Source organism: Cavia porcellus, unplaced genomic scaffold, assembly GCF_034190915.1.
Source record: "Cavia porcellus strain 051 isolate PalLab524CR breed Dunkin Hartley unplaced genomic scaffold, mCavPor4.1 scaffold_17, whole genome shotgun sequence".
NCBI lineage: Eukaryota > Metazoa > Chordata > Mammalia > Rodentia > Caviidae > Cavia > Cavia porcellus.
Window position 1 is genome coordinate 51,455,600 of NW_026947500.1, and position 72,089 is coordinate 51,527,688.

The following is a 72,089-nucleotide window of genomic DNA, read 5'->3' on the forward strand; positions in this document are numbered from 1 at the left end:
CATGTCACTCATTTGTCATACACACATTTAGGTTTTACAATTGTATAAGTACCTCCTTTGCTGTTAGAATGTCTAATGTCATCTGATTTCTGGAGGATGGCCTGTTTTATTAATTTTATCTTTTTATTTAAGAAAAAGATCAGCTGCGGTGTCATTTAAGGCCAGTTGAGTATAGTTAATTATGGCCCCAGTATGTGTCATATAACCTTTTTCTGGAAAAGATCTGGTGGATCTCAGTAAAAAGAATCTAAAAAGAATTTAGTATATTTGTTATGATGCCTTGGGGTTTGGCACCTTTTAGGCAAGAATAAACTTTAATCAAAGCATGCATAATCAAAGTATAAAGCATGTATAATCAAAGCACTAGCAGTAGCTGACAGTTAAGTTTAGAAACTGCTTTTAGGTTATATCAATTTTAACTCATTGGCTCTTAGGTCCTTTTGTTGATGGAAATTACATAAATTTTTGTTTAAAAATTATCATTTGACTGATGACCTCATGTTGATTTGACATGAATCTCTTGGCTGAAGCACAAGAAAAAGGCAGATGTCTGGGTCTGAAAGAAAATATTCATCATCATAAACAATCCCAATTTTATATTTGAAAGCATGAATATATTATCAGATCAGAAACAATGAGTTGTCTTAGTCATATGAACTTTAGTTAAGGTGTCTCCCATAAGGCTATGGAGATTATTGAGGCCTCCAATTAATGAACAAGAGCTGGTTAAAGTTACCAGGTGGCCACTTTCTTATTCATCAACTGAAGCCCTGTCCAATGTCTCCTTACCCCAAGGGATTTTGTTTAACCAGTTTTAGCATCATTTTGACCAGCTGGCAACCTATGTGGAAGCAAGTTTTTTAAATCTATAACCCAAATAAACCTTGATTAAATGATCTGAAAATGCAAAAGAAAAGGAAAAAAGATTGTTGAGCTCAAATAAAAAGGAACAGCTGTTAATGCAGCAGGCAAATGGACAAACATGGACAGACGATCTGTACAGTATAAACAAACTAGACAAACAGATAACAGATACATAGACTGACAAACATGTTACAAAATCAGAGTGCACTCAAATATATTTGGCCAATTTGAACTATAATAAATAGGCTAGTATAAATCTTTTTGTAGATTAATTAATAGTGATCTCTTGAAATAAGAATAGCAGAGAAGGAAGCTAATTTATGGTTACTCTGAGATAGGTCAGCAATAGGAAAAAAGAATATGCATATGAACTAGTCTCTCGGGACCAGCCTGTAGGTGGCTGCTGCTGGTCCCATGATGAGGGACCACAGGATGGCAGCTGTCTTCCACTTGAGCTGCAGCAAGATGGCTGCTGAGAACCACGTGGCTTGCTGCAATGCTGGAATGCATGAGACTGCGTATGGTGGGCTGGCAGAGAAAATGGTGATGCAGGGGAAGGGGAGAGACGCATCATCTAAGAGGTCTGGTGGAGAGGGACGGAGATTTCCTGGTGGAGCAGGGCAAGCAAGAAGTATCTGGGCCATCACAGAAGACAGAGTGAGAGAAGGACATGTCCTCAAAGTGAAAAAGGTCTAAAAATGAAGGGTTTCTGCCAGCTTGCCACTATTGTGACAAAAGCATAAATAAAAGAGCAGCCTTTTGGTTTTTATAGCCTTCCAGAGGCCAAAAGCACCAAGGTTATGAACCAGGCACCCCAGAGGTGTGTTTTTGGGGGACAGGAAGTGGTCCCCATGACTGAATTATAAGTGAGCTGAAAGAACATCTTCACCTTGGGACTTAAGAGCTTTAGCTCCTCTCCAGGGGATGTGGAAGCTGTCCTGGATCACACCTATCAAAAAGTCATCACTGGTTTTTTTTGGTCTTTTTTGTTCTTATTGTTACTGGGGATCAAACTCATGACTGCCTGCTTGCAAGGCAGGCGCTTATGCCACTGAGCTAAATCCCCAGCCCCTCATCACTGCTTTGAAAGTGTGACAGGAAAAGTCCCAACACCTGTCCTTGGCCATTACTGAAGAGTGCGGGGCAGGGTCCTGAGGAATAAAAATAAGAGTTTGTCTCAGGCTGTATGGCCTAAGGAGCATGAAAACTGGTATCTCTGTCCAGGGACAGCAGGGATAGGTTTTCTGACACAAGCTTGAGAATTTTAGGAACAGAAACAGAAAACCCCAGATGGCAGCTCACCTCTGATGCGTGAGGAAGGTCACTGTTGCATGTGGATTAGCAGCAACAAGTATACAGTACCAGAAGAAAAAATAAGTGGTTAATAGGCAGGGAGCTTGAACTGGGAGTGGCTCCCAGGAGCTAATGCACTCTACCATCCAAGGCTATACTCTAACCATAATGTTAGAGTATTCTGACACAATAGAGAAGCAAAAATACAAAACAAGCAGGTTTATTGAGGTGAGGGTGTGGAAAGTAGCACATAACACAAGGCGGCTGGGCTGTCTCCTTTGACTGGAATACAGGGTATGGGACATATGTAACCTTTGACCGGGGTGTGCTTGGGGCGGGCATTGATGACACACGAGGAACCAATTGGAATTCTCTGTGCATGCAAACAGGGAGTTGCAATTAAGGCTGAAGAAGAAGAAGAAGCAGAAAGTTGTAAGCGTTCGTGCTTTGGCCTTCTGTCACATTAGACCACTGTCATAACTGTACAGTAATTTATTCTAGGGCAAAACTCTTTCAGTGACTGCACACACCTGCCCTTGAGGCTGTCCTGGATCTTTCTGAACCATGGCTGTGTTTGTCTCACAGGAAGCTGCTGTCTAGCCTCACCATGTGACATGAGAGGGCTTTGCTGTGGAAATGCAGTTTGATAACTTCCTGTGGATCCAAAATTTACATTAGAAGATGAAAGTGAGGCCCAAGAAAGAGAGATGACCAGCACATGATGACTTTGAAAATTCCCACCAGAGCTGGGAGTAGGATTCAAAGCAAAAGAGACTGAAACTGAGCACCGAGGCGCAAGTTCCCCGCTGTGCACCACTGTGCCTGTAACACTAAAAGCATGCTGTCCCCAAGAGGCCCACGGATGCAGACCTGGGAAAGTGTGTTTTGATGGCCTTGTTTTCCAGGCTCTCCCTGGAGACCTCGGGTCTCTGGATTGATTCTGGCTGTGAAGATCCCAGAGTGGGAGCATCCCAGAAGCCTGGGAGCAGAGAACCTGACTGCTTCATAAACACTGTGGCAGGGTCCCAGTAAGCAGACCAGGGCCCGAGCTGGCTCCTGGGCTGTCTTGGCCAGCCCGTGCAGCTGGAAAGTCAGGAGCTGTGAAGCTGCAGATGCAGGAGGTGAGGCTGGTGGTAGTAGGGACTGGGCCAGGGGGTGTCTCTGAGAACAGGGGCTGGGACCTGGGGTCCAGTGGGGCAGAGGCTCCAGGGCAGCCCTGCTCATGCCTCTTCCTTCTGGGGCCTCCTGGAAGCCCCAGCAGGTCCCTCAGAGCAGATGCAGATGCTCTCACCATGGAATGGAAGCTGCCTGCCTACAGGCAGGGATGACCCTCATGTCCTGTTCTGTGGTCCTTGTGGTCCTGCTCTCCATGGTGCCCTTGGTCAGTGCAGCCCAGACCGCTGGCTCCCTTCCCACCATCAGACCCTCAGAAGTCTTCTCCACAGAAGGAGATGTGTTCATTGGGGTTGTGACTCCCATGCATTCGGTGATGCACCAGCCTCATGACAGCTTTCAGCAGCCTCCAGAGAAACCTCTGTGTATACAGTAGGTCCTGTGCTCAGCCTCGGGTCTGGGGAATGAGAGCAGTTTTCTGGTCACTGTAGGCAGCTGGGGACCCTATGTCCTCTCACCCGCTCACTAGGGATGCCTGGAAGGGAGTTTCTCAGGCAGTTCAGCCTCTCTCTTCATGAGGTCCTTTCCAGTCCTCTAAAGGTATGAGAGACCAGGTTCAGGCCAGCTGTCTTCATCCACTGAGGAGCCAAAGTCAAGTCCCTTTCACTCTCTGGGCATCACAGGGTCACCACTTCTTGACTCTGGTGGAGGCCAGAGCTCAGCAGCCTGAGCCCAAGAGATTTTAGCATCACAGCAGCAATATCTGTGGTGAGATGTGGCTAAGGGGGTGACAGGTACAAGGAAGACAGCCCCTGGCTTGTCCGACTGGATTGGTCACTCAAAAATCCAGCTGTCAGGAACATCTGGAGTGTTCTCCAGGCAAAGCCAGCTTCAAGCCAGATGGCACCTGTGACTACCAGGTCCTATCCAGCAAGGTTCCCTGGGAGATTGCCACAGGTCCCTGGGTCATCCCACTATGTCTGTCTGTCTCCCTCCTGCCAATACCAGGCAATATGCAACAGTGGCCACTCTCCCTGGCCAGTGTGTGTATATCTGTCTCTCTGAAGTGCCCAGTCTCCTCTCTAAGAAGAGGCATATCAAGGCATGAACCCCACTCCCTCCTGTACTCTCAGCCTTGCTCTTCCCAAGGAGAGGTTCACCAGGGCTGCCGGGGGCTCCTCAAGAGAACATTACTGACCCACAGTGACAGCCCCTGTCCTTTCTGCCCAATCATATTCAAGAGTCACTTTTTCCTGAATGCTTTGGGCCTCCTCTTTGCTGTGGCTGAGTCTCGGGAGGACCCTGGCTTCCTACTTAACATCACCATGGGGTTGCACGACTCCTGCATCTCGGGGACCCAGGCCCTGCACAGCACCCTAGCTCTGCTGTCTAACCTGCTCTGGCCCATGCCCAACTTCAGCTGGGGTCCCCAGGGCCTGCTCCTTAGAGTGATTGGGAGCATGACCTCACTGGAATCACAGCCCATGGCTGAACTTCTGTGTGTGACAGAGTCTCTCAGGTGAGAAAGATCCCTGGAGAGAGGTCACTCACCTAAATATGCACCTGGTTACAGTAGGGTCACCTTGCAATAAACCCATCATAAACTGAAGCCATCCCAAGGTGACAGTGCGTTCCTCACGCCTGAACTGCCAAGCCCCCTCGCTCAGCAACACGGCTACTGCAGAGTCTATATGGACCCTTGTGTGCCTCTGGCAGGTCCTCAGATGCAGCTGATGCTGCCCAGGCTCATGAGAAAACCTTGCTCAGTACACCACTAGCCCAGGAAAAGAGCAAACCTTGAAAATTTAAGTATGGTTTCTACCAAGTGCCTGTCTCCTTCATAGCTTTGTAAAGTTGCAAAACCCTAGGACAGACCATCATAATTCTGGAACTGCCCTTCTCAGTGCGCGAGTACTAGGGCAACCTGGTAAAAAGAACAAGCTTATCCCCTTACAAATGTCACTTTCCTGTGAGGCAGTTTTTCCCTCCTGCAGAATCAGAAGCGAGCAGGGGACCACCTGGGCGCTTTCCTCATGCTCACCATAGCCTGGTGCTGATCCACGGTGACATCATCCTGAGCTTGAAAGAAAATTACATGAAAGTGATTCAGGGGGCACACATACAATGTGAGGTAACAATCCCCAAAAAATATTTGTGGCAAAGTAAAAAATTGATGCACTTGAACCAAGCTCCCCTCCTGCTCCCGCGATTGGCTGGGCAGCTGAGACGCACGCTGCTGCTGACCCTAGAGACCCCCACAGTCCGGCAGTCTAGGAAGCAGGCACAGTCTTCCACCTGGGCTGGGAGGATCCCCTTTTGCTCTCTCCCCTAACCTTGTCAGAAACTTGGGATGTTGTACAAATAACAAAGCACAAGGCTGGATCTCTTGGTGCATCAACGGAAACAGCCTAAGTTGACTTCTGTCAGATCTTCAGTACCAACCGATTAGGCCAAGAAGCAGCACCTAGCAAATTATTTCTATGTGGAGAACCGTTATTTCTTTTCTCCTGCACCCCTAAGAGGAAAGTATATGATGATCTAATGGAGATCTTTAAAACTCACTCCTCCAGCACTTGAGAGACTGAGGCAGGAGGATCATTTGCAAATTCGAGACCAGCCTGGGCTACAAAGTGAACCCAAGGATGGCCTGAACTGCATAGCAAGAACCTGTCTCAAAAAGAAAAAAAAAATAATAATACTAAATTTTTGTTATTGAAAATAATGATGGGCCTAGAAAATAGCTCAGTGGCATAGCACCAGTCTGGCAAGCACAAAGTCCTGAGTTGAATTCCGTGTATAAAAAAAAGGAAAGAAAGAAAGAAACAAAGGAAGCAAGGAAGGAAGAAAGAAAGAAAGAAAGAAAGAAAGAAAGAAATGATAACAGTGTATGCTGAATTATCAATTATTTTCCTTTCTGTATCTCTTTTAAACAGCAAACAGAGACTTTTGTTTTATCAAGTTCTGGACTGCCTATAGTAGTCAAAATACACCAGCCACCCTGCAGCAGGAGGGCTCAGCCCTCTCCTCTTTGCCTTTGAAAAGGAGATGTTGAGGAGGGGAGCAGGCATTAAAGTGAGACTCTTACCAGGAGCCTTTTTCCAGGAAGATAAGGGCGCAGAGTGCAGGGCACTGTGGCAGGGAGCTGCAGGAGGAGCAGGAGAGGCCACCTGCAGAGCTGTGCCTTCCACAGAGAAGCCTCCACCGCCAGCCAGCCTGGGGCAGAGCATGGTGCACCAACTTCCCTATCCTGCTGGATGCCTCCGGAGGCTCCTGGCAGGAGAAACAGGGTAGGGAGTTGCCAGAGATCAGACTGCTGGGGCCCCCACCACAGAGGGGGTGCAGGATCCCCCTTCATGCGGAGGCGGGAAAGATGGCAGAGGCTTCTCACTAGAGAGGACACCAGTGCCACACTGCTGCCCCCGCCTCAGGGTCTCCGGTTGCTCTGCTGGCTCACAGGTCTCCTGATCCTGCTGCCTCACCGCTTCCTCCTGATCATGAAAGACTACAACACTGGAAATAATACAGAGCGTTTTATTAGCTTTGTGCTTTTGTGCATTGTCTCTGACTATGCTCTATTTCAGTCTTTCTCCTTTTGTCTTTTTCTGGACTTTCCTCATCTGATTCATTTTCATCTCGCTCAATGTTTCCTTCTGCTGTGCTGGAAGCTCTGCCTGCTGTTTTTATCTTCTATGCTAAGTTGAAGTTTTAACTCACATGATTCTTCATCCTTCAAGGATGCTGATAAGGATGCACTGCAAAGACAAAACCCTTAGCTCTTCTAAAACTCTGCTTCTCCAGTGGAAAGAGTAAACCTTGCCATGCAGTCTGGGAAAGAGGGGCTCGGCTCTTCAGGCCTCACTGAAGGCGCCAAGGAGAACCCAAACAGAGCGTCTGTCAGAGGCCAGGAAAATGATGATTAAAATACAATCAGACAGGGAGAGCTAGGAGGGTTCCCGGGGCCAGCGAGGCACCGAGAATCCTGGGGCACTGAGCCTGGGACAGCAGTGTGCAGCTCCCTTCCTCTCCCCAGATCAGCCATGGGTCCCAGCACCCCCAGTTCTCTGACTGCCCACCGGTTCCCATCCTTCCTGCGCACAGTGCCCAGCAGCGCCCACCAGCCCTGGCTCCTGAATCACTTCAACTGGAGCTGGGTGGGCTGGGTGGGTTCCGACAATGGCAACTTTGAGCAGCTACAAGTGCTGATCCAGGCCCAGGGCAGCTGTGTGGCCTTTTTGAGCAGGATCTCTAGTCCGGACAGTAGTGTCCATGGCACAGCCACACGCATTGCCTCCATGCCCACGTACTGGGTGATCATCTGCGACTGCTACCACTTTCAATTCTAGCTCTTGGCTGAGGCCCTGGAGGACTGGGTGGTTGGGAGGACCTGGGTCTTCTCCACTTCCTTCCTCTACAGCCCCTCTGTGCTGGACCCCAGGGCCCAGCATCTGCTGGATGGCAGCCTGAACCTGGCCATCTCCGCTGGCACAGTGCCTGGTCTGCCGGGCTTCCTGCTGGCTCTGTGCCCTGCTGTACACTCTGGCAGCGGTCTGCTGAGGAAGCTGTGGGAGCAGCTGCATGAATGCAGGTGGCCCGGCCTCGAGGCTTCACCCCAAGCTCCAGGGAAGGGGCTCGAATGTGCACAGGTCTGGAGAACATGCCAGACCCTGGTAGGTGAGTGTATTGGTAGCTCAGCCCTGCAAGGTGGCTCAGTGTAGCAGAAAGGTCATGTGACTCAGTGAAGGGGCTGAATTTAGAGCTGGAGGGCCTGGGCTCTGGTCCTAAATGGAGATTTGGGACCCCTCACCCGCCTCCCTGAGCTTCGGCCTCTGCTCCATTGAGTGAGTAGAGTAGCCTTTGCTCTTGGCTTCTTATGAGGAAAGCGGTGGGGAGTGTGTGTGGTGAGGAGTGTGTGTGGCTGGTGACAGCGCTGTCCTGGGACTGAGATTCCCTGACAGTAATGGTGGTGGTGGGAGCACTGACAGGGGCTGAGAGATCCAGCCCAAAGCAGGGGGAGCACAGAAACAGGAGGCAGAGCCTGACGGCAGCCCAACTGTCCCCAGGGCTAGGGCACTACATGCACAAAAGACCCCAGAGCTTTAGAGCTGGGGGACGTGGCCACATGTCTGAAGACAGTGAATCTGCCATGTGGACCTTGGGCCCTGCTCAGTCACCTGTGCTTTTCTTGCTGCTCAGCCCAGGGCTCACAGGTCACTGTCCCCTCCTGAACTGTTAGAGGTGACACCAGAACAATCTCAGAGACATGGGAGACACATTGAGAAGCCAAAGGCCTCAGCCAGTAGCGGCAACAAAAGAACCCGGGATTTGCAGCCAGGAGAGCTGGGCCTGAGCCTTCAGTGTCCTCAGCCCAATGTGGGGTTCAGGGCCAGTCTGGACCCCTTAGGACATGAGGTACCTGTTTATGCAAAGTGGGCAGGTTCTTCCCTTGGCTCTGCAGAGGCTCTAAAAGTGGTGGTGCTGACCCAAGACTGTGAGTTTGGTCTGTGGAGCCTGAGGGTCCTGCAGAGGGAGCTTAGGGCACCCAGCTGCAGGACAGTCCCTCAGACCCCTGCAGGCCAGGGGTGGGGTTCTTGACCATCCATTGTGTCCACCAAACAGAGCTGCTCTGTTTTCCCTGCCTAGTAGATTGGAATCCAACACGAAATTTTGGGAATGGTGGCACATGCCTGAAATCCTCACGCTCTTTGAGCCTAAGGAAGAAGCGTCACAAATTTGAGCCCGTCCTGGACAATTTAGTAAGCCCCTGCCTGACTTAACGTAAAAATATCCCAGAACGTAACTCAGTGTGAAGGCCTTGGGTCCCATACCTGTATGAAAAAAAAAAAAAAAAAGAAAAATTAAAAAGGACATTGATACAAAAATTTTATGTGAAAACAAAAACTTTTTCAAAGTAGCAATTATAGGACTAGGTCACACCACTGATTCCTATGTAATGAGACAGATAAGAAGGACTTTAGATTTTCAAACAACCCAGTCTAGATCTAATGCTAACCCCCCCAGTGTTGGACAAAAGCAGCCATTGGGGAACCGTGAGCCCATGTAAATGGCTGTGTTCCAAGAAAGCTTTTTTATGAATGTTACAATTTGAATGTCATTTTGCCATCTCTGATAATATACTATCCTTCCTTCAGTCTTTTGAACTAGTTACAAAACTAGAAGCCATTGTCAACCCAGTAACAGGTGGCAGCCCAGGTTTGGCTGCAGGCAGTCTGTGGTCTGTAAGATTCTGGCAGAGGGAAGGCGAGGGTGACAGCTTTCTGTTCATGACCTCTGTAAGACACCTCAGGACAGATGCAAAGGGTCAAGCTGGAACAGCCAGACTTGCCTCCTCCTGCGGGTGACCTCCACTGGTAAGGATTCAGGAGTTATGCAAGCTGTTTTTAAGCTATTTTTGGTTGAAACTGGCCATGCTGGGGCTATTTATTCAATAGAAAACTGAAAAATCCCAGTTTCTTGTCCTTCTGCTAGTTATTCAAACATTAAGCAGCTCAACACTGCAAATACCCAGGCAACATTATAGAAAAAAAGTTAGAAAAATCCTTCCGCTATTAAACAAGGTTCTGGTTGGTTGTACAGCCCCATGGTACAGAGCTTGACAAGCATTGGCGGGCCCTGGGCTCAGTCCTGCAGTCACTAAAGAGGGTTGTCTCGGTTCCTCTGTGCTGCTGGAATAGGGTGAGGTTGGATTATTTACAAATAACAGAAGTCAGGAAGCAAGGAGGTTTAAGATCAAGACAGTACTATCCGGCGCATGCTGGGCCTTTCTGCTGCCCCCAGGCTGAGGCAGAGGGTAGCTGCCCCGTTAGCTTCCTCCAGCCCTTGCAGGGATGAGGGATGTGCTAACACAGTCATCACAACCCTGTCCCCGAGCTTCATCTGTTTTCTTTATTTTTTTAATTTATTTTTTATTTTATTTTAAAGAGAGTAAAACTAAACATAACAAAATAGAACTAAGCAGATCAGAAGAAAACAATGTAAGTTACACAGATTTTAAGCAAGACCACAGGAGTTCATCACTGGCTATCATATTGTCTCTTGTTTTCTTCTAAATAGTTGTCTGTATCTTCACACACAATGAATTCATACAAATAAAACTAGTATTAAACTCATCAGAACAGGATGATAAAGGCATTATTAGATCTTCAAAACCAGACAATAGGGAAATCAATAATGGCTTCCATAATGTTTCTCATTCTCTTCAAAATAGCTGTCATACCTTCATGTATGTTGAAATTAAACAATACAAAAGAGACTAAAATCACTCTGAACGAAGAGTAATAGTATTGCTAGATTTCATAGCATGACACTATAGAATCAAGCAGGGATACCACAGTGTCTCTTTTTCTTCAAAGCAGCTGTTCATTTCATCATGCATTATATAATCGACTCTCAAAACTATTTAGCAGAAGTTCTACACATGTATGAGTCTCCACATGTATATCTATCCTTTCTGTTTTAGAGGGGAAAACAAGACAAAATAAAAAACAAAACAAATTCCTAGAAAAACTTGAAATGAAAGAGACAAATACATAACAATAGCAAAGAGCCCAAAACACAGACAATACAGTCCTTTAAAACAAGGTAGTATGAGCATAACCAAGGTTGTTATTTTACATAATGATCTTTAAAAGTTCCTCAGATCACCATACAATAATATGCACAATTGCTCCAATCCTATGAATGTTAATTTTTTGTTCCAAGAACTTATAGAATTTGTAGCACAATCATCTTAGCTATCTTGTGTGTTTACATAATTTTAGACATTTTTTCTTTTCCCTTCCTTTTTTTCCTCTCATTTTTGCTGAGATATTATTTTTTCCCCTGTAAGCAGATTCTTGTCCTTTCACTGTGTTTATTGAGTTTTTGTATTTTATATTCTCTTACCATTTTTTACACTAGGGAGACTATACAATATTTACACATGTGAGTTTGATTTATTTAACTTATGAGTCTTGTCTCAAGTTGCATTATCTCAATGTGATCCTTCTTTATACCAAAATAGTACTCCATCATATAAAAATATCACAACTTTTTGATCCATTCCTCAATAGATGGACACTTAGGTTGTTTTTGTGATCTGGCTATTACAAATTGTGCTGCTATAAACATGGGTGCACATATATCACTGTGGTATGATATTTTCAGTTCTTCTGGGAATATGCCTAGAAGTGGAATAGCTGGGTTGAATGAGACTTCCAATCCCAGCTTTTTGAGGAATCTCCAGACTGACCTCCACAATGGTTGTACCCGTCTACACCCCCACTGACAGTGCAGGAGAGTTCTTTTCCCCACAGCCTCTTCATCATTTGTTGTTGATAGTTTTCTTGATCCTGGCCATTCTTTCTGGGGTGAGATGGAATCTCAGCATGGTTTTAATTTGCATTTCTCTAATGACTAATGATGATGAACATTTTTTCATGTATTTATTTGCCATTTGTATTTCTTTTTTTTGTCTTTTTCGTTTTTATCGGTATCAGGGATCGAACTCACGACTGCCTGTTTGCAAGGCAGGCGCTTATGCTGCTGAGCTAAATCCCCAGCCCCTGACATTTGTATTTCTTCATCTGAGAACTGTATATTCATCTCAGATGCCCACTTTTGGATTGGGTCTTTTAATTTCAGGGATCTGATTTTTAAAAATTCTTTATATGTTCTAGATAGAAGTCCTTTGTCTGAGGGACAGTTCACTAAGATTTTTCTCAATTTGCAGGTTTTCTTTTGACAATGCTGGAGATTTCTTTCAACCTGGAAAAGCTCTTTAATAGGATGTGATCCCATTATTGATTCTGTGAAGTATCGAGCCGGTGTCCCCAGGGCTGGGTATGCATTAAGTCAGTATTTAGCAATTCATGATCCGTGGTCCACATCTGACCTGCTGCCTATTTCTGTAAATAAAGTTGCACCACCACCACACTCATTAGTTCACCTGTTGCTTATGTTTGCCTTTCTGTGACAGTGGAGAACTTGAGTAATTGTGATAGAGGCTGTTTGGATAGCCAAGTGATCCTTAATAGAAAACATTTACCATACATCCCTTTAAATCTAACTTGTAGTTTACAAGAAATACAGAGGAAACTCACATTATATCAGTTACTTCCCTTGCCACTGAGGCACAGTATCCAACATCCATCATTCAAAAAGAGAGAGAGGTTTATTTTGCTTCACATTTATCATCCACAGTTGGCAGAGTCCAAGGCAGAAAGGGATGGTGGAAAGGTCTGAGTAGAGAAAAGCTGGCCAAGGTACGATAGGTACATGCACCAGTTCCCACAAGGAACTTAATTATTGTGTATTGCAAACATACACCAATAAAAATGTAAGTACAGAAAATAAAAAAAACCCTGTAATTATAATTTAAATAGTTTCCTAAATGTAGATAGCTGCATTCCTAAAGACATTGCTTGTACAATCATTACTTGAAATTTTTTTTGCCACAAACTACAGAAAATGAAAGAAGAAAATGCTTTGTTTTAGTTTGGGAGCACTTGACGGGAAAAGACAGATTTTCTATGAAGGCATTTCTTGCTATCCAGGAATGAGCAGAATACATTAACGTGTCTTTCAGTATGACAGATTCGCCTAGTATCATCTGAGTGTTATATTTCCATAGTTAACAGGGAAGGCACAAACCATGACCTTTGAAAAACGTTCTGTTTACTGAGTATTGTGTCAACAACATGCTTCGGATTCTTCTGAGTGATTGCAAGATGTAAAAACAGTGCAAAGGGGAGAACTGCTCAGGATCAAACAGAAGAATTCATCTGAATGAAACAGAATATACATCTTTGGGCACATGAGTTGATAGGAATCAAAGTGAATTAGGCTTTTAGGTTTTTGGCTGGTGGAAAGTGAGCAAACCATGCTGGGTTACATAATTCCCATTTTTGGTAGCAGAAAGGATGCAAGAATTGCTTTGTGAATTTTGAGAACTACGGTTAGGACAGCTTTATCAGCAGCATCAGTGAAGTTTATCGTTTTGAGCTTGTTGAAGAAAAGTCTGTAATTTGAGAGAAATTACATAAAATGTTAAAACTCAGCATCATATTCAAGTACAGGATCCTATTCATGCAAAATTGATCTTGCTTTAAAAAAAACTGTCACAAGAAGCTAAACGGTAAAAAAAACCCCTCTGTATGAATATTTACATTAAAAATTAAATCAAGTCTTTTTTATTTTAAATAGAATAAAAGAAAAAAATGAAAATGATACAGAATTTCAAAACAAGATGATAGGAAGCTAGCAATGGTCATTATATTGCAAAATATTTTCAAAATAGTTGCTCCGATTACCAAATATAAGCATGTAAAATTGATCAAGCAATATAAATGCTAACTGTTCTTTTCAATGAACTAACAGAGTGATTAGTATAATTATCTTAGCTATCTGGTGTGTGTGTCTCTTCTTTCTTCTCTCCTTTTTCCCTTCCTAATTGTTCTTTCATTTGAGCAGTTACTTTCTTTTTCATTAATATCTAATGCATCTTTTGGATCTTATGTGCTCTTTCAGTTTCTTATACTAGGGAGACAATACAAATGTTTATACATGCAAGTCTGATTTATTTCACTTATGGATATGGACTTTTTGCCACCACTGTTCTATAAAGGTCTTGAGTTTGTCCTTCTTTATAGCTTTATAGCTTACATTATACAAAAATACCACATCTTTTTATGCATTCCTTGATCAATGAATGTTTGCAGTGTTTCCAAGATTTACCTATCACAAATTGTGTTGCTATGAACACAGGTGCACATATATTGTTGTGAGTATGATGTTTTCAATTCTTCTGGAAAAATACCCAGAAAGGGAATAGAAATTCCCAGAAAGGGAATGTCTAATCCTGGTTTTTGGAGGAATCCCCACACTGATTTCCACAGTGGTTGCACCAGTCTACACTCCCACCTACAGTGGAGAAATGTTCCCTTTTCCCGACAGCCCTGCCAGCATTTGTTATTGGTTGATTTCTTGATTATAGTCATTCTTTCTGGGTTGAGATAGAATGTGTGTTGTTTCAATTTGCATTTCTTTGATGATCAGTGATGTCAAACATTTTCCCACGTATTTAATTGCTATTTGTATTTCTTCATCTGAGAAGTATGTATTTATCTCATATGTTCATTTTAGACTGGATCTTTGACTTTGGGGAGCTTGATTTTTAAAATTCTGTTCTTATGCTGAATTTCAGCATAAGATTTTGATTTTTATTATTTTTATTATTTGATTTTGATTATTACATGTCTGGTTTTAGATTTATTTTAGTTATGGCTAACTGGAATTTTATATACCTCACTTTTCTGTATGTTAGATTCTTTTCTCATGGTTGGGAAATTTTCTGATATTACTTCTGCAAACAGTCTTTGTATGTCACTTGCTTTGGCTCCTGCTTTTTTGTTGACACTTACCATCTTATATTGTCTTTCTTTCCATCATCATGCAGCTGTTGAATTATTATTTCCTGGTTGTTTGTTATTTTTAAGTGATTTTTCTTTCCTTGATAGCTGCAATCCTGCCTTCAAGGTCTTAAAGTCTATCTTCAGTTTCATACAAACAGTTTTATCAGCTTTTAATGGAATTTTAAATTTCCTGGATATCCCTTGGAACCTGTTTCATGCAGTTTCAGTGTTTCTTATATTGTTTATTCAAGGGTTCCATCATTTTCATAGGCACCTTTTTTTTTAAAAAAAATTTATGTCTTCTTTAGATATGCTCATCAATTCTTTCATTATGGTTGTTAACTCTTTTTTTTTTAACCTGAGAGATTATTTCTGTTCTGATTTCCTCTGCAGCCAGATAAAGTTGTTATATAACTTGAGTTACTATCATTTCAGAAATTTCAGGTGTTCAACCTCCAATTTAGTCTGTGATGTCTCTCGTACTTGTTCTGGAGTAGCTGGAGATCTGAGATTGCATTTTGTTCCTTTGTCTTGACATTTTCTAGTTCAAAAATTTTTAATTTTGTTTTCTGTGATGATCCTTGCTAGTTTCAGTGGCAGGTAGTAATATAAGTAGTATCAAGACCTCTCTAGGAAGTCTGTTCTTCCATGTTATCTTCTGTGTATAGGAGATTCTTGATTTGTGTCTATCCCAAGATCCTTCCTTCTCAATTAATCGAGAGTGGAATGTTGATTTCTGTTTAAATCAGTCCCCATGCTTTTGGTGTAGGGCAGTGGTAAGGTTGTTACTGCAGAGCTTCCCAATATTATTACACAAGGGAGAACAACTGATTGCAGCAGATATGATAACCTAGCTACATTAGTGCAATTAGCAATAGTGATAGCACCCAGCACAATTTGGAAATTGTATACTGTTGTAACAATTGATTTTGTACTTTAGACTATAGGAGCAAATTCTATAGTTATATAACAGAAGAAACTGTCAATTAGGAGTTTGCGTGTGTGTGAGGTGTTTGCCCTGTTAGAATGCATTTACCTGGGTCCATCTAGATGAGCTTGTTGCTGAGTCCTGGGTGCTTTCTGCACTGGCTACCCACACTGCAGTGTAGGGCAATGGGCCAGGCATCTGGGTTCCTCCAGGCAGAAGTTCCTGGAGTGGCAGAGAGGCAATGTGTAGGGTTTCTCCCCTCCCTCATGGCTCATCAAATTGTTTTAAAAATGTATTATTCAACGAGGTATTGGCTTTTCTCTCCATTTCTTTTTCTTCCTTTTTACACAAGGGTATATTTCTTTTCTCTCCCCTCTTCTCCTTCAGTATGCATGGTTGGAACCATGACCCCCCCAAAAACATCTTTATCTTGTGGTTTTATTCTGTAGATATTATTTCATGTTTTTCTTGGCTTTAGTTAGTAGAGTATTTTAGGTTACTTTTCATTTCACCTAATATTCTCCTGCAGTAGCCATGCAAGACGGAATGGTTTCCACAGATACAAAGAAGTGCTCTGTAGGAAGTGAAATAAACAATAAGAAACACTCTGATTATTCATGTATTTGTGGAATGTTGTTATTCACAACCACAGATGATCCCTGGAGCAGAGTCAGTATTGCTCAGCAAATGTTCTGTTTTCTCCTTAACCTTTAATGAATCCCTTTTTGTGAGGCAGGGCCATGTGACTAGTGCTTACTGATCAGACTGAGCAATAAAGGTTCATGAAGAATTCCATGAATTTCCTCTGTACAGTGACCAAAGAGTTTTCAATTTTCTAAATCTTTAAAATCTTTTTTGAAGAGACTTCATACTGTTTTCCTGCTAGTATTGACCAAGGTTTACAATTTCTTTGTGCTTTTTTTTTTAACCAAAGTTAGTTTTTTATTTTATTTTTTGAAACAAGGTCTCGCTACATAGTTCAGGCTGGCCTTGAACTCACTATGCAGTCCAGACTCATCTCAACCTCATGGAAATCTCCTGACTCAGTCTCCCAAGTTCTGGGGTTATAGGTAACACTAGCTCCTTAAAATAATTCCTAAGAAGTGTGAGGTGCTCTCACCTTGTGACTTTGATTTGCATCTTCTGGATGACTAGGGGATATTGAGGACCTTCTGATATACCACTTGTAGGACTTCTTTGAGGGGGCATATGTATTTAGTTCCTTCATCTACTTTAATATTTTTCCTTTACAGCATCTTTTAGGAGCTTCACAGAAGTGCAAATACATGATTTGAAAAAGATTTCCTTCCATTTGTGGTTGCCTTTTCATTCTGATGATTATTTCTCTTGTGGTATTGCACATTCTTAGTTTGAGGTAATACTATTTTCATTAAATTCCTCATAACGAGTCAGTAGGTTAACCACAGCACCAAGAAAAAACTTATGTTCTAGTTAATCTGATTTTTAAATATAAGTTTATATAAAGAGGAAATTATCAATGGGCAAAGAGACTCCAGCACAGCTGACCTGAGGAATGGGAGGATGAAGGAGATTGCTCACTTATAACTGTGCCATTTTTTTAGTTCTGTGAGGTTAGTTAGTGGCTCCACAACTGAGAGAATTTGGGGGTTAGGTTAAAGGGAGAAAAAAGAAGACAATGTGTTTAGTGCCGGATATCCATTTGGATTGGAGCAATCACCTACATTCCCCAGATGAGGAAGAAAACGGAGAGAGACAGCAGGAAGAGTGCAGCTGTCAGTTCTGGTGCTCCTGGAAGGGTGACCTCTGTCACGGTGATGAGATTTCTCATGGACCTATGCTCAAAGCAGCTGCTTGGCTTGAAGAGAAGAAAGGAATTAGTTCCAAATGTAAGGCTTTTGCTTTTCAATGACAAATGTCAGTGTCAAATGCTTTTCAATGTCTCAGCTGCTCTCTGTTCAGAGAGAGAAGAAAATGTTTACTATTTCAGAATCCACAGCTGGCCTTCACCATGCTGAAACCTTACCCACCCCTGTACTCCCCGGAATGGATGTTTGGGCAGGATTACTTCCAATTGACTTTCTTGTTGGTTTTCTACTTTAACTTAGTGGTTTCTCCCAATGATCCTGGAACTTTTTTTTTTTTTTAAGACCAAAGAACTTTAGAGTATCAACACTGGGAAGAACCAGTGTGCAGTCTTTCTTTTCTAGAATAATTGTTCCCAATTCTTGACACCTTGTTCCCTACCCCATATATACCAGAGCTACTTCACACGGCTTTAAGATGCCCGTGTAATTCCAGGTAGGGTCATTACACAGGCTGTGGTGTGAGCGAGGTGTCCAGGATTGTAGGTTGCAGTCATAGGCTACTGTTACTCCATCATGACTGCCAGTTGTAGATTCTTAAGAGGTAATCATTTTCCTCACTCTCTGAGCAGAGAGCAGCTGAGACATTTAAAAGCACTTGACACTGACAGTTGTCGCTGAGAAGCAGAAGTCCTCGATTTGGGAATCTCTAATTCCATTCTTCTCTTCAAGCCTTGTATTAACCCTTTGTATGATGGAAACTCTCATTACTATAACTTTGGAAAATTCTGAGAGTGCTGAATCACTCTTCCTTTCTCTGAACCTTCTGCACATTGTATTATGTTTAGTTCCGCATTTGGAAAAACCATTTATTCCAAGACATGTAGGAGTAATGTCACTTTTAACTTATCTTGTCTACTGTAGATACTCTCAGTTACTTCAATAACGTGTTGTAAATCCTTTCATAATTTAATTTGCTCTCTTACAAAACAGGCCATCTTCTGTCTTGCATTTGATTATTTGAGGGCCTGTTAGAGAAAGTGATTCTGTGGTTATCACTGGGTTTATACAGTTCTCATTCTGTGTTAGTTATTTCCACATAACTTACTGATTTCTTCCAACAATCCCAAAATAACCATTGAGTTTCAACCGTGGAATGTGTTGACATTCAGAAAGTTGAAAATCAATCATATCAAAAAATAAATTGCTGATGGAGAAAGCAGGATTTAAACCAGTGTCATGCAAGGCTTTGTTTGTTTCATGGTTGCATGGTGGTTCTTGTTGATCATAAGAATTTCCTTAATTTTTAGCCCCTAGAACTAGTTCATGGAAAAAGGGCTCATAGTATATAGTAGAACAAATGTTCTGTTGAAAACTGGCTGATTCTCTACTTTTTGGTCATGGAGTGAGTTCCTTTGTCAGCTGCCAACTGCTTTTGTTCTCCAGGGTGCTGTCTCTGTGGAATAGAATTGGAGGCTTCTCCATCAGGGATTCCAAGGCCAAATCTGGCAGGAATGATGTATAGGGACCAGTTTGTGAAACTTGGGGCTCCTACTGGCCACAGTACTTCCACAGAACCTCTTGGGATTACCTGTCTTAGAACTTGCAAGGTCCATAATGTAAAATTCAAATTCTGGTGTTTTTGACACAAAGAATCCCATATCCACTGAGTTTCTAATAATTAATGGCCCATTAAGTCATCTTGGTCATTGATTACTCTGATTTCTCCCCTTACTTGCATCTTTCTTTGATTAGCTGTCATGGACCTGAGTCTAACGGAAACTGAAGAGGGTGGGGCTTTAGATTAGGAACTCAGGGAGGCTCTGAGGGCCTTATGAGCAAGAATTTAGCTTTCCTCTCCCAGAACACGGCTGTCACTGTGATTGTTCTGGACTCTCACTGTTTGATATCTTGTATTCTTCTGTCAAGGAGTTTCTTATCATTTTAACTTCTCTGTCTCCTTATCACTGTGACTTCAACACAGCCATGGCTCATAACCTATTTCTTTTAAGTTTCATTGAAATAAAAAATTATTTCTGGTTTTTTTTTAGTTCAAACACTTTAAAATGAGAATTTGATTTATTATCCAGTTATCTTTTTTCCAAGTTGGGAAGTACATAAATTAAAAATCTGTAATAAACAGTCAGTGTAATAAATGGTTGGTGTGTCCAAGGGGGCAGTTATGAGACCATGGCACTCATACTTTTGAGCTGGGCTCTGGAGTGACATTGTGATGCATTTTCTATCTTACTGCCATCAGATTTCATTGTGGAACTTTCTTGAATTGTCACTCAAACATATTGTTCTAGTATATGACATATTAACCCCTTCCTTGAGGAACATGTTCAATTTTAATTTGACTAGAAAGACTCTATCTCTTTGTCTTTGTCTCTGTCTCTCTTTCTGTGTAAAGTTAGAGGTAGTGAGTCCATGTATTAGAATATGTTTAAGTATGTGATCTCCAAGGAGTTTTTTTTGCTACTTTCATCTGTAAATTATAAGATTCTAAATTTGAAGTTTCTTTGAGGCATCTCAAAGATAGATCTAACAGGAGATCTAAAGTTGTTGAACAGAAGCAGACTTTGTCTGACTGTGTGAATGAGAGAAACCAGAGCAATAAAAGAGACATTGTATTTTATAGAGAAAAAGTGAGGAAGAGCTCTGAGAACCAACAGCACAGAGGCTAGAAACTTGAACAGCATGGAGAATCAGGAAGTAAATATGAAGTTGCAGAGGAGCTTTAAACTTCAATCTTGGCTCCTGGCTGGAGGCAGGGCACCCAGTGTCACACGCATAAGGTTAAGAGTGAGAAGAAAATCAACCCCCGCTATTAACAACTGATGGGCAGTCCTACTGGCAGGAGAAATCAGTGGTCTACACAAGTCTTTAATCTAGTTTTAGGATTTGGTTGAGTGATTGCCTCCACAGTGAGCTAGGAGAAAAAGCCCTCTAAATCACTTTGCCACTGTTTTTGGGTAAAATCCAGAATTTGGGACCTCACAGGTCCTCTGAGTAGTCAGCTATTTGCCTTCTTGCTCAGACTACCCATTTGAACCATCTTGTTTCTGAAGAGTGAAATTTTCAGATTCAGTTGAATACTTTTGTGGTTTTACCATCTTGTAGACATCATCTAAGATGATGTTTGTGTGCTAAGGTGGTAAGCACAAGTGAAAGACAGACTCTTTCTATTCAATTCATGTTGATTGTTCATCTGCCTTATTGGAGGATTTTTGAGCCCAGATCTGTCTGCAAATTGCAATTTAATGTGTTTGACAGAGTTTTCAACTCCTGGGAGATGTCTGCTCTTTTTGATTTAGAGCTGATTATGGGTATTGTACCCTCCTCTCCTCTCCTCTCTATTCATGTACACAAGCAAGTGATGATTCTAGGAGTTAAAAGATTCGGGAGGGTCAGTGGAGAGAGAGAGACAGAGAGAGAGAGAACGGACAAAGGGGCCGGACCATGTATATTTCCCAAGGACTCACTCCCACGATCCACTGCTTTCGACCAATGTCTCTCCTTACTTCCTCTTTCCATCATTTCTCAGTAATGACACAGGATTATGGTCTCATTAATGGGTTAATCCAATGATGAAATCAGAGCTCATGGTCCAATCATGTCTAAAGCCCACTAACAACTATACCTTGAACACAAGTCTGTACAATGAATCCAACCATAACACATCCATTCTCTACCCCAAAGTAATAAAAACCTGAAAGCAAGTACTTTGAGTTTTGTGCTAGTATAATGACACTGCTTTTTGAAACTCTGTCCCTGTATCTTGATGCCTATGGGCAAGATCTTCTGTAATGTGCCTAGCTAGGTCAGTGAGATAGCTAGGTTTTGGGTTATGTGAATCTTTGATTTTAAAAGGATATTCCTGTCAATACGATGCTATAATTATTTTTAATTTTTGCTAATCTAGGAAGCATATTGTGGGTTTAAATGTGTTTTTTTTTAATCACTAATAAATACTGGTCTGGTAGTGGTTGGGATGGTCTCTCCCATGGTCAATCTGGTTTTTTTATTCTAATCTCTTTCATGTTTAGCTTAATAATGCCCATGGAAAATTTTTTTTAGCATGGGTCAGGTGTTTGTTTCTGAATCAAGTAGCTTCAGAATATGTGGCAGATCATTTTATTAAATGCTTATTTTCATCTGGAGGATGAACTATTTAGAAAGTCCAGGTGGGATAGAGAGGTTCATTGGGCACAAAATGATATGTTCAGTGAAAAAGACATCCTTTGGCTCTCTTTGACCACATGAAATTCAAATAAATGCACTCCCAGACCCCTGTGAAACATGCCAGTTTATTTTTGGTTGCAAAGAATTGAGTTCATTGCTTTTCACCATCGCTGGTTCCTAAACATTTTTATTTTGCCTGTGGCTATGAAATTGTGGTAAAGTCCTAGAATTGACATAAGAAAGTGAGGGAAAGAAAAAGAAGGTGAATAATCTATACTGAATACCTAATTTGGGCTAAAGATTTCTTATTTATCATCTTGAGTTTTACAATGTCTTCTCGAAATAGGAATATTCATGCTTGTGCTTGACCTGAGAAGTTAAACTGTTACCCACAGTGTCACAGTGACTTGGTGGTAAAAATCAAGATTTAGAGACAAGCCCAGCCCCTGCCTTTCTACTGCTGCATGCATGAAGTACCCTGAATCATGCGAAAAATGTTTTCTTAATTGCAAATTTAGGAATTTCATATTTAACATTGTCTTGACTCAATTTAATATTGTCATAAACTCAAATGAGACCAGGCACACAACATAAAAATCCTTTCAAAAGCAGCTGACTTCACCTTCCCAACAGCCTTGATGATGAGCAGGTAGGAGATCAGGATGGTCAAGGCATTGGCTGGAATCACAAAGCTCATCTGATCTAGATCATGGACTTAGAATGAAGGAGGCACAGATTTTGTTTTTAAGAGTTTTGCAGTCTGAAATAGGGGCCTCCATTGCTTTTCTTTCTTATCATATCTTGAGAGGAGGTAAACTATGGTTCAACTGTCTTTCTGCCTCTGTCCCTGCTCATTAATGTCACTGTCCCTTAAAGCAGAATGCTTGATAAGTGACAGCTGTTCATGATGTGGGCAGTCAGGAAAAGAGAATCAATGCTCTGTGTCTTCTAGAAACTGGAGATGTCCCTAGCAAGACATCCCCATGGGATGACCATGGTATAACGTTAGAGCAGGAACTGCAAAGTCATGAGTTATCATGTGCAAAGGCATTTGAAAATCATTATCCTGGCTTGAATGAGAAGGAAGACACTGTAAGGGGGAAGAATCTCATGGTGAAGAGGAGAACTGTTTCCAAAGCATCTTCTTCCTTCAGCCAGTTAGACAATCAATTTCATTTTATACAATACTCCTTGATAATGGAAATGATCAGTCACTCACATATTAAAATGCAAATAAAAAGGAAGGCCATTTAGCATGATCACAGAATCTCCAGATATGATCTTTGATGCTGAGAGCACAGTGATGTTGCCAGGAGTGAAGACGAGAGGGAAAGGGGGTCACAGTTTGGGGTAGGGATGAAATAACTCAAGACTTCAAGTCCTGTTGTGTGCCCAGGAATAAACTGGAAGTGGGAGAGGATGAGTAGAAGCAAGTACTATTATGGAATTGCTGGCTGCCAATTTTACTACATGTTTCTGTGCTCATTTGATTGGAGACACTTTTCTGCCTTTTCTCCACTCATTGATACAAAATGCCTAAGGTGTTGGTGCCTATTAGGATGTATTGATGTGGGAACGAAATTGCTTGATATAAGATGTTTTATCCCTAGGTCTACATGCTGTGGAATATCTGGAACCTACCAATGACCTTCTTGAATGCTGCTTTCACATCTTGGTTCCTCAGGCTGTAGATGAGAGGGTTCAGCATGGGGATGACCATGGTGTAGAAGACAGACACCACCTTGTCCTCCTCCAAGGACTTGCCTGAGCTGCTCCGTATGTACATGAAGACAAGGGTCCCGAAGAAAAGGGCCACAGTGGTGAGGTGGGAGGCGCACGTGGAGAAAGTCTTAGCCCTGCCTCCTGGAGACTTCACCTTCCCAACAGCCTTGATGATGAGCAGGTAGGAGATCAGGATGGTCAAGGCATTGGCTGGAATCACAAAGTTGCCGAAGGTGACAATGATGATCTCAGCATTTGTTGTATCACTGCAGGCAAGCTTCAGCAGGGGTGGGAGGTCACAGAAAAAGAAGTTGATGCGGTTGTCTTCACAGAAAGATAGGGAGAAAGTGCACGTGGTACGCAGGATGGACGCTGACACCCCACAGACATAGGCTCCAACCACCAGACTCCAACAGATTATGGGTTTCATGGCCACCGTGTAGAGCAGCGGGTTGCTAATAGCAATGTAGCGGTCATAGGCCATCACAGCCAGCATGAAGCACTCTGTTGCTGCACAGGTTGTGAAGAAGAAGAACTGGGCAGCACACTGGGCATAGGAGATGACCATTTGACCTGTAGCCAGGGTAGCCAGGATCTGAGGGGTGATGACCGAGGTATAGCAGGCATCCAGCAGGGCCAGGTGGCTCAGGAAGAAGTACATTGGAGTGTGGAGCTGGGCATCCACTCGGATGAGAATAACCATCCCCATGTTCCCCAGCAGGGTGACAAGGTAGAAGCTGAGAAACACCAGGAAGAGGGGTATCCGCAGGTTGGGGTGGTCGGTAAAGCCCATGAGGATGAACTCAGTGACTGAGCTGAGATTACTCCAAGCCATGTATTCACTGTGGACCACTGCTCAGAGGGTGAGAATAAGGTAAAACAAAAGTTCCAGAAGTGAAGGAGAGGACTTTTTCTCAGTGGCAGAAGTTAAGGTGATAATTCTGGACCTATTTACAGATGTTGATTTGCAGAAATTCTGAGACCGGCTGATTCTCCTTGGGTGTCTCTTGTATGGTGGAGCTGAGCCTGGAGCTGGTGCTTCTGATACAGATGAACTTTGGTTTAGATTTGGAAACCGCTGTGAAGATGAGAAGCATGTGACTCTCAGGGTTGGAGGGCCCAAGACAGCATGTGTGGTGTCCCCATCCAGGGCTTGAGTCTCCGTTATTGCACACTTTACCCAGTCCTCTGGGCCAGTTCCCCTGCTCGATTTCTCAGGAACTGGATTCCACCTCTGCACCTCCCACACTTTGATCTTGGTTTTATCCCTTCCAGATACAAGGACTTTCATCCCATCTTCTCACGGGAGCCTTCCAGATGTTGGAGGATGGCGAACCTGCTCTTCGTCTTCACTGCATCCTCACAGTACGCATGGATATTACTTTCTTCCTATTGAATGACTTTTCAGGCAGGTCACCAAAAATTCCTTTTCAGAGAGCATTAATCAGTAACTAAAAGTATTTCTCTTCACTTTGTTATCACCCCTAGCTTGGAGACTGTCATCTTCAGCAAAATGTATTTTAAAACTTTTTCATTATTTGTAATACCATGATTTTAAAATAAATGAATCTTGCTGTATCATCCAGACCAGATTTGAACTATATAGCTTGGGCTGGCCTTGAAATCATGATCCTCTTGCCTCATCCTCCTGAGTGCTGTGTTTGTGGGGTTGTATCATCACATCTGACTGATATCACTATAAATAAAATATTCATGGTCTTGCTATTTTTGCATGAGTTTGGGCAAATTCCCTAATCCTTTGTGCCTCAATTTGTTACCCCTTACATAGGAAAAGTATTGATAAATAGTCAGGTTATTTTGAGTGTTAAATAAGTTAAAACCTGTAAGGGGCATAGTGTAGTATCTAGCACAGAAAGAGTTAAGTAATTTAGCCCTTATTATTTTACTGTGATTATTATCCTTTCAAGGTTGTATCTGTTGACTTCTTTTTCTGAAAGATAAGGCATTTCACTCACATAAACTTTGCTGTATTACTATCTATACCTCTTTAAATAATATATTTGCTTGTCTCTATCTCTATATATCAATGGATATATCTGTCTTTATTTGAAAGCTTCCTCAGGATCTGTTGAAAATCCCCTTCTATGTTTGGAGCTACTGGGACTCTGGCGCCGCGCTACTCCAAGCCATTAGGCCATTAGGCCTACAGAACCAGTGGCCCTCCTCTGCCTGCTCAGAACTCCGCAGTTCCAGACAAGCTGGGCCTCAGGGACACTGTGCGCCCACCTGCCCCTTGGAAGCTCCACAGTTCTTCAATCTCAGCCGGGTTAGGGTACTCACCACAGGCCGCAGTGCTTCAGGAACCTGTGGACCCTCCCTGGTTGCAGAGATATCCACAGTCCTCCAGACACGCAGAGAGGCCAGTGAGGGCACCCCAGATCTGCCCAGCTCCTCCTCTGCAGACCTATGGCCAGGCGCGGCAGCTAAACAGGCTGGGCTAGGCTGGTAGTGTGGGCCAGCCCACCTATCGGGCGCTCAGCAGGTCTCCAAATGAAACCAGGAATGGGGAGGCTGATGTGGAAGCCTCAAACCCACCTCTCTCCTTCACTGCACCTGGAAGCCTGAGGGAACTCCAGCAGTCTGGGCGCAGAAATCCAGAGTCCTCCAGACATGCAGAGAGGCCAGTGAGGGCACCCCAGATCTGCCCAGCTCCTCCTCTGCAGACCTATGGCCAGGCGCGGCAGCTAAACAGGCTGGGCTAGGCTGGTAGTGTGGGCCATCCCACCTATCGGGAGCTCAGCAGGTCTCCAAATGGAGCCGGGAATGGGGAGGCTGATGTGGAAGCCTCAAACCCACCTCTCTCCTTCACTGCACCTGGAAGCCTGAGGGAACTCCAGCAGTCTGGGCGCAGAAATCCAGAGTCCTCCAGACACGCAGAGAGGCCAGTGAGGGCACCCCAGATCTGCCCAGCTCCTCCTCTGCAGACCTATGGCCAGGCGCGGCAGCTAAACAGCGATATATCTGTCTTTAATAATTGAGGAAATTTGGACTCTCATGTAGATGAAATAAACTTGTTATATTTTTTCTTTTCATGCATTAAAAAAACTTCATCTTTTACTTAATTTATGTTGCAATGCCTGCAATTCTAATTAAATCTTCTGAGTTCTGTCTATGAATTAATTAGGAAATAGTAAGTGATGCTTCTCTGTTGTGATTGCGCACATGCAGTGCACTAAAAGACTAAGCAACATAATTGGATCTGTAGAGGAGAAACGTCACTATACTTCTGCTGCTTCCAGGAGAGGCTTTCAAACATCCTGTTAGATGCTCTTTTTTTGTATGTTACTGATCAGTCTGGATAATTATATCTAGTGTGCTTTATATTTGAGTCATGGTAACTTTCTGTTTGCTAAAACTTCTTGTTCCCATCTGGCATGGTTGTGAGTCACACCATGATAAGATGTGCTTACAGCTCACTGTTTTCCAAGTCCATCTAGAATTCCCATTAGAGGGCCTGAGAGTCAAGAGATCCTGAGGGATGTTGCATGGAGCCCAGATTCACAGAGTCTTTTATAAAAAGTACCTCTCCTGTTCTACACTTCCCACTCACTGTATCTTACACATTCTGACAGCAGCCCCACCACCCAGGAAGGCACCTCCTCTGTTCTGGATTTATATTTGGAAACTTCTGTGATGAGAAGAGATGTGATCTTACAACCTTCTGCATACAATGTCTTACACATTCTGAGTAATAATCCCACTGCAAGGAAGCCACCTCCCCTCTTCTAGATCCTTCCACTCACAATATCTTATAGGTTCTGAGCAACAAGCCTACTGGGGGAAATTTCAATCTTACTTATGGATAAGACATAATATTCACCCTCATGAATATGCACAGTTCAGCTGCTCATTACTGAGTACATGAGATGGAGAACTCGGGGAGGAACCGGGGCTCACATCATCTAAGTCTCCTGATTCCCACTCCCTGCACTGCTCCCCTGGAAACTTTCACCTGCCCCCTACACCATGTTCCTCATTCTTCAGGTTAGAATTTTCTAACACAAATTCTCAAATCTATAGTTAGTTCCAGGAATGCACAATAACATCATTGAGTTATTTTATACTGGCACAGCGAGGCCCTTTACTTGCTGTGGCAACATGAAACTGCCATTTCCGATAGAATCCATCATGATGCTTTCATGCGTATGCATTTGTGACCCCAGAGAGCCAACATGAGCTTTTGCACTGCACTATATCCAGGACATTTGAAGTTTTTTTTTATTTTGATGAAAGGTCTTGCTAAGTCACCAAGTTGCATAGGCTGGATTTGAATTTGTGATCTTCCTGCTTCAGCCTCTCAGAGTTCTGGGATTAGAGGTGTGTATCACATCTGGCTATACATCTTTTTCACATATTTTATACCCATTCACATCTGTTCTTGCTTCTATATCCTTGAGAGTGGGCATGATTCATAACCATTACTTTGTGATGAGATAACTGACATCTTCCCAAAATAACTTGCTCAAAAGCCAAACTGCTATGTTTGCAGAGCTGCGCATAGCAGACAGGCTCTCTGGCTTCCAAGGGAACCTTGCTGGCCTCATCTCCCATCTAAAGTCTAGACAGGTCTTGTGCTTACAATGAGGCTTGGGAATCTGTCAAACACGGCAGCCATGTGTTTGACACAGCTTTGTGGAAGGGCAGTGGAGACTGCTCTTGAGTCCGGAGCTTCCTCCAGCTCCAGACAGGGGTTGCTGGTGGGAGGGACACATGGAAATCACGTGTCACATGCCCTTCTCAGGCTGTTTAGCCCCTCCACTGCAAGATCCAAGGGTGAGGAAGCCTCTCCGAAGGCCCTCTAGGAATTGTTCCAGCTCCACAATGTCCATGACTACCACAGGCACTAGCTAGCTGAGAGGCCTACTTCCTCTCTTTGGGCCTCACTTCCTGCTCTGAAAAACAGTGGGGCTTGTTTACAGGATCAGTGGAGTTCTTTGTCTCTCACAAGCCCTGATTTATGTCAGGGTATAAAGGCTTAAGGAGGAAGTTGAAAGGATTTCCCCATTACCCACACAATGATGAATGTGCACAGTTTAGCTACTAATCACTGAGTACATGAAGCATGCAGAATCTAGCTCAAGTGACTGACAGTTACTTAAACATTTCAGGTCCAAAATTAAATGAATTATAGTATTAAGTTCCTAACAAGATTATCACGACCAAAGTGAGGCTGTTCATCTGATGTTACTGTTTTCCTGATTCTCTTCCATCTCTGCTTCTTCCCCACTCAAGATTATTCAACACACGCATCCTTCCATGTTCTTGTCATAAGTACTTACTTATATGTACTTTGAAATGTGTATATGAAGAAACAAGTATATTAAGTATCTGAAATTTTGATACAACTCCTATTTTCTTTTTCTACATTCTCTATTTTTAGGATTTTGTCACCGTAATGTAAGTGGATCTACTTTGTTACTGTGATTTTATTACAGTCTTTTGTTTGCTGGGGTACATTTTACTTACCCATGCTGCTAAAGATTTTGGACATATTATCTTATTGCATCTGAGAAATTTTCCTTTAGAAAGTTATCATCTATTTTTACTGAAGGGGAATTTAAATCACTGAGAGATTAGCTTGTATAAGATTACCAGTGGAGGTGGAAGAGCTGACTGATGGTACATCCTGTGCTCTTGGCCATGAATTTGTTTTGTCGCCTTATATTTTACTGCATCTTTATGATTTGTGAAATCAAAAACGTCTCCCAGTAGCTAATCAGATCCTTTCGACTTTCAAACCAGAACTTGGCTAATTTCAATACTTTTCTCAGCATTTAATGCTGAAATTGCTAAAGTCCACTTCCTGCCTGTCTCATGGCCAGTTCCTGGGGTTCAGAGCATCTGACCAGAGGTTAGGAGGCAGATTATTGGGGCACAGATGCAGCCACAGGGGGTTAGTACCGTGCACATGTGCACACCAACGCACCCCATGTTAGCTCTGACCTTGGCTGCTGTCCTGCAGGGTGGGACAGACATGCCCATTTTATGGGGCACCATAGTGAAGCACAGAGAGGGCGAGGGCATTGTCCACCTTGCTTTATACCTAGCAGAGAACAGAATCAACGTTTGAACCCCCAAATCTCTAACTCCAAATCCTGTAATCTTTCACACCACATTGCCCTTTTGCGAGAAGAGAATTACAGACCCAGGAAAAGGAGGCTGTGTTAGCGCTGGTGAGCGGAAGGTGGATGTGGTTATGTTCATCACTTGATAAGGAGTCCACAGAGGGAAGTGAAATTTTGCTGAATGCTCTGTTCACAAACTGGGATTGTTCGTGCACAGGAGCATTCATGAACCGAGGCATTGCTGTACTCTCTCAGCAGATCCAAGCCCCAACTTTTAAACTCAAAGCAGCTGTTTAAGACCATTAGGTTATACTCAACTTTATGGGAGAAGAGGATGATGATTGATTTTGTGTGTTTCATAGTTCAGGGGTTCACGGGTTTTCTTCTACTCTTTGCTTTATGGGATAAAAGAGGCTTAGTTGTACCATATCCCTTTGTGCTATGTCTTTGGGAAAACTTAATTAGAAGCTGAGTTTAATCCAGGAATAAAATGAAAACATAATAGTGATTTCTGGAGTCTTCAAATGGATTTTTATGGAATACGGTACAGTTCGTTTATTTGTCAGAAAGATAATTTCCAAGATATTTTTCAGAAGGAAAAAACACAGCATCAGGCTGGTGGTACACAGTTTTGCATGATATTATTAAAAAGGGGCTGAGGGTGCTGTCAGCGTGGAGTAAACTTCAAGTAGAGGGAAGCAATGTCCTTCCTGAATCCAGAACAAATTACAAAGGGAAGCAAAGATTCATGGCTCAGTGAATACTTTACGAGAGATGAGGGACATGTGTGCTGCCATGTTTACCTGTGACGTGCCTTGACTATAATGTGCAAATGGAGCAGAAGGAGATCTCTGGCTAGGAAAAACCCCTCTGAGACAACATGGTCCCCAAACCCTGCAACCTTCTCCTATACTCTTTCTTCTCTTGCTTCCAAAGGCTGAATCTGCTGGGAACAGTGAACAAGCTCAATAAAAATCAGCTTTCCTCACCTTACCAGAATCTACAGTTCAAAATACTGTTACACATTCATTGAGCTCTTGCTGTGAGTGATGGAGATTTTAAAGATTTTATTTCCTTTCAGTTTGACAATATTGTGAGGTACAAATGCTCATCTTTATTCAGTGGATGAAGAAATGGAGGTTTAGAAATGTTAAATATTTTGCCTGAGGTTTCACAGCTAGAAGGGACAAATATTTAGATCTCTACCTTTTGTCTCCACACCCTGATTAAACTAACACACTGTACTGCTTTTCCAAATGCCAGCAGCTAGTTATTGAACATCTTCTCTGCAGCAATCATGGTGCCACACAGTCTACACACACTATGTTATGCAATCCTTGTGACCCTGTAAAACAGATATTATTTCATTCTGGAAGACTAGAAGAGTCTGAATAGTTAAGCGTCACATTCAAGGCCATATGACTACTCACTAAGAATCTAGGCTCCCACCCAAGTCTATCTTGTTCCAAAGCCAGAGTTCTAATCCAGTTTCTCTCCTAGCATAGACATGGCAGTGCAGCATTACACAGGACATCACTTGTCTAAACTCTGTAGGCTCACACCAACCACCCCACTGAAGTATTTGTATTTTCTAAAATGTACCTAGTAATGCATAAACTCACAGATTTAATGCTGTAGGTCTCCCCCAGTATGATGCAGTCTTCCTTGTGTCTCTGGGTGCGATTTGAAATCCAGATGACACCGATGGCGAACAGCAGATTCCCTGCCCAGTTTCCCTTCTCCAGTGATGGTGGACCTTATTTCAGAGCCGGGGTCTTCCCAGGTTCTCTGAGGTGACAGTTATCTCCTAATGATACGTTGGAACAAAGCAGCTGGATTCACCTAATCTAAGGGTATGTGGAGATCCATGGAAAGCAGCTGAGGTGCTCTGATTGATAACTGCAGCCGGCCAATTTGAGGCTTTCTTTTGTGTGAGCTGATGGGTTTTGATAACGCTCTAGGGAGGCCTAGTGGGAGAGATGAGCTCGGCTCATGGGTTCCTCTGAACTGTGAATCAGTGCCTGGGGTGGTCCCCAGGGCTCTTGGGAAGCCCCAGCCCTGTGGGAGGCCGCTGTGGGAGCTGCTTCTCCACTTCTCAGGTGTTAGAGGACTAACACGAACCCTGGGGGAGTTCACCAAAGCTCCTCAGCCTCTGGTCTCCAAGCTCAAGTGCAGGTCTGGGATATGAATTATTCCACCGATTTTGTTCTAGCTCCAGGCGTGGGGTTTGACATTTGCAGCCCAAATCAATCACTCAGTGACTCTGAGCTGCCCCCATGAGGTGGGCCTGGAACTTCCTGGCCACTCTAGGAGACATGGATCCCTCAGCTGAGGACAGCTCTCCAGGGAGGGCGCGGCTGTGAGCTGTAAGCTGTCTGGACATGCAGCGGCTGCAGGGGTGTTCACCGTGTGGGTAACTGGCATAAATGTTTTTCTTTGGAGACAGGGTTTTGCTACCTAGAGCAGGCTGGCCTTGAACTCACTGTGTAGCCAGAGCTGGCCTCGAACTTGCAGTGATCTTTAGGTGAGCCTCCTGAGTGCCAGAATAATAAGCGTGCACCACCACATCCGGCCCAGGTAACTGGGATTTCATCCTGAAAGATTTTCGGGTATTTTTGCCTGGGGCTTTTGATGGTACTTGGTTCATAGAAGTAGACCACACAGAAAGTGCAGAGTTATAGCCTGATAAGAACTTGACTTCTGAGAGCAAATCATATCTGAAACCATCCAAACCAAGTGGTTTTAGCTGAATTGATACATTTCATTTTTGTAAGTCAATTTACAGATGGATTTCTTTTCTTTTCTTTTTTGGTACTGGGGATTGAACTCATGACCTTGCATTTGCCAAGCAGGTGCTTATGCTGCTGAGTTAAATTCCCAGCCCCAAATGTGTTTTAAAATCATTTTAATTGAAAAAAATTCCAATAGCAACTCTGAGGTATTTATTGTTATATATATTCATCTAGGTGTTCAAATAGCTACAAGAATATATACCCAACTACTGAAATAAGTGTCACTTAGCCTTCTAAAAAGGGAATAACTTTTATAATCTGTGTGTGGGAGTTTTTCCATTGGTTCAAGTTTGCTAGACATGAGAATTGCAGTCATCGTGGGAGTTAGCTCTCACACGTTTCCCCTCCTAATCACTGTGACATCCCCCTCCTCTGTCCTCCTTCTCTTCCCACCCCAGACCCCTCCCATCCCACTGAATCCACCTCCTTGTTTGCCATCATCTCTCTTTTATTTTGCTCTTTAAATTATTATATTTTGAGTTTCTCATCTGACTGCAGGCATGTGATATTTAACTTTCTGCGTCTGGTTTAGTTCATTTAGCATTATGGCCTCAGGATGCATCCATCCTCCTACACAGTATTCCATGATGTATAAATATACCACATTGTGTTTATCCATCCCTCTGTTTTTTGTTTTCTTGTTTGTTTGTTTTTTTCTTGAGATAGGGTCTTGCTACTATGTAGTTCAGGCTATCCTTGAACTCATGAAGGTATTTCTGCTTCAGCCTCTATTACTGGGACTACAGCTGCATGTGCCACCACACCCTGCCATTCTTCTGTTGATGGACTGATAGGACACTTCCAAGACTTAGGTACTGTGAATTGTGTTTCTATAAACATTGGTATTCAGGTATCACTGTAATATGATGTCTTTAACTCCTTTGAGGATTTTTTTGTAAAACAATATTATCAGAAAGAAAGTATTTCATTATTTGTATTATAATAAGAATACCAAAGGGATGAAAACAGCCAAGAAAAACTGGAAAAATAAAAATATTAGGGAGAAATTGGTATAGGGGAATGAAACTCCCAACCTACTATATGTTTGGTATAAGTTCGTGTTCTCTAAAATTGGAGGATAAATTTTAGGAACAATGGAGGTTAAGAGCAGAATATATTTATTGAGAGAAAGAAAGCTTCTGTCTGAGAGAGAGACAGAAGGGGTCTTCAGTAGGTTGCCAAAGACTGTCTTTTCTGGGGACTTTTATAGAGCAAAATCACAAAGTGAGGCAGGTCTAAGATGGGGAAGACATGGGAACTTGCAAGGTGGGCTAAGATGGGACAGAAGTATGGTCAACCAACAAGATTAATTGCACAGGTAAAACTGATTAAACTGGGGTCAAATGGGGAAGTGAGCCAGGTAGCAAGTGGCCATTAATACAGAACAGTGATTCTTCCTGTAGAGGGTTGGGACGGTGACTCCTGGTTTCCGCAGGGTAATAGAGACCTAGTTAGAATATCAGTTCTTAATGCTTAGCCTTAGGCAGTATATAGGTACATTTGATTTATCTTTCATCTTGAGGTCTGGCTTACAATGGAGGTGTCTGTTTCCCTGACAGTTTTGGCCTCCTGCTCTGGCTCCTTTGAGGGCCCAGCCCTGTCTGACGCCTGTAATATTTCTATCTAACTCAGATGCCTATAAAAAATATAAAAGCTTACTATGGAGCTACAATAAATGAAGCAGTGTTTTTCAATATATCACTAGAAGAAATTGCAAAGCTTGGGAATCTATCCCAATCTATATGAAAACCTGGTGTAAAATGAAGGTGTTAAGTTACATCAGTTGGAGAAAGAAACATTTAATGAACAATCGACGGTGGAATGACTGTTCCTTTGTCATCTTTTGGTGGTTGATGTATTTTTAAAAGCTAAAAATATGCAAAGGACCTGTGACAACATGCATATTAATTTCTATAGCATGATAAATATTCTCTATGTAAAAATTCCATGTAACTATATTAAAAACAAATACTAGAATAAAATGGGAAACAGGTATTTCTCATGTATACAGGAGGATATTCTGATGAATTTACCCTCCAACTTCCTAAATTCATTCAGTTCTTTTCATCTCTTACTATGCCTGGGTTATTAGCCAGGCTGTTCCAGGTCACCTTCACTTATGTCACCCAGATAAATAACAAGGTGTCAGCGGTTTAAAACAGCAGTGTTCAATGAGAAATCTAGTGGAAAGCTTTTAACGAGGAAGTTACGGCATCTGATGTAAGTTTTAAGTGTATTTTTCTGGATCTAAGAAAAAAGTGATTTCCTGCTATGGACCATGTGGTCCCCCACCCTGGCCTACCTCCTCCTTGTTCTGCTGCTGCTGGCCTCCTGTCTGCTCCCTGAGAGCCCAGCTGATTTCCACCTCAGGGCCTTGGCATTTACTCTTCTTCTATCAGAAGTATTTTTTATGCAAAAACGCACATTGTGCTTTCTTTCCATGCAGGTCTGAGGGTAAATTCCACACAGGAGAGATGTTGCTTCACCTTGAAGAGTCTGTTTGTCTTCTCTTATATTACCCATCTACATTTCTTTGGAACACCATCTCCCCTGTCTGCCTGTTATGTAAGCTAAGCTGTCTGAGAGCAGAGACCTTGTTTTTATTGTTCATTGCTTATCTCCAATGTCTGCGATAATTTCCAGAACATACTAGACACCCAGTAAATATTCGTTAAACAAAAGAAAAGAATCTTAATGTTTCTAAAATTTGTTCAGAAAAGTCAAGTACCTTACCATAAAAATAAACAAAGATATCTCTAAATTCATAAATACAAATAATTATCTGATAAAGATAATTAAAACTGGGCAAAGACAATGCATGTTGAACTTACAAAAGAAGGAATGGAAATGGATAAATATATGAAAAAGCTGAACATACTAGGAGTATGTTTTTTTAAGTAAAAAACTTATAAATTTATGGAGTCATGATATACTTGTTCACCTCCAAAGTCATCAAACATTTACATGCCAATCACAATATCAGTTATCAACAGGGGTTGATAGTTCCTAGACACTCCCACAGACTGTGAAGTGCTGGACAGCATCTTGCAGGCAGTTTGCTTATTTGTATTGAGGTCCTTAAAGATGAGAAGCCCCTTCTCCCTAGAATTCTGCTTCTAGAAAATTGCCCCAACAAAATAATTACTAATCTCCACAGAGATCTTGGTCATGGTAATATTATTTCTTAATAAAAAGTTGAAAATATCAAAGTGGCTGAAATTATTTCAGTGGAGTAAGATATTTCAGATGTAAGGATCTTGGGGTCTCAATGCTACATGCATTTGCTTTTAGTTCCTGAAAGCTGTTTGGATGGAGGTAAAAAGGGCCAATAATCTACCTACAAAGCTGGCTGAGGAAAGGGATGCAAAGTCAGCCCTCCACAGAGGTTCAGAGTCGTACAATGTCCTCAGCAGCTGTGAAGCAGTGAGCCTGGGCAGAGCCCACATGAAGGCAGTAATGGTCCCAGGGGCAGCATCGATTCTATGTTGGTTTCGTGTTAGAGCAGAACAGCAGATGAGGCAGACGCAGTTTTGGGAACATGGATACCCTCCATCATGTGTGAGGAAAAGAAATATACATTACTTTATTAACGAGTTTTTAAAATGAACTGTGTTAAAATCCCTTACCTGTCAAGGTCATAGCTATACCGAGTCACCCCTCTGATTCCTCAGGGACTTGGTCCAGGATCTGATTTACAGGTGCTCAGTCTTTTATATAAAGTGGCTGTGAATCACCTCTGGGTTACTTATGATACTGCAGTGTAATGACATGAAAGTGGTTGTCATACAGTGCTTTTTAAGGAATGGAAAGAAAGAAGTCTGCAAGTTCAGTAAAGATGGTACTTTTTGGGGGGAGGTGACATTTTCTCCCTGAGGTTGGTTGACGCAGGGATGTAGGATCTGTGAATATCGAAGCCCAACTATCTATCTATCTATCTATCTATCTATCTATCTATCTATCCTATCTACGTATCATCAATAAACAAATAAAGACATTTATGGATTATAATGCTTCACCTGACATTTTAATAGTATCTTATTGTGTTTTGTATGTACCTTTTCTGTGCAACCTACCCTTTATTACCCCAGAGCTTGGAGGTTTTCCATGTCTGAGAATCACTGAAAGGTCTTTTGCCTTTAGTCTAGGATGACATCCTAGGTTTATTCAAGTGCATGGAAAATAGTCATTTTAGCTGACATTGGCAAGGTTACAACTTAGTTCCTTCTTTTCCTGAGGTCACCTAGGCTTCCAGGGTAGTGTCTTAAGGTGTGGTGTCCAGTGGCCCAACATTCATAACCTGCCCAGAGAGGCCTCCCTTCTCAGGGTGCTGCAGTGGATTTCAGGTACCTCCCACTGGGATAGCTTCTTAACAATTCATTTTTGCCTTATTTACTCACCCCAGTGGAACAATATAAAAACAGTACATAAGCTTCTAATTTTAAAAGTACACAAACACCTATTGCAAACATTTTAGATTGGTACTAAGCATGTTAGTCCTTAATCTGAGTGTTTGATATGTATCACCTCTGTTAAAATTTCCACCCAAGGAAGTGATGTACAGAAGTGACACAGACTCACAAGGTAGTGGGAAGATTTGAACCCGAGCAATTTACTGCCACAGCTAGGTGCTAGATAAGTATGTTCTCGAACATTTCCCTTCAGTGGTTAGTGCTGCTTATTGGAATGGTGTGGGTACAGAGGTTTCACTTCTTTCTGTATGTTTATTGATACCCCTCAAGTTTTCTATATAAGTTGTATGAATTTTCAGCTATGTGACAGACTGTCCACCACCTCAGCCCTTCTGCTTTGGTCCTGCATCCCAAGTGCATCCCAAGTGGTTATTCCCGCTCTCAGACTCTTGGGTTTACAAGTTGGTAGAATATAGTAACAACAGTATCCATCTCACGGGATTTTTGTGACGACTCCATCCATCAAACACAAACATAATTAGTGTACTGTGCCAGGTACTGTTCTGAGTACTCGATATGTGGCAGATTAAATATTAATTGAACAATGAGTAAGCAGGTTCCTGGGGCTTCATGTGGTCATTTATGTCACTTTTGTCTCTAAAGGAAGCTGACCAGAGTCTCCTTGGGTTGATGACCACCCCTGAGACAGCAGAGCACAGAAGTTGCTCCCTTGCCTCCCAAGATGTGATCAACTTGAGATACAGGCAGACAGGATGGAGATGGAGTAGGGAGGAACCGAGGATGCTGAGAGTACAGGGGCTCACTTCTGAAGGCGTCTTCCCCTGGGAGTTGGAGAAGCCTAATTAGCAGCTTAGGGCCTGATTAGAAACTCCAGTCAAGGAGTTTCTAAGTCAAACCCCTTTGCCTCAGTCTTCTAATTGCCTTCCTGGAGTGAAGAAGGATCCAGCCAGGACAGGGAAGAGATCGAGGGCCATTAAAGGTGCTCCTATGGGTGCCTGGGCTCCTGAGCTGCAGGGGCTGCAGATGTCTATTTCTCTGGCCTCCAGGTCCCCACTTAGGCACCATATTCTGTCCACCTTCACCCAGCCTTTGAGCCTTGGGAAGGACCACTTGGCCCTCCTGGAGGTGAGTGGGGCTGTGGTAAATCAGAGAGAACATGAGCTGTTGTCTGGTTTGGAAATGTACTTCACAGCCTGTGTCTTTGTTTCCTATTAAGTCAACTCAAAGCCAAGTGTGATCTTTCTGGGAGGACTATGACTTCCTGCCTTCAATTCTCCTCTGCAATGATTTAAACCACTAGCCTTTGTTTCTTCAGCTATAAAATGGGATTGCTAAATTCCCGACTTGACCCAGGTGACTGTTTTCAGCCTCAGAAGACACAAGGTAGGAGGAATCGTGTGGAGAGGTGGATGTGAAGCTACTACTGACAGGGCAGAGAAAGTGCGCCTCCTCTTGCATCTAAGAAATTCGTAAAGCTCTGGCAGGTGTTTGGGGTGATTTTGCAGTACAGAGAGAGCTGGAAGCTGTAGGTGGAATGAGCTCCTGTGTGTGTGTGTGTGTGTGTGTGTGTGTGTGTGTGTGTGTGTGTGTGTAGTGTTTTCTCCTTCCTTGGGACTGTTCAGGCTTCATAGTTGTGTTTATTCAGAAAAGATCACTGTGAGTTCACAAATCAGCTTCCAGTGTGCTAGAGAGGGGATTTCTGCTCTTTGTGACTGGAAAACCTTAGACCCCTACTATTCAGAGGTGGCACAGCTAATTCCTGTCCTTGGCTGGGCCACAGCTCAGGCACACAGAACTGAAGTGTCTCCTTTGGGAGCCGATCAGCTGGGGGCTGACTTTGGGAGAAGCTCACAGGAGGTGAAGGGGCGAAAGGGTCCCAGCCAGAGCTAAGGATGATTGATGCCCCATAACTGCTCTGTCAAGCTTGCTGTCTTCCCATCATCACAACTCGTCTCCCTTCCCAATTCCCTTTGAGAGAAGTGTAGCTCACCTGGTCCCATCATGTTCAGAGATGCGGAGAGTTTAGTAACTGTGGGATCAGAAAAGTTGTGCTAAGACTTTCAAAGGAGGAGCTGCCCAGGCAATGGGAAGAGCATCTCCTCGGGCTTCAGAGACAAGGGTTTGGTCATTTCAGCCTTGGCTTGACCGCTGACTGACTGTATGTGGGTAAGGCCCCCCTTACCTTGGGCTCTCTCTCCTCATCTCTGGGATGAGGGTAATGTTACTTCATCAGTGAAGGCAAAAGGGTGGATCCATGAGCTTTGGAGACTCCTCTAAGTCCAAGGATTCTCCTGCATGCTCCTGCATGCTCTACCCTGTGAGCTGCTGTGTCAAAGTGAGGAGACATGGGGAAAGAGATGGGTAGAAAACTGGAGGTCAGGGTTCGGCTGGATTTTTATGCTGTTCCAGAGGCTTATTGTAGGACCACAACGTGAAGAAGGACATTAAGATCTCAGGGTTTCCTGTCTACCCACTCTCCTAGGCAGAGCAAGTGATGGTATCTTATTGAGTGGCTTTGTGGTTGGGGGAAAGGGTCTGGGTCTCGGTTCTGGCAGTTTTTCTTCCCAGTCCTGTGACCCTTGGCCATGTCAGTTGAATTCTCTGTCCCACTTCCTCCATCTGCAAAGGGACTGCGTGAGGGTCAGATGAGGTAAAGGGTGCACAGTATTCTAAACTAAGGGGTTATGAGTAATTCCTAATATTTTTGAGGGTGAATTCACACCTTCCAATGTATACAACAGAATCAGCCTTGGTGGCACACACAATAAGCCATCTCACTTCACCTTCACAAGCACTCCTGTGGACCAGGGAGTGTCAGGGACATCCTACAGAACAGTGCAAGTCCAGGGAACTGAAGCAACTGGCTAAGATTTGGTCCCACTGTGAAAGAACTTCTGAGCCTCCTGGTTCCATACTGGTTCTGCTTTTCTGCTAGTTGCAGTGCTAATGTATTGATAGAAAAACTTTTCGTGTGTTGATGTGAGTTTTTACTCAACTAAAAATAGTCAATTAGAGTTTTCTCCCCCAAAACAAATTTCTGAGAGAAGCAGTGCCCTCCTGGATCAGGACTTTTCACCCCCAGCCTGAACACCTGTAAGGGAGGTGGGAGGAGGAGACATATCTTCCCACCACTTAAACACATTGAAGACCCACATCTTCCCCAGAACACATTGTACTTCATTCTATTCCACTCTTTCTACCTAAGTCAGCACGGGCATGAGATGCCAGTTTGATGATAGGGCCAGAGGAAGAATACTCATTATTTGTGTTCATTTAATTTTATACATTTATCATGGCACCCCTCAGTGTCTGGCATGCTTCTTGAAGAAAATCTTTTTAGCTTTTGTAAGTTTTTGGCTGCAGAATTCCAGCTGAGAACACTGGCTACATAACTGTGGGGATATCACACAACCTTTATACCATGCTGTTTTAAAATAAGCTTAAACCTAGTTTGGAGGCTCTAAGTGGATTAGTTTTAGTAAGCTATCTAAGTGTGCTGTAGAGCTATAGCTGTGTGGTTCCCACAGTGTATTCTATTATGAATTGGTCTCCGGGTGCTTGGAGCAAGTCCTTGCAAGCACACACCTGTCTATGTTTAGAATTAGCTTCCTGTACATTATCTTGTCTGATCCCTTGTGGCTCCTTATTTCTTAGACCCAGAGATTTTTCTGCTGTTTGATGACAAATGTAGCCTGTTAAAGCCCACTGAGTGTTTTCTCTTCTGAAGCCCCCATTTACTTCTGAGGATCAGAGGAGAGTTGGGGAAGCATTGATAATCTTGAAGACCAGAGAGTGTTGAGGTCTTTCTCCTTTAGCTTTAGAACACATGAGGATTACATGTCCTGGGTGTGTGCTCCACTGGCGGGTGGCCCTGTGCAGACCTAATCGTGGTGGGGAAGGGTAGCCCAGACCTCTTGATGTCCACTGTGGGAAGGGCCCCCACACCCTCTGAAGTGTACGTGTGAGTGATCAAGTTAGAGAACAGACTCCTGAGAACACAAAATGCCGACATTGCTCCATGTGGGGGAGAATACTGGCTCAGGTGGTCATCAGCATTCACTGACTCCGAGTGCATCAGCAATTTCAAGTATTTTGTGGGTTTTGAGAGCAAGAATCTGCAGCTTCAGTGTTCTATTCAGACTTCCCAGAATCTCAGCTTATCTGAATTTCCTGGGACCAAACTTTTCTTCTGAGGCCTTACAGACCCATGATTCTTCTCTCCACTTGGAGATTTTGCTGAGTTGTTTGTTTTGCCTAATATTAATCATTAAGATACTGGTCATTGTATCTAGAATTACAAATTATTCCGGACTAGTTGAGGAATTTAAACAAGGCATCACACGGCCAGGTAATAGTTCTCAGAGGGAAGCATCCTTGGTTGCTTTTCTGTAGATCTGCAGTCCTGGCTATAGAGTTCTCCTCCTGCCCCTTGTGGAATGGACACAGCTGACTCTCTGAAGGCCACAGGAAGGTCTGCTATGAAAGAAGAGACCCTCTCTTGCCCTCCTTGATACCATTCACTGTCACGAAGGGAAGACCCAGGTCACCTAGATTTAGACTGGAGGTCTCTGGAGGTGGCTGTAATATCTGAGACCCACAGCTGTCCCTGAAAATTCCCACATTCTCCCCTGAGCATCTACCTTACCTCATAGAGCTCAATCTGATTGTGGTGAATCACTTTTTGTGCACTATCATTCTGGACCCCATTTGGCAAAGTCCTCTGGTGGCATAATTATTGGCCTGATACTGACAGGCTAATCATTTTGATTATCTTGGCATCTAGCAAGCAGCCAATTTTATTTTGTATTTATTTATTCATCAGTACCTCTTTCCAGAGGAGATTCAAAGTGGTTTATAAAAATATACAACACGCAGCAAGATAAAACAAATTAAAAATGAGGAATGAGATTTGGATGCAGCAACAGTATCTGTATCTGCAGGCAGATGGTACCAAGGAGCTGGAGCAGGGTTAGTTCAATGACCTGCATTCTTGCAGCTGAAATCTGTGCTAGTGGAGATGATCTTCAGTGGGTGAAGAGACTTCATTCGAGTTCATTCCACTGCTGTCCTTGAGTACCCATTCTACTCTCCTGTCTCTGCAGACTATACACATCAGCAAAGGTGACACTACAAGAAAGGGAACACATGTAATATTTCAACTCAGAATTGCGGTCATTCGCCAGACTTTTTATTTAACTGATGTTAATCCAGTCTTTGCCCATGTATAAGGGGTGATGTATGCAAAGCCATTAGAAAAAGACCTGAGTATAAAAATGCATCATGATGTACTCTCACTACAATCATATCAAGTGGTTGCAATTGTGAGCTTGAGATGTGCAGCTTCTGGGGGTGACTGAAATTCCTGCTTAGCATTTTCCCTAGACCAAGTTATTTAATCTCTACAAGCCAGTTTGCTAGTCTATAAGAAGGAGAAACAAGAATATGTCCTGTATTGGAAAGTAAGTGAGGCAGTGTATACGGAATATCTAGAACAGTACTTAGTATACTATGCTCTGAACAGTAGCCATTGTGATTATTAAAAGGTAAAATCAAACACATTTAGTTCAAAGTTTAAGTTGGCTTTTATTTGTGATTCTAGATTTGAGAAACATCTCACTCTCTAGATTAAAATGGGAGTTCCAATGTGTCAAGCAGAGGAGACTGGTTTTGTAGCCCGAAAAGGGCTGAGGAAAAAGAAACAGGATAATAATCTGGTCCTTTTGAAGCTACTTTCCTTATAAAGCTTAAAATAGAAGGGGCTTCCTTATCATGTCAACTCAAACTGCTCTGTTTGGAGATCCGGCTATTATCTCTCTCCTGAGTCCAAGCGATAACAACCTCCTATGCCTTTAGTATAATGTCATTCTTAGAGATCTCTTTTCCTGCTCATGGAATCTTAGGAAGAAAAGGGAAGAGACCCTAGTGTTGTAGAACAGGAGCAGCATTTGAGCTTCTTTAGTGCAGTCGTGCTGTGTGAGGATGCAGATTTCACAGTCTGGACCTGAACGCAGGTTTCCAGAGGCAATTTGTGCTTCCCTAGCACACGTTCTCTCTGGCTTACAGTGACCTCCCCAGGCCACGTGCTTCCCTGAGAAGACACCTCCTTCCTAACAGTAGAGACTGGAGTGTCTCTTGGGGCAGTGGGGAAATGAAGTGGGTCTCCTGACTTGTGTCTTCCCAGTGAGGTCTTCCAGAAGCCCGGCAGATGTGTCTACTTCTTGGGCTGAAGTGATGGGCGATGAAAGTTCATGGAAAGCACAGAGCATTTGGTTCCAGGAGTCTTGGTGCCGTTTATTAACTGTCTGCTCTTAAAAAAGTGGCTTAACCATTTTAAGCCTCATTTAACTCAGCAATAAAGTGGTAAGAACTTTGATTTCTGAATGACTGAACAACTTAGTGATTGAAGAATATTTGTAACAATTTCATGTTTCAGGGGTTTTCAGTGTATTAGGCACAGTGTGTTTCCGTGAATTACATCTTTTACTTCTCACAGCACAGCAGTTCTATCATTGTAACTGCAGAGGTGTGAAAAATGAGACTCCACAGGTTAAGGGTTAGTTCAGGGTCACACAAATAGAAATGACTGAGTCTGCATCTGGTGCAGGCTCTGTCTTGGGGCCCGTTTTCTCATGCATTTGTGAGACTCCAACCTCATCTTTATGCTGGATGGTTCTAGACATCATGCAACTCCCAGGATGCCAGGTACTACACGTTGTTATTATGAAGGTAACTATTCTGGATACAGTTCTTTTTCAAGTACCTCATGAGGACCTGGAGAACGCCATGTGTTTTGTCAGGGCTGGCTTTGTTGTGGGCGTTTTGTGACATTATTATTTTTAAAATTTGGGGGAGGGGATAAATGATGCATGAGGTTACCTGATCACCACCATTTCTTAATTCATTTTAATGAGCCTCTCATGATGGTCCTGTTTAATGGCTTCTGTTTATTTTGATAGTCTGAACTCTGCACACCTGGCAGTGTATTCTCCCATAACATCATCTTCTATCCTGGTAGAACACACATTTCTTCTTCTTTTTAAAATGCATCACCCATGCACAGCTCCCTTGAAGTAATTGCTTCTTGAGAACAAGCATCTTCACCTGCCTGGTTCTGAGGAACTAGAAGAATGCCTCCTACTTGGTAAGCTCTCAGAAGATTCTTATTGAATAAGTATGAGAATACAGGCTCTTCTTTTCTTTGGTTGGACTGATCTGTGGAACTCTTAAGAACACAGCAATTGTGACCAAGCTAAGGTAAGATTTGGCCCTAAGAATAGGAAAACAATCTGAATATTTATACCTTTATTCCATCATTAGATCAGCTTTTATCAAACTTTGATCCAAATTTTACTTTGTTATTTATCTTAAATGAGACCTTTCTCAAATTCAGTTTTTGTTTCAAGGATGGAAAGAGGACAAGTAGAATCACCTTTTAAGTTCACATTCCATATTTTCAGTGCATCACATTACTAGCAGCCAAATCACAGAGACAGAATTATCCTAATACCTGGCAAAAATCCCATTTGTATTAGAATACTAAACTCAGTGTGATGGCTTTATCCCTTAATGAGTTTTGCAAGCTAATTCCGGAATGGCTTGATTCACTGACTGATATTGATCTGGCATTTAAAAAAATGGGACAGGTCCTTGGGAATAAGAGGAGAACTTGGAAATAAGGCCATGTTGCTTGGCAGGAAGAGAGAGGAAGAAGCCACCTGGCAGGGAACAAGCTGAGGAGACTCTGTCCGTGCCTTGTATGACCCTTGGTCTAGCTTCTGAGTCCCTTCTGCTTATATATACATCAAACACAACCTCAAAGGAAGGCAGAGTTGATGCTGAGCTTCAGGGGGCCTGTAGACTGGGAGATAAGACTATGGAACGCACTTAAGAGCATGTTGCTTATGTGATCCTAGGACTTACAAAAATGGTTTTTATGGTTTATTTATTTACTTCTTAATTGACAAATGAAAATTGTGTTTTGGTTTGGATTTGGAGTGTACTCCTCAAAGTCTTGTGCTCAGAGCAGGGGTTTTGGGAAAGTGATTGGATTATAGAAGCTTTGAACTCCGGCATGGATTAGAGCTCAGAGCTAAATGTGCTGTTAGGAGGTGGGGGTCTGGTCTGAAGGGAAAGGTCTCTAGGTGTGTGACCTGGAAGGGTTTATTTCCCCTATGCTTCCTCCTTTCTTTGCTTCCTGTCTGCCATGAGCAGCTTTCCTCTAACTAGACACTTCCGTCTTAGCATTGACCATGCAAAGACTGGAATTTCTAAAACTGTGGGCCAAAAGAAATGCTTCTTCCTTTAAGTTGTTGGTTTTGAGTATTGCATCTGGTAGAGAAAATGACTAAAAATTTATGGTGTATAATGATACTTTGAAATATATAAATATTATAGATTGGCTAAACCAAAATAATCAACACATTTGATTTCGCATACTAATTTTTGTGTGGTGAGAATAGAAAATCTCCGCAATTTTGAAATACATAGTACATTTTTATTAACTGTAATCACATGTTGTGCAGTGAATCTCTTGAATTTAGTGAGCTTTCATATCCTTTGACCAACATCTTGTCTGTCCTCTCACCCCAATCCCTGGTAACTGCTGTTCTATTTATTTATGTTTAAATTTTTTAGATTCCATGTATGAGGCTATGTTTGTTTTGGTACTTGTCTTTCTATTCCTGGGTTATTTCATTTTATATACTATCTTCCAAGTTCATTCCTGTGGTCAAGAATAACAAGAGCTCCTTCCTTTTCACAGCTGAATAGTGTTTCATGGTGTATATATTGTGCTTAGAAAAAGTAATTCTAAGTGCGTGTGAGTGAGGCATGGTATGCACATTCTGTTCCTCACCATAATGTTATGACTCTGGATTTGTAATCCAAATTGAGAAGGAGGCTGAGGTTCAGAAAAGTGAATTAACTTGATCAAAGTCCAAAGGAATTTAAAACTACATCTGAATGCAGAGCCCCATTCTCAATAGTATGCTGTGAGGTTTCTCCAACCAAGTACTGGCTCCATCTGAAGCTGACACAAGTTCCAATATGGTGTCTGCAGGGTTTGGAAGGAAACCAAGGAGCCAAGTTCCTTCTTTGCTCCTGCCTGTTTACATTGAAATTGTGATCTATTCACCTCACTGCTTTGTCCTGCATAGTCTGTCAAAAAGTGGGATTTGCAATCTGGTTTCCAAGGTCTTCTGAAATGTTAAGTGAAACAAAGTTTATGAAAGATAATGAAGTGCTTTTCCATTCTAACAGGTCATTATTATTGAACAATGGTCAACCTGCAGTCACTTTATCTTCTATAAGAATCCACTATTTTTATTTTCATTTTAGCAGAGAGCTTTGGTTTCATGGCGGAGAACGGTACTGGAGTGGTGGAATTTGTTCTGATGGGCTTCCAGCTCCAGGCGGCACAGGGAATGGGTCTCTTCATTGTGTTTCTGGCCTGCTACGTCATAACCCTTGGGGGCAACCTGGGCATGATTTTGCTCATCCAGAGCAACCCCCGGCTGCACACGCCCATGTACTTCTTCCTTGGCCACCTCTCCTTCCTGGACAGTTGCTACTCTTCTGTTATTGTCCCTCAATTGCTTGAGACTTTGGGGACGCACAAGATGATCATCACCTTTGAGCGCTGTGCCACCCAGTTCTTCTTTTTCACACTCTATGCGAGCACTGAATGCTTCCTCTTGGCTGTGATGGCCTATGACCGCTACATGGCTGTATGCAATCCCCTCCTCTACACCATGGCCATGACACCACGGATGTGTCTGGGACTGGTGGCTACTGCCTATGCGGGTGCCATGGTGAATTCTGTGGTCCGTACTGGATGCACCTTCTCCTTCTCCTTCTGTAAGTCCAACCACATTGATTTCTTCTTCTGTGACCTCCCATCCCTGCTGAAACTCGCCTGCAGTGAGACTAGCCTACGGGAGCAGGTGATCTTCCTCTTGGCTTTCTTGGTCATTACAACTAGCACCTCAGTGATTCTTGTGTCCTATCTCTTCATCATTCGAGCTATTCTGAAGATTCGCACAGCAAGTGGCAAAGCCAAGACCTTCTCCACTTGTGCATCCCATATGACAGCAGTGGCTCTATTTTTTGGGACACTTGTATTCATATACCTGAAAGGGAACATGGGAAAATCCCTCTGGGAAGACAAGATTGTGTCTGTGTTTTATACCGTGGTCATCCCTATGCTAAACCCAATAATCTATAGCATGAGAAACAAGGAAGTGAAGGAAGCTTTGAAGAAAGTTCTCAGAAGAATGAAGGTTTCCTAAGCAGAGTAAGACTAAGCTCCGTTAGTCTACAAGGCCCTGAGGATCACCCTTTAGGCTTTCTCTTATCCCCCTAGCACACAAGGCAAATCTCACAACAGCAAAGGTATCCTGAGGCAGAAAAGTGTAGATTTAGATTCTGGAGCTTTATTAGCTCTATGATTTATTGACCCAGAAATACTTTGCCTCGGTTTTTTCATCAGGAAATAAAAATCTTCCTTGGTATGGTTGAAAGTCCAGAGCGCTTTAGCTAGGAGCAAGAGAGATGGAATAACAGAGAGCTTTGCAAATAACAACCTGTTGTAAAATGTAAGATTTATTTTTCTGACTTGTGCTGAGTGTCACTGACTTTTCTCAGCAGTGACTTGTTTTTTTCCTCTCTATGTTAGTTTTTCTGTCTAGAATGATTACAAAACAACTATATATATAGTTGTTTGTTTTGTTTTACACCCTAAAGGAAATTAAATTTTTTGGTTGTGGATGGTGGGGTAGATATAAATCTTCACCAAAAAACCTATTCTTAGCATTCATTAATTCAAATTAGACATTTGCCATGGAAATATATAAGCATCAAAACAGAAGAAAATAATGAGAGGACTGGAGACATGATCTGGAAAATATTCTACTAGAAAATGTTATTCTGCTTTCCAAGATGACAGGATATATGACACTGTATGATAGACACATATGTGTAATGTTACATTATTTCCCTGGTATGAGAAACTGAAAGTATATAATAGAAAAATGTATAATAGATATTGTGAAATAGGAAGTAATTGTTCAAAGGGAAAGGGGAATGGGGGGATGGAAGGGAAATGGGAAAAAATGAGACAAACAGGATAAGATGAGAACAAAGCTTTGTAAAAAAGGAAGAAAGAGGAGTTGAAGAGTGGGGAAGGGAATGAGAAAAAAGAGGAACTAAGTTATATCATGTGCAGGTACTAATTCCCTTTGATGGATGTAATCATTATGCACATACGAATTATACTAATAACCTTAATAATCAAAAGAAAGGAAGGAAGAAAGATATAAGGGTCTGATTTCTTATTGGAAACAATCTGATGTCAAGGTAAGGCTGAACTGAATCCCATGAATAATTTTGTAATAGTTTTGCTCACCGAAAAAGAGAAGCACTATTCATGGACCACTGCTTTCTGTTGTTTTCTGTTCTCCAGTACAAAAATGCACTGTCCACTCTCATCTCCTCTTGGACTTTTACTTCATTGTAAAAGATGGATAACTGTGAACCTGGTTGTCACCTTTCAGAGACCTCCATTTCTGCTAGAAATATCATTTAGGGAACATCTCCCTGGACACCTCACAATCTTATTTATCAATCTGGCAAATATTTAGGGACTACAGTATCTACTATGCTTCACGATGATATTAGGCTCAGAATACGATAATAAATAAGATAGACATGACTCCTTCTGCATGGATATTAGAGCTTGGAGCATAGACAGGTCTTAAACCATGATACAATTAATTAATTAATTGATTAATAATTTTGATAATGTTACAATTTTGGAAAGTGAAACAAAAGAAAAAAGAGGGAGTTGCTAAGTTGTCTAATAGAATACTAACCTAGTTTGGCATGGCCTCTGCAAAGATCTAAACCTTAAGCATAAATCTAAAGAGTAAGTGTATGGAAGTTGTCAGCTGGGGGTGTGCTTCCAGATATGAAGATCTGGGATATGAGCCAGGCTCCACCACGGGGACTGGGAAGAGACTCAGCAAGAAGACGAACCACACCTTCCTGTGAGCCAGGCTGTGCCATGGGGATTGGGAAAAGACTCAGCTGAAAGAAGACCAAGTGCAGGGTTGGGAGGGGGGACTACAAGTGAGGCAAAACTGGTGACTGCAGAAGAAACTGGGGCATGGTGCCTTTCAGTTTAGTTAGGGACTTGTAGATTTTATTCCAAGAACAGGCAATCACGTGGTTAGATCCAATTTTTAAAAGATTCTTTTGGCTGCAATGCCAGCTTGGAAAGGGGGCTGGAAGTGGTGGAAATGGAAGGACATAGACTCACTTTGTACAGTGAACAGTTGCTGTGTCTCAGGGCATGGCGGTGCTTTTTGTGAGACGATCCTGTCTGCTTCACTCTAGAATCCATCTGCGGCTGGAGAAAGCCAGCAGGCGTGTGATGTGATGCTGACTTGGGACTGATTCCTGGAGAGATGTTGAAACTGGGGACATAGGAATGGGAAGTGCCCATCCTTCCACTGGCTCATCTTTCCTTCTGCAAACAGCCAGCCTCCCCAGGTGTACCAAGATCTATACCACCTGTCCTACCCCTTAGGGCTCAGCACATTTTTATTAATCTCCTGGAACACGTCAGGCTGTCCTAAGATACCATCTTTTGGAGGAATTTGTGTGTAGAAAAATCTTTAAATCAAAAAAGAAGTGGACAAAATTTTATATTTCCTCTTTTGCTGGCAGTGGGAGTTACCTTGTTCACCCCATTTCTTCTTTGTCAGTAGTAACCCACCTTGATTATAAATTAATGATACTTGATTCCAGTACAGGATTGAATAATATGTAATTGCTTCAAGTATGCACAAAGTGGACAAAAATAAAGTGAAATTTTAGCATTTCTGATTAGTATAAAAGGCACTGGAAAGAATGGCATTTCTGATGTTTTCCCAATTACGTATACCAATAAATGAATGAAAACACTCATAAATTATGTAGTATCTGTCAAGTTCTGTCTTCAGTTTTCCCTTATCTCATCAAAGTTCTACTTTTTTTTAATAAAATTTTATTTTAAAGAGGGTAAAATTAAACAGAATAAAACATAATAAAACAGATCATAAGGAAATGTAAACGACACAGATTTCAAAACAAGACAACCGGAGATCTTCACTGTCTATCACATTGTCTCTTGTTTTCTTCCAAATAGTTGTCCATATCTTCACATACAATGAGTTCATACAAAACAAAACCGTATAAAACTGATCAGAACAGGATGATGAAAGCATTTTAGGTCTTTAAGACCAGACAATAGGGAAGTCAACCATGGCTGCCATAGTGTCTCTCATTCTCTTCAAAATAGCTACCCTTATCTTCATGTATGTTGAAATTAAACAAAACAAAACAGACTAAAATCACTCTGAACAAAGAATAATAGTATTGCAGATTTCATATCATGATGCTACAGAATTAGCTCTGGGTACCATACTGTCTCTTTTTCTTCAAAGCAGGTGTTCATTTCATCATGCATTATATAATCAATTCTCATAAACTATTTAGAAGTTCTATGCATGCATGAGTCTCTACATGTATACTTATTTTTTCTGTATTAGAGGGAAAAACAAAACAAAAATAAGACAAAACAAAACAAATTCCTAGAAAAACATGAAACGAAAAAGACACACAAACAATAATAGCAAAGAGCCCAGAGCACTGACAATACAGGTCTTCAAAACAAGGTGGTCTGAGTGTAACTAGGATTGTTATTGTGCATAATGATCTTCAAGAGTTTCTCAGATCACCATACAGTAATGTGCACAATTGTTCCAATCCTATAAATGTTGACTATTTTTTAAAATTTTATTTAAGGAGAAAAAGAAAAAAACAGAAAAAGGGTACAAGTAATACAGAATTTCAAAAAAAATAAACAGTAAGAAATCACTAGTTAATGGATTACATATTGTCATCTTAGAAATCGTTCAAGTTTCAGAATTAAAGCATATAAAGTGGGCATTCAAACAGTGAGACTGCAAACAGTTCTGTTCAATGATCTAACAAAAACTCAGAATATGGTTATCTATCTTATATGCTTAAATATACATGCAGTTATATCCTTTAGAGCACTTTCTTTTCCTCTCTTTTTTACAATGACAACTACACATTTTGGGTTTTATTACTCCCACAGTTCTTATTACTTTTTTTGAAGGGAATAAAACCAAATGTAATATAACAAAACAGAATCAGTCAAATCAAAAGGATGGACATAGTATGTAATATAAAAACAGAATACAAGGTGATCAACAATGGTTACTATAATGCCTCTTGCTATCTTAAAAAGAATTGCCTATATCATCAGTTATAATAAAATTGAACAAAACAGTAAAGAACAAAACCAATAAAATCAAAATATTGGAGACCTTACAGGACTTCAAAAGAAGATAATAGTCAAACCAGAATGGGCATCATAATGAATCTTATTGTCTTCACAGTTGTTGCCTATACTCTCAAACTTGGTACTACCAAGCAAAACAGAGTAGAGTAAAATCAGTCAAAACAAGATGGTGAGAGCAAAACAGGGTTTCAAATCAAGTTAATAGGAAATCAAAGTGGATTATTATAATATATCCTGCTATTTTTTATTTATTTTTTCCCTTAATTAAAAAGATAGAAATAAAAAAATAAATAATAAAAAAGGAGATTGGGAAAAAAGAGGACATAACAACAAAACAGCACAGGTCAGAATATAACCATTTAAGCAAAATAGTGTTTCACCACAAGATATCCTGACATAAAAGTAGTTACCATAGTGTCTCTTTCCTTGAAATCTTTGAGTATAACTTCATATACTGTAGCATCAAACATATCAAGACAATGCAAAACCATTCAAGAGAATGAAAGTATTATAGGATATTTAGAACCAACTAACAGAAAATGAACAATGGTTTCTATATTATCTCCTTGTCTATAAAAGTTTTTGTTCATATTATCACATATAATAAAATCCAATAAGATACAACATGTTAAGACCCATGGAGACAGAAGAAAAAAGCTTGATGGGACTTCAAAACAAGATGATATTAAATCAGCACTAGCTATTATGATGTCTTGTTTTCTCCAAAATAGCTGTTTATAGCATCCAACCTTCTCTGCCTCACTTCTGTTGAGCACTTTTTCGGTCATTAGTTGTCAGTTTGTCTTCTTCATTTCACTTTCTGCTCCATTGATTGTGATCTCTCTGCCACTGTTTCTGGAATCTTGGTATTTTTCTCTTTTAGAATGTCCTGCAGTATTCTCTGTAGAGTTTAATTGGTGGTTGCAAATTTCCTTAGTTCCTCTTTATCCTGGAAGCACCTTGTTTCTTCATTAATTTCTAGGGACAGTTGTGCAGGATATATCAATCTTGGCTGGAGTTTATTGTCTTTCAAAGCTTGAATTATTTCACTCCATTCTCTTTGTGATTTGATGGTTTGTGCTGAGAATTCAGTTGTAATTCTGATGGGTGTTCCCTTGTAAGTTATCTGTTTCTTGTTTCTGACAGCTTTTAATATTCTGTTCTTATATTGGATTTCTGGAATTTTGATTATTATATACCTGGGTGTAGTTCTGTTTGAGTTGTAGGTGGCTGAGATCCTGTCTGCCTCAGAGATCTGAGTATCTTTACCTTTTCCCGTATTAGAGAAGTTCTCCTTGATTATTTCTGTGAATAGCCTTTGCAGTTCATTTGTTTGTATCCCTGCTTCTTCCTTTACATTCTTAATTCTTAAGTTATAGATCCTTTTATCATCTTCTAACCTTTGTATTGTTACTGCTTGTTTCCATGTTATTTTTAAGAAGTTTTTTCTTTCATGCTCCCACATTACAAATCTGTCCTCCAGGTCAGATAATCTATCCTTAGTTTCTTTCAAGCTGTTATGCCAGCTTTCAATAGAGTTTTTAGTTTCTTGGTAATATCTTTGAACCTGCTTCATGTATTCTACATTTTCTCTATTTCTCCCATCAAACAATTCTCCCCCCACTTTTTTTTTTCCTGTTCTTATATTCCACCATCTGTTTTGTCTTGGGAGGTGCTTAGCATTTCTTTAACTAGTCTACTTATATCTTGCTTTACTTTGTTAAATACTTCACTTTTGAACTCATTTATGAAGTCCCGGAGATATTGCTTTATGTCTATTGGTGCCATGCCTGATATTGCATGTTTTCTGTCCTTATTCTCCTTTGCATTTACCTTTCCTGGATCAGTGTTATTCTGGGGACTGAGGACCCTTTCTTGTTGCTCCCTCTTCCCATACTTTTTGTTCCTTCCATACAAGCATATATAGGAGGCTCAGTTTCTTTGTCAGTTTGAATCGCACCAGCTAGGTGTTTCTGCCCACTTCAGTATACTAGGGAGACACAGACCTGGGCAGCCTATGCTGGGCCCACCCTCCAGGTCAGTCAACATGCTGAAGGCTTCACTGCACTGCCAGGTGCAGGGACCTGGTTTAGGCTTGCCTACTGGATCTTAGTCCACAGCATCACACAGGTCAAGCACTCCCCACCAATCTCGCTTGAGAGGGGTATATGTGACTGAAGTCACTACAGCATCCTCTTCTGGCTAGTCTGCCTGATCCCAGAATGTCCTCTGTTGGAGCCTTCTAGTCTATGGTAGGGTCCCCATTCCTCTCACTCACTGCAGGGCTCCCTGTCAGCTCTGCTTTCAATTCTGTTCTCTGATTCCTGCTCTCAGAGCTTTCACGTCTCTATTTCTGCTATGCCGATTCAGATGCAGCAGTGGCAGAAGGAAATTCAAGCTGTGGTTTCCAGAGGCATGGGTTCCAGCTTTGGCACTGAGACTTTAGCTGTTCCAGTCTTAGCACTGGGATTGCATTTCCAGTTGGTTTCTCTCAGCTTAGTTCATTCCTGGGTTGGCAGAGTATATCTCCCCCTGCTTAGGACTCCCCAGACTGCACCATTCCTGGAATGTAAGCTGGCTATCTTAGAGAGCCTCTGTAGCTGCTGTTATCTATCTGCCACATTATCCTGGAAGTAAATGTTGACTATTTTGTTCCAAGAACTTATAGAGTTTGTAGCACAATCATCTTAGCTATCCTGTGCATTTATATAATATTAGATAGTTTTCTTTTCCCTTCCTTTTTCTTTTTCCTCATTTTTGCTGATATTATTTTTTCTCCTTTAAGCAGATTCTTGTCCTTTCACTGTGCTTATTGAGTTTTTTGTATCTTAAGTACCCTTACCATTTCTTACACTAGGGAGACTATATGGTATTTACACATGTGAATTTGATTTAATTCACTTATGAGTAGAGTCTCAAGTTGCATCCATTTACTTATAAATACCTCAATGTGATCATTCTTTCTAGCAGAGTAGCACTTCATTGTAAAAAAATACCACAACTTTTTAATCCATTCCTCCCTTGATGGACATTTAGGTTGATTACAAGATCTGGCTATTACAAATTGTGCTGCTATAAACATGGGTGCACATATATCACTGTGGTATGATGTTTTCAGTTCTTCTGGGAATATGTCTAGAAGTGGAATAGCTGGATGAAATGGGACTACTGATTCCACCTTTTTGAGGAATTTCCAGACTGACCTCAACTGTGGTTACACCAGTCTACACTCCCACCAACAGTGCAGGAGAGTTACTTTTTCCCCACAGCCTCTCCAGCATTTGTTGTTGTTGGTTTTCTTGATCCTGGCCATTTTTTCTGGAGTGAGATGGAATGCAGTGTGGTTTTAACTTGCATTTCTCTAATGACCAATGATGCAGAACATTTTTCCATGTATTTATTTGCCATTTGTATTTCTTCATCTGAGAATTGTGCGTTCTCATCTCAGATGCCCATTTTTGCAATGGGTGTTTGAGTTTTGGGGATCTCATTTTTTAATTGTCTATATGTTCTGGACAGAAGTCCCTTGTCTGAGGGACCATTCACTAAGGTTTTTCCCCAATTTGTGGGTTTTATTTTCACTATGCAGGAGATTTTCATCATGCAAAATTCTTTAATAGGACGTGATCCCAGTTATTGATTCTGGGTAGTATTTTGCATGCAGTTTGATTCTTGTTCATGAATTCTCTACTTATCCCTATGTCTTCACGATTTCTGCTCTGACCTTTATAATTTCCTTCCTTCTTTTGGCTTTGGGCTTGACTTGCTCTTCTTTCTCTAGATGTTTGAGGTATAGCTTCAGGTTTTTTATTTGTGTTTGTTCTGTTTTCCTGATGTGCGAGTTCAGCACAATAAATTTTCCTCTGACAACTGTTTTCATTGCATTCCACAGGTTCTGGTAAGATGTAGCTGTATTTTTGTTTTCCTACAAACATTGTTTAATTTCCTCTGTGGCCCATCTATTGCTCAGGCATGTATTATTCAACTTCTGTGTGTTTGTGGGGTTTTTGAAGTTTCTCTTTTCATTAGTTTCTAGTTTCATTGTGTTATGACCAGATAGCATGCATGGGATAATTTCAATTCTTTTGCATTTACTTAAGCATGTTCTGTGGGCTAGTTTATGGTCTATTTTAGAGAATTTTCCATGTGCTGCTGAGAAGAATGTATATTCTGGTGTTGTTGGGTAGAACACTCTGTATACATCTATCTAGTCCATTTGTTCACAGCTGTGATTCAGTTCTGTTATTTCTTTGCTGATTTCTGTCTAGCTTATCTGGTCCCTTTGTGTCAATGGTGTGTTAAGGTCTCCTGTTATAATTGTGTTATTGCTTATTTGATTTTTCATTTCTGTTAATATTTGTTTTGTATAGCTGGGTGCTCCCAAGTTTGGTGCATAGATATTTAAAATTGTTATGTCTTCCTCTTGAAGTTTTCCCCTAACTAGTATGTAATGACCTTTATCTCTTTGGATCATTCCTGGTTTGAAGTTCACATTGTCTGCAAACAGAATACCTACCCCTGCTTTTGTTTGGATCCTGTGGCATGGAGTACTGTTTTCCATCTTTTGACTCTTAGTCTATAAGCTTCCTTTTGGGTTAGATGGGTTTCTTGTAGACAGCATATGGTTGAATGTTGTTTCTTGAGCCATTCTGCCAGTCTGTTTCTTTTAATTGGTGAATTGAGGCCATTTACATTGATGATTATAAGTGATGTGTATTGGTTTACTTTTAACTTGCTATCTTTCTGCTGTTGATTCTTTCCCTTTCTACTCTGTTTAATTGTTTGTCTTGCTTAGTGGTTTTTTTCTATGTCTATCTAGAATGTCTTTCAGTATTATTTGCAGGGTTGATTTGGTGGTCATGAAGCTCTTCAGCTGTTCTTTGTCGTGGAAGTATCTTATTTTTCCATCCATTTGAAGGACAGTTTTTCAGGGTACATTAGTCTGGATTGGAAGTCACTTTCCTTTAGGATCTGAAATTCTTCACTCCATTCTCTTCTTGACTTCATTGTTTGTCTTGAGATGTCTGCTGTGATTCTGATAGGTTTTCCTTTATAGGTGATCTGTCTCTCTCTCTAGTAGCTTTTAATATTCTGTCATTATATTGGATTTCTGGGAGGCTGATTATTATATGTTTGGGTGTGGTTTTCTTTGGTTATGGTTATTTGGAGTTCTATATGCTTTACTGATCTATGTCAGTTTCCATTCTCATGTTTGGGAAATTTTCAACTATTACTTCTGTAAATAGCCTCTTGATATCATTTGTGTTATCATCTTCCTTTTTGTTTATACCTATCAACCTTATGTTGTTTTTCTTTGAGTCATCTTGCAGTTGTTGAATTGTTAGTTCCTGATTCCTTATTATTTTTAATAGCTGTTTCATTTCCCATTTACTTGATGCAATATTATCTTTGAGGTCTGAAATTCTATCTTCACTTTCATTGAGGTGGTTTTGCCAACTATTGATCAAATTGTTGATCTCCTGTATATCTCTTTGAATCTGCTTCATGCATTCTGCTTGCTTCTTATATTGTTCATTTGAAGATTCCATCTTTTTGCATTGTTCCTCTAATTTTTTTTTAACTATGTCTTCTTTAAATGTGTTCAGCATTTCTTTCTTTTCATTTATCATATCTTGTTTTACTTGGGAGACTATTTCTGATTTGAGTTCTTTTATAGCTTCCCGGGGTTGTTTCTGTCCTTCAGTTGTTATTATTTCAGGCATTTCAGGTGTATGATTTATATTTTCTTCTGTGTCCATGTCTCCTAGGCTTGCTTGGTTTGCGCTGGAAGTTTAAGATGGCATCTTGCTTTTTCATTTTGTCATTTTTCTATATTTCCACATTTTGAGTGGTTTCAAAGCTTCCTCCAAGCACTGAGAATCACCTGGCCCACTTTTTGGCTCCTGGGGCTGCCTGCAGGCAACTTCTAGCCACTTAGAATTCGCTGGGTGTGGGCCAGTTAGGCCTGCAGGGACTCCTGTGCATTCTCAGGTAATTTCAGATGCAGGGTGTGATGTTACTGCCTGGGATCCATGTTCCAAGGCTTAGCTGTGATGCTGTGAGCTGGAGTTCAATCTGGGGGTATTCATGGCCTGAGACTGAATTCTGGCCCCTGCTATTTGCTTGGAGTTCACTGGGCATTGCCCAATTAGGCCCAAGGATACCTCCCATGAGTCCTAGGGTAATTTCAGACGTGGGGCATAGTCTTACTGCCTGGGAGAGAAGTTCCAAGGTTCCCTGTGTGCTGGGATTCAACCATGCATGTAAAGTTCTACTTATTAAAAGATGAAAACTCTCATTTTAAAAAATAAACTTTTAGAAGTAGAATTTTTTTTTGTCTTTTTCCTTTTTACTGGTACTGGGGATCGAACTCACGACTGCCTGCTTGCAAGGCAGGCACTTATGCCGCTGAGCTAAATCCCCAGCCCCTAGAAGTAGAATTTTAAAAAATAAACTTTTAGAAGTAGAATCTGGTCAGTAGTCTTCCTTTCCTTCTTGACTTCTAATGCAGTTTTTTTTTTTTAAGAAACAGCTTTGAAATTATAAGTTTGTAGGTGTAATACTCTGACTTTAATTTACAGAAAAATTCTGTTGGAGAATGAGGAGAGTAGACTCTTAGACTTAGCTAACTTAGGACACTGAAGCCAAAGTGCTCTGTTCTTGCTGTCAGAGATGGAAACATTAATATTTTAGTTGTGGATTTCTACTTTCCATTGATGTGAATTTGAATGTTTGGATGTAAAGTTCATTTAACTAGATTATCACATGAGGGCATAGTTGTAGAGGAAATGATGGAATAAAATCCATATAAAAGATGCCCTTAGGCCCCTGGAAGAAGTGCGGATTTATTTTATTGAGGTTTCTTTTCTCTTTTTTTTTTGAGACAAGGTCTCTCTCCATAGACCATATTGGCCTTGAGCTCAGGGTGATCATCCAGCTTGCACCACCATGCCCAGAAGTGTGTATGTATATATTTTTGTGTTTGGGTATAAATATGGCCTCAGAGTCATAACAGTATTGATAAGAAAAAAAATGATCCAAAAAGTTTTATTTTATTATCATTTTTTTAATGAAGCACAACTCAAGACCAATGGAAATATTTTTCAGGTTTTTGTTTTCTCCTTTGCTCAAATCCTGTTTTTTTAGCCTTCAGAGAGGGAAAAGTACAGTGTGGGCAGAAAGGAAGGGAAACATTTTGGTTCAAACATTTTAACTAAGGATGGAGTTCAAAGAAGGTAAAGTAGCTCTAAGGTCTGAATCTCATTGTGCTGTCTGTTGAATCCGAGCCTCAAACTATATTTCGTCTGGCCCTTAGTTGTGTTCAGGGGCTGGGGCCGGAGATTAGAGAGCTCACAGCTGTTTAAAGGGAGGTGGGCAGTTGGCCTTCCCAAGGAGGGCTCCAGGATGCTCCTGGACATTATACCACTCAGTCACCCTTTTAATCCTCTGGGAAAGAAGACTTTGGCTGGTTTCACTTACCTCTTCTTCAAAGGTTGTGAACATCTCTGAAAATGGTTGAAAAGAACAGTGTCTGTTTCTTTATCTTGACACATCATTGTCCTTATTTGTCATATAACAGTACAAACACTAACAAATGATTGCAGTAGCAATAAAAAGTATTTTTTTTCTGTGATGCAGTGAATATATGGGCTGTTTCTATTTCCTTTTGCTACATTTGCTCTTTGGGCTTTAAAACTTCTCCAGAAGATATGGCAGAAAGAACCATCTACACCTGTTGCTTTGTGGATTCCATAGATGCGGAGACTGAAATCTTTGATTGATTAATTAATTCAGTAAAATGACTCTACTGAGTGGGTGCTATATGCTGGATGCTGTTCTAGCAGTTTTGAGGCTACATCAATGAAGAAAATAAATCATGGAGCTGACACCCGCATGAGGAAGACGGTGAGAAACACTGACTGATGAAGAGGTGGACACTGAAGTAAGCAAGTCAGTCTATTAAAATGTGTGGAGTGTCCTGGGAAAGAAGCTGAGACATTAATCTGCCCCCCTAAGTGAGCAGTTTTGTAAGTCACAGATAGTGGAACTGAGAGCTAAGAGGTAATTACAGTGATGTCTCAGATGTTGAACTCAATTTGTCCCACATTTGTGTTTGAATACCAAGAAGTTCAAGAACTGAACATACAGTATTTTTCTCACAAGAAATAAAAGGAGACCTGGAATACAGTTCAGTGGCACAGTGTTTTCCTGGCAAGCACAAGGTCCTGAGCTTTATTCCCGGTTACCTGCCCCCTTCCCACTGGGGGGCAGGGACAGCACCAAAAAAAAAAAAAAAAAAAAAAACCAACAAAAAAAACAAACCAACAAAACAAAACATAATGGAAAACCAAATAACTGGTTCTGAGGCCCCAAAATTGTACAAGCACCACATGTTGTCTGGGCAAGGGTGGCACTTAGAGTGAACCACACCCCTCAGTGTACCTACGGAGATGTGATGTGTGACTCATTCTCTGGTCTTTATAGGTTTCTTCAAGTCTGATTTTTGGTTTGATCATTGAACAAAGTTATAAATGTTGAACAGGCTTTATTTGAACTTGGCTGCTTGAGTGGTGGAGAGTTGGACCTTGGGGCTATTTGACAATTGAACGATTGTATTTCTTTCTTGGGGTGCAAATGATCTCCAATAATTAATTTGACCTGACCTTTGTTGGGTTTGTGTTGTATTCTAGGTGCATGAATGATGCTAGGAATGTACAAGACATGGTCACTGATATCAAGGATCATGTGATTTAGCAATGATAATATATTTTAAAATAAATATTTGCAATAGATGTGAAAAACTGCAATAGAGTTCCACACAAGATACAGCAGTGGCCTGAAGGGAGAATGGTGTTCCTTTGCAGGAATTCATAGTTAAAGGAGTCTTGAGAAGGGAGTAGAGGTTTCAGCTACGTCTTGAAGAAGTGGAGCAGTTCATGGGAGCAGTACAGGGGGATTTTTTGTAGTGGGAAGACTTCAGCATGTATGTTGCTTTGCTGGAAAGAAGGCTGAAGTCAGATCTGGGGAGCTACCCCCTAATTCTCTGAGGTTTGCACTGTTTTGCAGCCGAGAGGCAGTTGGTGAGTTTGAAGCTGGGAAATGAGGCACTGGGTGCATGTGTGGGAGATCTTGCAGCTTGCTCCCAGCAGGGGTTGGGTTGTCTGAAGAGGCTTCCATAAAGAAACTCTTATAAAAATCTTCATAAAAATATTTGCCTCACATTTATTTCTTCCCAGTATCCTTAAGTGTCCTTCCAAGATCCTCCCAAGGAATTTAAGCAACAATCAGTCCTCCTGGTTCAGACACTATGAGCTGCTGAGTCCTGTCAATCAGAATGCACTGCTAGCAGTAGCTCTAGGTGAGAGGAAAAGAGCTCCCATTCACAGCAACCTCCAGGAAATGAGTCCCCAGTTTCCCAAACCAGTGGTCACAACATTGGAGAAACAACTGGGAAATACTGGCCCTGGGGTGTGGGGTGTCCAACTGGCTGCTTTTTTTTTGGTACCTGGGATCAAACTCATGACCTTGTACTTGCCAGGGCAGGTACTTAAGCTGCTGTGCTAAATGCCCAGCCCCCCACTGGCTGTCTTGATCAGAACCAGCTAGTTATCTTGATCCTGAAGAGGAAGACAGCTGACTTTAACTTCAGCCACATGAACAGAGCCACCACTGCAGGAATGGTCCGTGCTTGTGGGAAGCCAGGCCAAAGAGGCAGACGACTCAGACCCTATGCATCAATCACTGCACAGATCATCAATGGCTCATTTGTCTCCATCTGGAGGGTGGAAGCAGGGACATCTGTCCCTCAATCTTCACCTCATCAGCATTCCAAAGCAGTTTACTAGGGGTCAAAGTGACCTTCTGAGCATGTCCATGGCACCAGGCCACTCTCTTGTTACCTGCAGTCAGCAGCTCCTTCTTCCTCCTGATGGCTCCTGGCTGCCTGATAGGCCACACCGGCTGGTTTCCACCCCACCCTTCCTCACTCCCTCTGTTCTCAGCTCCTGTGCATTCTGGGTGCCAGCTCTGTAGTCCCAGTACCCTTGACTGTGAGGCTGACGGCCTGCACACTTGCTGTTCTCTCTGCTTGACAAACTCTTCTTTCAAAGCCTCCAATGCTGGTCCTCACCATTCAGGTCTGCCCAGGGATGCCAACTTAAAGAAGCAGATCTCACATTCTATCTAAAGTAGCACTCCTACTCTGCCTCTAGGGCTTTATGTCACTTTGTTTTATTAATAAAACCATCACTGCCCAAAATTAGAGATTTTTATTGACTTATGCTTGTTTCTTTGCATTATTGGTAAACTCAGTGTGGGGAGGGACTTTATCCTTCACTGTATTTCCAGTGTGTAGCTTTAAATTTGGGACATGACACAGTGAAAATTTTAAAAGTTGTTAATTGAAAAATTTTTTTTATGAGAGATGAATTATATCTCTTTAAGAGAAAATAACACCAATAAGGAGAACCCAAAAACTGTGTTTCCTGCTGCATATGACAGCATGGCATTGACAGAGGTACTGGAACAGGCCATCTTCAAAACCAGACAACAGGAAACAAACAGCAATGGCCACCATAATGTCTGTTGTTCTCTTCAAAATAGCTGTTCATACCCTCACACACAACAAAATCAAGTAATAGAAAACAAACTAAAACCAATCAAAACAAAAGAATGAAAGCATTATAGGACTTTAAATTCAGGTAAAAGGAAATGAACACCGGTTACTATAATGTCTCATTCTCTTCAAAATAGCTGTTCATACCATCACCTAATGCTCTCATTCTTTTGATTGGTTTTATATTATTTTGACTGTATTGTGTGTGAAGTTATGGATAACAATTTCGAAGAAAGCAAGAGACATTATGGTAGCCACTGTTGATTTCCTGTTGTCTTGTTGTGAAGTCCTGTGTTGCTTGCATTGGTCTGTTCTGATTTGATTTGTTCTGTTTTGCTTTGTTTTGTGCTCTAAAATAAGATAAAAGGACAGGCCATCTTAATAATCTGAGCAAGTTTACAGAAGTGTGGGATTTCCAAATTTGTGCAAAAAACAAAAATAAATAAACAATGACAAAGCTGCCAGACTGTGGAGTAGACCATGCACAGTGACCATGAACAGACAGAGTAGAACCAGCAAGACACAGAGGCAGGAAGGCGTGATGACTGTGTGTCAGAGGGGATGACAAATAGCCACATATCAATCATCAGCCATTACGACAAGGAGACAATTTTCTAAACAACCAAAAGCTATTACAAAACAAAGCTGAGAGCACCATCTTGTGTAACTGATTCCCTGATCCTGTGCTTGGATGCTCACTAACATCTTTGGGATCATAGTGGTGCCACAGGGGACAGATACCAGTGAGGGACAGGTTGGAGACATGAGGATATAGAGGTGGTTGTCAGAGCTGATGGCCAGGATGATAAGTAGGTTTCCCAGGATGGTAACCAGGTAGATAAACACGAACAGGCTGAAGATGAGGAGTTGCAGTTCTGGAGCATCTGTCACTCCCAGGAAAAGGCATTTGGAGACAGACATTTGGGTTTTGAATTTCATGTTGGTGAATCTCAATAGCTACCATCACAGCCTGTGTTTCTCTGGATCAACCGGTCACTTGGGGAGTGGGGTGTTGCTTAGCTCTTCTTGTTTCCCAGCCTGTGTACCAGAAGTGGCTGGAAGATTTAATAACCAAATTCAGTAGCATAGCTGGATACAAAGTCAACACTCAAAAATCAACAGCATTCCTAGACACAAACAACAAACTTATTGAGAGAGAAATTAGGGAAATTACATTCTTCTCAATAGCATCCAGAAAAATGAAATATTTAGCAATCAATCTAAAACAAAGGAAGTAAAATACCTATACATTGAAAATTGTAATGCCTGGGGCTGGGGATTTAGCTCAGCGGCATAAGCGCCTACCTTGCAAGCAGGCAGTGGTGAGTTCAATCTCTGGTACCAATAAAAAAGAAAAAGACAACAAAAAAAATTGTAATGCCCTAAAAAGGAGATCAAAAAGATATCGGTCGGAAAATGGAAAGCTATCCCTTGATCATGGATAGGAAGAACCAACATAGTGAAAACTGACATACTCTTAAAACGGCTATACATATTTAATTATTTTCTTTAAATTTTATTTTTAAAGAGGATAAAATTAAATATAACAAAACAGATCATAAGATAGCAATGTAAGAGACACAGATTTTAAAGCAAGACAACTGGAGATCTTCAGTCTATCATACTGTCTCTTGTTTTCTTCCAAATAATTGTCCATATCTTCACATACAATGAATTCATGATGAAAGCATTTTAAATCTTCAAGACCAGACAATAGGGAAGTCAACAATTGCTGCCATTGTGTCTGTCATTCTCTTCAAAATAGCTGTCCTTATCTTCATGCATGTTGAAATTAAACAAAACAAAACAGACCAAATCACTCCGAACAAAGAATAATAGTAATGCTGGATTTCACATCCTGATGCTTCAGAATCAGCACTGAGTGCCTTAGTGCCTCTTTTTCTTCAAAGTAGCTGTTCATATCATAGTACATTATATAATCAATTCTCATAAACTGTTCAGAAGTTCTACACATGCATGAGTCTCTACATGTATATCTATTCTTTCTGTATTAGAGGGAAAAACAAAATAAGACAAAACAAAATAAATTCCTAGAAAAACATGAAATGAAAAAGACATAAAACCACAATACTAGGTGATCTACAGTAGTTACTATGATGTCTCTTATTATTTTCAATAGAATTGTCTATATCTTCAGGCATAATATAATTAAACATAGCACTACATAGCAATATTGATAAACACACAACATTGAAGACATTATAGGACTTCAAAGGCAGTTAATAATCAAACTGGAGTGAGTATCCTATTGCATTTTGTCATCTTCAGAGTAGCTGCCTCCACTCTTAAATTTGATATGTGTGTCAAATTTAAATAAAATCAGTCAAGACAAAACAGTGACCTAACAAACCAGATTCAAATAAGATCAGTCAAATAAGACAGTGCAAGTAATACAGGGCTTCAGGCTAAGTTAATAGGAAATTAAGAATAGTTACCTTAGTATATCCTGATATTTTTGGGATAGCTGTCTGTGCCCTCAAATCTAGTACAAGTAGACAAACTAGAACAGAATAAAATCAAGCCAAACAGGGATAAGACTAAATGTGGCTTTTAAATTCTAATACACTATTAACAATGTCCTCTGCCTTCCTTTTTTAGACAGTTCCTCCCCTTTCTCTTTCTCATGGTGCTTTGTACATTTTGGGTCCCACTAACTCCTTTAGTTTTTAGATTAGGGGGCACCCGCTATCTACCTAAGTGGTTCTGAACCTTTTTACCCCTGAGTTTGATCTTGAGCTGTATTCCTTTACCTGCTAAAGCCTCAAGGTTTTCATTCCTTATAGCTGAGTAGTTCTCCACTGCACAAAAGTGTCATAACTTTCCAACCTATCTGCAGCTGCTGGATGAGCTGTCCCTATTTCTCTCTGGCTAGGGTATTGCTGCCCTCTCCAGTTTACTGTTGATCTGTAAGGTTCCCGCAGGGATGATGCGGGCTGGCCCTTCTCCTCTGAGCCAGTCAACCAGCAAGTGTCTTTAGCACATTAGTCTGTGCCATGCAGATGTCACAGGTTCAGGACAGTTTCATCCCTGGCTTTTGGGTCCTAACCAGGGGTGTGATCCAGCCCAAGCAGATCCCACCTGTCCTCTTTGGGCCAGGAGCAGCCTACTGATACCACTGTGGTTCCAGGTTCAGGGTGTCCTGCCCAACTCCAATATTTCATCCAGCCAATCACCCCCTCCGTGGGACCCAACTCCTAACACTCACCACAAGCTAATGCACTTCTCCATGTTGGTTCCACTCTACTTTGCATCACATCCTCCCGCCAAGGGCCTTGGGCTCACTAACTACTTCAGCATGACCATGAGTCATCTGATTCCAAGGTGCGCCCAGCACAGTGTGGACCAGCTCCAGTGAGTGTGCATCTGGTTCCAGTCTTTCATTCACATTTTTCTTTCCTTTCTTTTTTTTTTTCTTTTTCCTCAGTTTCTTCCTGGGTTGTGAGAATCCCTCTCCTTTCATCTGGTCTTCTCCACAGTGTTAAATTCTAGCATTTGAGTTGTTTTTATCAGACAGGCTGGTGTACCCTGCTACACCTATCAATCCACCATCTTCCAAACTATCACAATCCCAGCTTTTTGAGAGATTTCCAGACTGACCTCCACTGTGGTTGCAGTTGTACTAGTCTACACTCCCACCAACAGTACAGGAGAGTTCCTTTTCCCTACAGCCTCTCCAGCATTTGTTGTTGGTAGTTTTCTTGATCCTGGCCATTCTTTCAGGACTGAGATGGAATCTCAGTGTGGTTTTAATTTGCATTTCTCTAATGACCAATGATGATGAACATTTTTTCATGTATTTATTTGGTTTGGGCTGGAAGTTTGAGATTGCATTTTGCTTTTTCATTTTGTCATTTTCCTATATTTCCGCATTTTGAGTGATGTTTCAAAGCTTCCCCCATGCTCTTGGGAATCACCTGACCCCCTTTTGCTGTTGGGAAGACTGCAGGCAACTGCTAGTTGCTTGGAGTTCACTGGGTGTGTACCAGCTAGGCCTATGGGGACTTCTATGTGTCCTCCTCTGATTTGAGACCTGGGGTTTGGTCTTACAGCTGGGGAGCCAGATTTCAAGGCTTCCCTGTGTGCTGGATTTCAACCTGAGCATGCTCAGGACCTAGGACTGAATTCAGGCCCTTACCAACTGCTTGGAGTTCGCTGGGCATGGCCCAGTCTGTTATACATATTTAATGCAATTCCAATCAAAATACCTTTAGCGTACCTCACAGAACTAGAGAAAATATTCCTAAAATTCATTTGGGAACAGAAGAGACCTAGAATACCAAAAACAATTCTAGGCAACAAAAGCAAGGTAGCGGGCATCACAATCCCTGACTTGAAATTATATTACAAAGCTACTGTGATAGAGTCAGAATGGTACTGGAACAAACAAACAAAACAAAACAAGATCTGAGGATCAGATCAGAAGGTGTAGAAACAACTACAAACATACTCAGTCACCTTATCTGTGACAAAGGAGCCAAACACCTTCATTGGAAGAAAGACAGTCTCCTTAATAAATGGTGCTGGAAAAACTGGCTTTCTACGTGTGAAAGACTAAAACTAGACCCATGTCTATCATTATGTGGTAAACTGAAGTCAAAATTGGCCAAAGATCTAAATATTAAAACAGTAACACTAAATCTAAAGGAAGAGAAAGCAGATAGTAAATATTGAAGACATAGGTGTAGACAGAGACTTTATGAACAAAATCCAGGTTGCAAAAGAGACTCAGCAAATGAGATCTTACTTTATTAAAAAGCTTCTGCATAACTAAAGAAACCATCAACAAAGTAAAAAGACAACTCACAAAACTGGAAAATATTATAGCCAGTTGTCCCTCAGACAAAGGACTGCTATCTAGAACTTCTATCTATCTATATCTAGAAGATAGACTATCTGTCTATATCTAGAAGACAGCTTTCCATCAATCTATAAAGAACTGAAAAAAATTAGGCCCCCCAAATTCAAAGACCTAGTCCAGAAAGGGACATCTGAGATGAACATGCACTTCTCAGACGAAGAAATACAAATGACAAATAAGTATATCAATACATGTTCAACATCCTTGGTCATTTGAAAGATGCAAATTAAAGCAACACTGAGATTCTACTTAACCCCAGAAAGAATGGCTATCATCAAAAAATCAACCAGTAACAAACACTGGCAGAGCTGTGGGGGAAAAGAAATCATTCTCCACTGTTGGTGGGAGTGGAGACTGGTGCAAACACCTTAGAAATCAGTGTGGAGATTCCTTAAAATATAGGATTGGAGGTCTCATTTGACTCAACTATTCTCCTTCTGTGTATCTTCCCAGAAGAATTAAAAATATCAGCAATATATTTTATTTATAGCATATTTATAGCATATTCATAGTAGCATGCATAAAAAGGTATTTTTTTAATATAATGGAATACCACTTGACCATAAAGAAAGATAAACTTAAGACTTTTTAGATAATTGGATGTAACTTGAGACCATGCTCATAAGTGAAATAAATCAGACTCACATATGTAAATACCTCATTGTTTCAGTAGTGTGACAAATTCAAAGAGTAAATAAGATCTGAAAGGTATAACAGATATTGTGAATAGGAAGAAACTGTTCAAAAGAAAAGAGAAACTGTGATGGGAGAAAGCAGAAAAGAAAAAGAAAAAAATACATATATACAAAATACAATTAAGCTAGTTATACAGCTAGTGTCTCTCAGTTCACTGAAAAGAAAGTTTTGTGCCAATACTTTTTGGACAGTTACTCATGTCTATGTCTTGTACTCTGAACAACTACTATGACTATCACAACATAAAAGTATTAATTGTTGTTATCCTACTACTAGCCTGTCTTTTTTTGTTGTTGTTGTTTTGGAGCTGGAATCGAACTCACGACCTCACACTTGCCAAACAAGCACTTATGCCGCTGAGCTAAATCCCCGGCCCTAGCCTGTCTTGAAACTCTCTTTTATTATTGTTTTACTTTCTTCTGTTCAAAATAAAAGAAAAAGAAAAATATTGTGAAGAGGTGGGTCATGCTATTCACTTTTGTAGTTTATCTATGGGAGAGGTCACTTTGGGGAAGTTAAATCCAGGTCTGCCCCAGAGCACAGACCTTTGTGGGAGGGTCTTCAACACCACAGTGCTTTTGTAACAAAACATTGTAAAAGAAACTCTCTGCTCAGGGCTTATGTGGACACCCAGTTAAGAGACACAAGCAATGGATCAGGAGGGAGGGCTGAGGACACAGGTGGGGACACAGATCTGCTGAATATTATCTCGTTACAGCCACAGGGAACAGCCGGCCCATGTGAGAAGACTTGACCAGAGCCTTAATGTCTACCTTCTGTTTCTCTACCTTACGCTAACCCACCCTATGTACTAACAGGATTACTCTTGGTTCTGCTGCTAATGAGCTTCTTTGGTTGTCCCAAAGGCTTGCATGTCTTTTCCAGTTAGAATCATCGTCTACTAGAGGGAGGACAATTCTAGTCCCCCTCGATCAGGGACCTGGCTAGGGATTTACCATGCCTGTTGCACTTCTTGGGGAATGGCACAACACCGAGATAGCTGAGTGGGAATCCTCTTAGGCCAAAAGAGTGGCCCTGAGGTATTTACAGAGTTGCATTAAGAAGAGTTGGATGAAGATCTGGGGAGCAGCAGGTGGGGGCTGGCTGTGGAAGCCCTGATATGACTGGGGAGACACTGGAGGACAGAATGTAGCACAGGAGCTATTTAACATTGTAGGACTGGAACATTTAAAACTGGGTAATTGCTAAGTTCCTGCAGAAGGGCTGTAGCAATTCTCAGTGAATCAGAGCGGGTTTCCCTACATTCTGACAGACCAGGGAGTATCAGTTTTAAAAGACCCCAGCCAATATTTCCTTGGAAAGAATCCCATGATTTTATTTTCTATTTATTTGACTATTAATGAGGTTCAGAATTATCTTTTTGCTTGCATCATTTATATTTCTTTTGTAAATTTTTCATGGGATTTGTCAATTGGTTTTAAGAATAATTTGCATATTAGGGAAATCAGTCCTTGGTCTGTCGTTTGTGTTGTGAATACTTTCCCAAGTTTGTCTTTTGAGTTTCTTTTATGATGCTTTTAGCTTCCAAAAACATTAAAATTTGATGTGGATAGACTTATCCATTTTTTTTTTCTCTGTGGCTTCTAGGTTTCATGTTTTAATTAGAAGAATCTTCTAACATGATAAAATTATTCACCCTACTATCTTTTAAGTTTGTTTCTGGGATTTATCTTGGAATTTATTTGTATACACAATGATGCAAATCTAAATTTCTTGGGAGGTAGAATTTGAGTCTCAGGTGGGCAGGCTCTGAGCTCCTAGATCTGTCAAGAGATCCTGGCTCCTGGCACAGTACCTGGTGCCCAGTGGATGTCTAATAGAACCCAATTTATTTAGTACATGAATAAGATTCCAGAAGACAGAAGATGAACTGAATCTATTAGAGCCACACTCATGTCTGTATTTTATATTTGAAGTTTAAAAAGTAAAAAACAAAACAAAACACCACAACATCCGTCCCCCCAAATGGAACAAGTTTAGAAAATTTTAGCGAGTGAAGGAAAGAGAAACCAAGTCAGATCAGAAACTGAGGCTGCTTCCTCCAGATAGACCTCAGTGGGATGGTTGTTCTTCCATCCAGTGAAAAGGAGATGGACTCTTTGGCTTTCAGAGTTTAAGGGAGAGCTCTGTGATGAAGTACTCAAATAGAGAAGGGGCTGATGTTGGAGATGGTGCACCCTTAACACTGGGAAGTTTCTTGATTTTTAAAATCTTACATGCAGCTGGGGATGTAGTTCAGTGGTGTAAGTGCTTACCTGGCAAGCACAAGGTCATGAGTTCAATCCCTGGTTAAAAAAAAATCTTTCATAGGCCAATATAACAACAGGTTTCTCTGGTGGCTCAACAGTGCAACCCCTGGCTGCAATAAAGGGGAAATTGTCTCTAGACTGTAGCACAGTTTCCAGCCCAGATGACTTTTCAGAATTTTTCTAACCTTGGTTCTCTGATTTCCTGAGCTATGTAAACATGAGGGATTATTAATGACGTCACCACGTTACTACAAAATGACTCAGCACAGGAAGTGAGCAGACAGCGTGGAAGAAGATACAGGAGCTGATGGAAGAAGAGAGTCTCCACGCTATCTTTCATTATTGGTGCCAATAAATATTCATCGCTGGTAATAACAGTGCTGAAATCACACAAGCAAGTCTTCAGAGCAGATAGACCCTGAGGTAGGAGGTATTCGAAGATTTAAAGGAGAGAGAGAGAGAGAGAGAGAGAGAGAGAAATAGTTTGAGGTGGAAACTCTGTGCAGAAGGGAGAGCGGAGAGTCTGAGCCTTTACCTCTTAGCCCAACAGGCAGCCTGGAGACACACAGCTTCTTTGGTCCACTGTGTGATTCACTAATAAAGCAGAGTGCTTTGCCTTAGCAATAAGAACCAATACAGTGTGCGTTTTCTTCTGTGGTGAAGCCAAACGTTAGGGAGGAATAGGAGTTATCACTTTCCAGCCTTTTGTGACCTCTGTGCACCGCCATTTCTGGAGAATATTAGGAAGGGATTTTTGCAATGAAGCCTGCCGCTCTCTGTACTGTCCCTGTAGTGTGAAGTCCTGACCTCATGCTGTGTGGCCCACAGCTGTGTACAGCGAGGTGGCAGAGAACCTCGGAACCCCGGTATGCATCTCGGGGACAGGCCGCCTGTAAACATCAATCTCTATTTAAGTGTGTTCTCTACCATCAAGGCAGGCTAGGCATTCAGGCTGTGAAAGCAGCACCCAGCAAGCAGTGTGAGGACTTGTGAGTGAACGCCAGGACTCTGATTCCCAGGCTGAGCTGATCCTGAGGCATGCTCGGTGCTGTCTCGGGGTCCCCCTGGGTCTGGGCTTTGGTTAACAACACGGAAAGCCAGTCCTGAACGTAGCCAGTTCTGCCACCTTCCCTTCTTTACTCCCTCCCCAGGGCTCCACCACCACCTCAGCTGCACCAGTGGTGCTCAGTCCCCTGCCTCAGCAAGTGAGTCGGAAAAAGCCCAGTTTACCATAAGCAATGAGGAGCCTGCTGTCTAGACTAATCTGGGTAATTCCTTTGTGTGTTAGTGGTGGAACTGTGTCCCCTCCAGAATTCATTTGCTGAAGTCTTAACTTCCAGTAACTTTATTTAGAGACAGGATCATTGCAGAGAAGATCAATTTAAGATAAATTGGCAGTAACTCAACATGACTGGTGTGCTTGTATAAAAGGGGAAACTTGGACAGAGAGACAGCATGCAGGGAAGAGATAGGAAGAGATTAAATAAACAGTGACAGACCAAGGGAGGATTGTGACAGGTCTTTCTTGTCAGCTTCTTTAAGAAGCCAGTCCTGGAGATTCCTTGCTTTCAGACTTGCAGTTCGCAGAACCTTGAGCAAATAACTGGTGTAAGCCTTCCATTTGGTGGCATTGTGTTGTGTAAATCTCCCAGTTGGTAGCATTGTTATGCCAGCCTTAGCAAACTAATACATCCTGACACCTGTGGGGACTTCCTGTAGACCCAGGCATTATTCTGAGCATTTTACATACATTCTCTCAAATTATCTTCCTGGACAGCCCTTTGGGATGACTACTGATATTAGCTTCCACTTAAAGATGAAGCAGGAGCACAGGGAGGGGAAGAGACTTGTCCATACAACGGGTACAGGGCAGGATCTAATGATGACACTTTGAGTTCAGAGCCCTACTCAGCTTTTATAAAGTTCACTTTCGATTACACTGGGCTTTCACAAGTAGGCTTTTAATTGCTTTTAATTGATGGAGAATTTAAGATCTTACATTAGAGCTCTGCAAAGAGACAGCAGGAGATGAATTTATATACCCATCTTGCTCTATGAGTATATTTATCTCTGTATCTGTCTATGTACCTATCAGTCTTCTATATATCTACCATAAAATAATTCTTTTAAGGAATCAGCTGCCTTGACTGCAGAGGCTGGCAAGTCTGGGATCTTCAGGGGAGGCTGCAGACCCAGGGGAATAGTTATTTTGGAGTTTTCAGTCTGACGTCTTTCCTCCTCTGACCTCACTCCTTGGATGAGGGGCTCCCTCTGCCTTATTCAAACTCAGCTGATTTCAAAGTTGCTCATATTACCACTGAAAAACACCTTCACAGCAATGCTTAGACTAGTGTTTGGCCACATAACTGGGTACCATTGCTTAGCCAAGTTAAAGTACAGAACCTTCACAGGCCCCTGGGAGCACACACAGCATGTCACCTACTCCAGCAAGGCACTGCCTCAGAGTCAGGGGTCAGGTCCGCTCCTGAGAGCACCACCTCCTCCAATTCTGTGTCTTGCTTGCCTCACTCTGGCCATGTCCCACTGCCCACACAAGATCCAAGCTGTGTCTCCAACCTGGACAGTATTCTAACGGCATGAACTGGGCATGAGACCTCTGACCTCTGTCATTCTGTGAGATCTGGGATGCGCTGTGCCC

At 41.7% G+C, this 72,089-nt stretch overlaps 2 protein-coding genes across 2 annotated transcripts; one reads left to right on the top strand and one right to left on the bottom strand.

The window, feature by feature from the left end:
* Positions 1-22,896: 22,896 nt before the first annotated feature.
* LOC100720493 (olfactory receptor 9I1-like) lies at positions 22,897-24,639 on the bottom strand. Its single transcript, XM_013146397.2, has one exon. It carries the CDS (start codon positions 24,130-24,132, stop codon positions 23,188-23,190), a length of 945 nt encoding a protein of 314 aa, XP_013001851.1. The 5' UTR covers positions 24,133-24,639; the 3' UTR covers positions 22,897-23,187.
* Positions 24,640-45,958: 21,319 nt separating this feature from the next.
* Positions 45,959-46,891, top strand: LOC100720215 (olfactory receptor 9I1-like). Its single transcript, XM_003464215.2, has one exon. The coding sequence runs from the start codon at positions 45,959-45,961 to the stop codon at positions 46,889-46,891; it is 933 nt and encodes a 310-aa protein (XP_003464263.2).
* Positions 46,892-72,089: the final 25,198 nt, after the last annotated feature.

Bases quoted from the DNA above. Each gene is read 5' to 3' on its own strand.
- LOC100720493 (XM_013146397.2), bottom strand. From the start codon at position 24,132: ATGGCTTGGAGTAATCTCAGCTCAGTCACTGAGTTCATCCTCATGGGC.
- LOC100720215 (XM_003464215.2), top strand. From the start codon at position 45,959: ATGGCGGAGAACGGTACTGGAGTGGTGGAATTTGTTCTGATGGGCTTC.